Here is a 72,089-nt window from a genome sequence, read left to right as displayed (position 1 = left end):
TAAAGACTCACAGCTCTATCACCATGAGCCTGCATGCTTCAGGGACACCACCAAGCAGAATGAGGAAAGATGGTGAGAAGAAGAAAATACAGGCATGTTCATGTTCCTTAAGAAGTACTCACATCCAAGACATACAAAGGAATACAAACACCAGCAAAAGGTTTACCAGTTTAAAGCCAGACAAACAATTTATCTAGACTTCATCTATGAGGTACGCGAACGGCCAATATGTCCATGGAGACCCCTGTACTCCACATGTTAGTGGAATGCAGATATGATCCACACACCACATTGAGTAAACCTGGTTTAGTTCAAGAAGTTGAAAAACGGGTTGGAGAGACGGCTCCGTGGTTAAGAACATTGCCTGCTCTTCCAACCTCCTGAACTGAATTCCAGGCAACCACATAATGGCTCACAACCATTTGCAATGAGGTCTTGTGCCCTCTTTTGGATACAGAAAGAAGAGCTGGGGAGATAGCTCAGTGGTTAAGAGCTTTGCCTGCCCTTCCAATGGTCAGAAGTTCGATTCCTGGCAACCACATAATTGCTCTCAAAGGGAGGTTTGGTGCCCCCTACTGGCAACAGAAGGAAGATGCAAGAGAGATGGCTCAATGGTTAAGAGAATTGCCTGCTCTTCCAACCTCCTGAATTCAATTCCAGGCAACCACATAATGGCTCACAACCATCTGCAATGGGTCTTGTGCCCTCTTATGCCTACAGTAAGAAGAACTGGAGAGATAGCTCAGTGTTTAAGAGCGTTGGTTGCCCTTCCAAAGGTCAGAAGTTCGATTCCTGGGAACCACATAATTGCTGTCAAAAGGAGGTTTGGTGCCCTCTATTGGCAACAGAAGGAAGAGGCGGGAGAGATGGCTCTGTGGTAAAGAGCTTTGCCTGCTGAGTTCGATGAGGCCAAAACAGACATAGAGTCAGGGCACAGGGCCAGGGCCCACGTTGTTGTGACTGAATGAGGCTAAAGCTCTTGTTAGGATCTTAAAGACTCACAGCTCCTTCACCATGAGCCAGCGTGCTTCAGAGACAACACCAAGGAGAATAAGGCAAGATGACTAGAAGAAGAAAATACAGGCATGTTCATGTGCCTGAAGAAGAACTCACATCCAAGACATCCAAAGGATTACAAACACCAGCAAAAGGTTTACCAATTTTAAGCCAGAGAAACAATTTATCTAGACCTCCTCTATGAGGTACACCAACAGCCAATAGGTCCATGGAGACCCCTGTACTCCACATGTTAGGGGAATGGAGATGTGATCAACACACCACATTGAGTAAACCTGGTTTAGTAAAATAAGTTGAAAAACCGGTTGGAGAGATGGCTCAGTGGATAAGAGCATTGCCTGCTCTTCAAAGTTCAAAAGTTCAATTCCTGGAAATCACATAGTTGCTCTCAAAATGAGGTTTGGTGCCCTCTACTGGCAAAAGAGGGGAGAGGCAGGAGAGATGGCTCAGTGGTTAAGTGCATTGCCTGCTCTTCCCAACCTCAGAAGTTCGATTCCTGGAAATCACATAGTTGCTCTCAAAATGAGGTTTGGTGCCCTCTACTGGCAACAGAAAGAAGAGGCAGGAGAGATGGCTCAGTGGTTAAGAGCATTGCCTGCTGAGGTTGATGAGGCCAAGTGGACACATACAGCCAGTACCCACGTTGTTGTCTCAGAATCAGGCAAAAAATTTTGTTAGGATAATAAAGACTCACAGCTCTATCACCATGAGCCTGCATGCTTCAGGGACACCACCAAGCAGAATGAGGAAAGATGGTTAGAAGAAGAAAATACAGGCATGTTCATGTTCCTTAAGAAGTACTCACATCCAAGACATACAAAGGAATACAAACACCAGCAAAAGGTTTACCAATTTAAAGCCAGACAAACAATTTATCTAGACTTCATCTATGAGGTACGCGAACGGCCAATATGTCCATGGAGACCCCTGTACTCCACATGTTAGTGGAATGCAGATATGATCCACACACCACATTGAGTAAACCTGGTTTAGTTCAAGAAGTTGAAAAACGGGTTGGAGAGATGGCTCCGTGGTTAAGAACATTGCCTGCTCTTCCAACCTCCTGAACTGAATTCCAGGCAACCACATAATGGCTCACAACCATTTGCAATGAGGTCTTGTGCCCTCTTTTGGATACAGAAAGAAGAGCTGGGGAGATAGCTCAGTGGTTAAGAGCTTTGCCTGCCCTTCCAATGGTCAGAAGTTCGATTCCTGGCAACCACATAATTGCTCTCAAAAGGAGGTTTGGTGCCCCCTACTGGCAACAGAAGGAAGATGCAAGAGAGATGGCTCAATGGTTAAGAGAATTGCCTGCTCTTCCAACCTCCTGAATCCAATTCCAGGCAACCACATAATGGCTCACAACCAACTGCAATGGGTCTTGTGCCCTCTTATGCCTACAGTAAGAAGAACTGGAGAGATAGCTCAGTGTTTAAGAGCGTTGGTTGCCCTTCCAAAGGTCAGAAGTTCGATTCCTGGGAACCACATAATTGCTGTCAAAAGGAGGTTTGGTGCCCTCTATTGGCAACAGAAGGAAGAGGCGGGAGAGATGGCTCTGTGGTAAAGAGCTTTGCCTGCTGAGTTCGATGAGGCCAAAACAGACATAGAGTCAGGGCACAGGGCCAGGGCCCACGTTGTTGTGACTGAATGAGGCAAAAGCTCTTGTTAGGATCCTAAAGACTCACAGCTCCTTCACCATGAGCCAGCGTGCTTCAGAGACAACACCAAGGAGAATAAGGCAAGATGACTAGAAGAAGAAAATACAGGCATGTTCATGTGCCTGAAGAAGAACTCACATCCAAGACATCCAAAGGATTACAAACACCAGCAAAAGGTTTACCAATTTTAAGCCAGAGAAACAATTTATCTAGACCTCCTCTATGAGGTACACCAACAGCCAATAGGTCCATGGAGACCCCTGTACTCCACATGTTAGGGGAATGGAGATGTGATCAACACACCACATTGAGTAAACCTGGTTTAGTAAAATAAGTTGAAAAACCGGTTGGAGAGATGGCTCAGTGGATAAGAGCATTGCCTGCTCTTCAAAGTTCAAAAGTTCAATTCCTGGAAATCACATAGTTGCTCTCAAAATGAGGTTTGGTGCCCTCTACTGGCAAAAGAGGGGAGAGGCAGGAGAGATGGCTCAGTGGTTAAGTGCATTGCCTGCTCTTCCCAACCTCAGAAGTTCGATTCCTGGAAATCACATAGTTGCTCTCAAAATGAGGTTTGGTGCCCTCTACTGGCAACAGAAAGAAGAGGCAGGAGAGATGGCTCAGTGGTTAAGAGCATTGCCTGCTGAGGTTGATGAGGCCAAGTGGACACATACAGCCAGTACCCACGTTGTTGTCTCAGAATCAGGCAAAAAATTTTGTTAGGATAATAAAGACTCACAGCTCTATCACCATGAGCCTGCATGCTTCAGGGACACCACCAAGCAGAATGAGGAAAGATGGTTAGAAGAAGAAAATACAGGCATGTTCATGTTCCTTAAGAAGTACTCACATCCAAGACATACAAAGGAATACAAACACCAGCAAAAGGTTTACCAATTTAAAGCCAGACAAACAATTTATCTAGACTTCATCTATGAGGTACGCGAACGGCCAATATGTCCATGGAGACCCCTGTACTCCACATGTTAGTGGAATGCAGATATGATCCACACACCACATTGAGTAAACCTGGTTTAGTTCAAGAAGTTGAAAAACGGGTTGGAGAGATGGCTCCGTGGTTAAGAACATTGCCTGCTCTTCCAACCTCCTGAACTGAATTCCAGGCAACCACATAATGGCTCACAACCATTTGCAATGAGGTCTTGTGCCCTCTTTTGGATACAGAAAGAAGAGCTGGGGAGATAGCTCAGTGGTTAAGAGCTTTGCCTGCCCTTCCAATGGTCAGAAGTTCGATTCCTGGCAACCACATAATTGCTCTCAAAAGGAGGTTTGGTGCCCCCTACTGGCAACAGAAGGAAGATGCAAGAGAGATGGCTCAATGGTTAAGAGAATTGCCTGCTCTTCCAACCTCCTGAATTCAATTCCAGGCAACCACATAATGGCTCACAACCATCTGCAATGGGTCTTGTGCCCTCTTATGCCTACAGTAAGAAGAACTGGAGAGATAGCTCAGTGTTTAAGAGCGTTGGTTGCCCTTCCAAAGGTCAGAAGTTCGATTCCTGGGAACCACATAATTGCTGTCAAAAGGAGGTTTGGTGCCCTCTATTGGCAACAGAAGGAAGAGGCGGGAGAGATGGCTCTGTGGTAAAGAGCTTTGCCTGCTGAGTTCGATGAGGCCAAAACAGACATAGAGTCAGGGCACAGGGCCAGGGCCCACGTTGTTGTGACTGAATGAGGCAAAAGCTCTTGTTAGGATCCTAAAGACTCACAGCTCCTTCACCATGAGCCAGCGTGCTTCAGAGACAACACCAAGGAGAATAAGGCAAGATGACTAGAAGAAGAAAATACAGGCATGTTCATGTGCCTGAAGAAGAACTCACATCCAAGACATCCAAAGGATTACAAACACCAGCAAAAGGTTTACCAATTTTAAGCCAGAGAAACAATTTATCTAGACCTCCTCTATGAGGTACACCAACAGCCAATAGGTCCATGGAGACCCCTGTACTCCACATGTTAGGGGAATGGAGATGTGATCAACACACCACATTGAGTAAACCTGGTTTAGTAAAATAAGTTGAAAAACCGGTTGGAGAGATGGCTCAGTGGATAAGAGCATTGCCTGCTCTTCAAAGTTCAAAAGTTCAATTCCTGGAAATCACATAGTTGCTCTCAAAATGAGGTTTGGTGCCCTCTACTGGCAAAAGAGGGGAGAGGCAGGAGAGATGGCTCAGTGGTTAAGTGCATTGCCTGCTCTTCCCAACCTCAGAAGTTCGATTCCTGGAAATCACATAGTTGCTCTCAAAATGAGGTTTGGTGCCCTCTACTGGCAACAGAAAGAAGAGGCAGGAGAGATGGCTCAGTGGTTAAGAGCATTGCCTGCTGAGGTTGATGAGGCCAAGTGGACACATACAGCCAGTACTCACGTTGTTGTCTCAGAATCAGGCAAAAAATTTTGTTAGGATAATAAAGACTCACAGCTCTATCACCATGAGCCTGCATGCTTCAGGGACACCACCAAGCAGAATGAGGAAAGATGGTTAGAAGAAGAAAATACAGGCATGTTCATGTTCCTTAAGAAGTACTCACATCCAAGACATACAAAGGAATACAAACACCAGCAAAAGGTTTACCAATTTAAAGCCAGACAAACAATTTATCTAGACTTCATCTATGAGGTACGCGAACGGCCAATATGTCCATGGAGACCCCTGTACTCCACATGTTAGTGGAATGCAGATATGATCCACACACCACATTGAGTAAACCTGGTTTAGTTCAAGAAGTTGAAAAACGGGTTGGAGAGATGGCTCCGTGGTTAAGAACATTGCCTGCTCTTCCAACCTCCTGAACTGAATTCCAGGCAACCACATAATGGCTCACAACCATTTGCAATGAGGTCTTGTGCCCTCTTTTGGATACAGAAAGAAGAGCTGGGGAGATAGCTCAGTGGTTAAGAGCTTTGCCTGCCCTTCCAATGGTCAGAAGTTCGATTCCTGGCAACCACATAATTGCTCTCAAAAGGAGGTTTGGTGCCCCCTACTGGCAACAGAAGGAAGATGCAAGAGAGATGGCTCAATGGTTAAGAGAATTGCCTGCTCTTCCAACCTCCTGAATTCAATTCCAGGCAACCACATAATGGCTCACAACCATCTGCAATGGGTCTTGTGCCCTCTTATGCCTACAGTAAGAAGAACTGGAGAGATAGCTCAGTGTTTAAGAGCGTTGGTTGCCCTTCCAAAGGTCAGAAGTTCGATTCCTGGGAACCACATAATTGCTGTCAAAAGGAGGTTTGGTGCCCTCTATTGGCAACAGAAGGAAGAGGCGGGAGAGATGGCTCTGTGGTAAAGAGCTTTGCCTGCTGAGTTCGATGAGGCCAAAACAGACATAGAGTCAGGGCACAGGGCCAGGGCCCACGTTGTTGTGACTGAATGAGGCAAAAGCTCTTGTTAGGATCCTAAAGACTCACAGCTCCTTCACCATGAGCCAGCGTGCTTCAGAGACAACACCAAGGAGAATAAGGCAAGATGACTAGAAGAAGAAAATACAGGCATGTTCATGTGCCTGAAGAAGAACTCACATCCAAGACATCCAAAGGATTACAAACACCAGCAAAAGGTTTACCAATTTTAAGCCAGAGAAACAATTTATCTAGACCTCCTCTATGAGGTACACCAACAGCCAATAGGTCCATGGAGACCCCTGTACTCCACATGTTAGGGGAATGGAGATGTGATCAACACACCACATTGAGTAAACCTGGTTTAGTAAAATAAGTTGAAAAACCGGTTGGAGAGATGGCTCAGTGGATAAGAGCATTGCCTGCTCTTCAAAGTTCAAAAGTTCAATTCCTGGAAATCACATAGTTGCTCTCAAAATGAGGTTTGGTGCCCTCTACTGGCAAAAGAGGGGAGAGGCAGGAGAGATGGCTCAGTGGTTAAGTGCATTGCCTGCTCTTCCCAACCTCAGAAGTTCGATTCCTGGAAATCACATAGTTGCTCTCAAAATGAGGTTTGGTGCCCTCTACTGGCAACAGAAAGAAGAGGCAGGAGAGATGGCTCAGTGGTTAAGAGCATTGCCTGCTGAGGTTGATGAGGCCAAGTGGACACATACAGCCAGTACTCACGTTGTTGTCTCAGAATCAGGCAAAAAATTTTGTTAGGATAATAAAGACTCACAGCTCTATCACCATGAGCCTGCATGCTTCAGGGACACCACCAAGCAGAATGAGGAAAGATGGTTAGAAGAAGAAAATACAGGCATGTTCATGTTCCTTAAGAAGTACTCACATCCAAGACATACAAAGGAATACAAACACCAGCAAAAGGTTTACCAATTTAAAGCCAGACAAACAATTTATCTAGACTTCATCTATGAGGTACGCGAACGGCCAATATGTCCATGGAGACCCCTGTACTCCACATGTTAGTGGAATGCAGATATGATCCACACACCACATTGAGTAAACCTGGTTTAGTTCAAGAAGTTGAAAAACGGGTTGGAGAGATGGCTCCGTGGTTAAGAACATTGCCTGCTCTTCCAACCTCCTGAACTGAATTCCAGGCAACCACATAATGGCTCACAACCATTTGCAATGAGGTCTTGTGCCCTCTTTTGGATACAGAAAGAAGAGCTGGGGAGATAGCTCAGTGGTTAAGAGCTTTGCCTGCCCTTCCAATGGTCAGAAGTTCGATTCCTGGCAACCACATAATTGCTCTCAAAAGGAGGTTTGGTGCCCCCTACTGGCAACAGAAGGAAGATGCAAGAGAGATGGCTCAATGGTTAAGAGAATTGCCTGCTCTTCCAACCTCCTGAATTCAATTCCAGGCAACCACATAATGGCTCACAACCATCTGCAATGGGTCTTGTGCCCTCTTATGCCTACAGTAAGAAGAACTGGAGAGATAGCTCAGTGTTTAAGAGCGTTGGTTGCCCTTCCAAAGGTCAGAAGTTCGATTCCTGGGAACCACATAATTGCTGTCAAAAGGAGGTTTGGTGCCCTCTATTGGCAACAGAAGGAAGAGGCGGGAGAGATGGCTCTGTGGTAAAGAGCTTTGCCTGCTGAGTTCGATGAGGCCAAAACAGACATAGAGTCAGGGCACAGGGCCAGGGCCCACGTTGTTGTGACTGAATGAGGCAAAAGCTCTTGTTAGGATCCTAAAGACTCACAGCTCCTTCACCATGAGCCAGCGTGCTTCAGAGACAACACCAAGGAGAATAAGGCAAGATGACTAGAAGAAGAAAATACAGGCATGTTCATGTGCCTGAAGAAGAACTCACATCCAAGACATCCAAAGGATTACAAACACCAGCAAAAGGTTTACCAATTTTAAGCCAGAGAAACAATTTATCTAGACCTCCTCTATGAGGTACACCAACAGCCAATAGGTCCATGGAGACCCCTGTACTCCACATGTTAGGGGAATGGAGATGTGATCAACACACCACATTGAGTAAACCTGGTTTAGTAAAATAAGTTGAAAAACCGGTTGGAGAGATGGCTCAGTGGATAAGAGCATTGCCTGCTCTTCAAAGTTCAAAAGTTCAATTCCTGGAAATCACATAGTTGCTCTCAAAATGAGGTTTGGTGCCCTCTACTGGCAACAGAAAGAAGAGGCAGGAGAGATGGCTCAGTGGTTAAGAGCATTGCCTGCTGAGGTTGATGAGGCCAAGTGGACACATACAGCCAGTACTCACGTTGTTGTCTCAGAATCAGGCAAAAAATTTTGTTAGGATAATAAAGACTCATAGCTCTATCACCATGAGCCTGCATGCTTCAGGGACACCACCAAGCAGAATGAGGAAAGATGGTTAGAAGAAGAAAATACAGGCATGTTCATGTTCCTTAAGAAGTACTCACATCCAAGACATACAAAGGAATACAAACACCAGCAAAAGGTTTACCAATTTAAAGCCAGACAAACAATTTATCTAGACTTCATCTATGAGGTACGCGAACGGCCAATATGTCCATGGAGACCCCTGTACTCCACATGTTAGTGGAATGCAGATATGATCCACACACCACATTGAGTAAACCTGGTTTAGTTCAAGAAGTTGAAAAACGGGTTGGAGAGATGGCTCCGTGGTTAAGAACATTGCCTGCTCTTCCAACCTCCTGAACTGAATTCCAGGCAACCACATAATGGCTCACAACCATTTGCAATGAGGTCTTGTGCCCTCTTTTGGATACAGAAAGAAGAGCTGGGGAGATAGCTCAGTGGTTAAGAGCTTTGCCTGCCCTTCCAATGGTCAGAAGTTCGATTCCTGGCAACCACATAATTGCTCTCAAAAGGAGGTTTGGTGCCCCCTACTGGCAACAGAAGGAAGATGCAAGAGAGATGGCTCAATGGTTAAGAGAATTGCCTGCTCTTCCAACCTCCTGAATCCAATTCCAGGCAACCACATAATGGCTCACAACCATCTGCAATGGGTCTTGTGCCCTCTTATGCCTACAGTAAGAAGAACTGGAGAGATAGCTCAGTGTTTAAGAGCGTTGGTTGCCCTTCCAAAGGTCAGAAGTTCGATTCCTGGGAACCACATAATTGCTGTCAAAAGGAGGTTTGGTGCCCTCTATTGGCAACAGAAGGAAGAGGCGGGAGAGATGGCTCTGTGGTAAAGAGCTTTGCCTGCTGAGTTCGATGAGGCCAAAACAGACATAGAGTCAGGGCACAGGGCCAGGGCCCACGTTGTTGTGACTGAATGAGGCAAAAGCTCTTGTTAGGATCCTAAAGACTCACAGCTCCTTCACCATGAGCCAGCGTGCTTCAGAGACAACACCAAGGAGAATAAGGCAAGATGACTAGAAGAAGAAAATACAGGCATGTTCATGTGCCTGAAGAAGAACTCACATCCAAGACATCCAAAGGATTACAAACACCAGCAAAAGGTTTACCAATTTTAAGCCAGAGAAACAATTTATCTAGACCTCCTCTATGAGGTACACCAACAGCCAATAGGTCCATGGAGACCCCTGTACTCCACATGTTAGGGGAATGGAGATGTGATCAACACACCACATTGAGTAAACCTGGTTTAGTAAAATAAGTTGAAAAACCGGTTGGAGAGATGGCTCAGTGGATAAGAGCATTGCCTGCTCTTCAAAGTTCAAAAGTTCAATTCCTGGAAATCACATAGTTGCTCTCAAAATGAGGTTTGGTGCCCTCTACTGGCAAAAGAGGGGAGAGGCAGGAGAGATGGCTCAGTGGTTAAGTGCATTGCCTGCTCTTCCCAACCTCAGAAGTTCGATTCCTGGAAATCACATAGTTGCTCTCAAAATGAGGTTTGGTGCCCTCTACTGGCAACAGAAAGAAGAGGCAGGAGAGATGGCTCAGTGGTTAAGAGCATTGCCTGCTGAGGTTGATGAGGCCAAGTGGACACATACAGCCAGTACTCACGTTGTTGTCTCAGAATCAGGCAAAAAATTTTGTTAGGATAATAAAGACTCACAGCTCTATCACCATGAGCCTGCATGCTTCAGGGACACCACCAAGCAGAATGAGGAAAGATGGTTAGAAGAAGAAAATACAGGCATGTTCATGTTCCTTAAGAAGTACTCACATCCAAGACATACAAAGGAATACAAACACCAGCAAAAGGTTTACCAATTTAAAGCCAGACAAACAATTTATCTAGACTTCATCTATGAGGTACGCGAACGGCCAATATGTCCATGGAGACCCCTGTACTCCACATGTTAGTGGAATGCAGATATGATCCACACACCACATTGAGTAAACCTGGTTTAGTTCAAGAAGTTGAAAAACGGGTTGGAGAGATGGCTCCGTGGTTAAGAACATTGCCTGCTCTTCCAACCTCCTGAACTGAATTCCAGGCAACCACATAATGGCTCACAACCATTTGCAATGAGGTCTTGTGCCCTCTTTTGGATACAGAAAGAAGAGCTGGGGAGATAGCTCAGTGGTTAAGAGCTTTGCCTGCCCTTCCAATGGTCAGAAGTTCGATTCCTGGCAACCACATAATTGCTCTCAAAAGGAGGTTTGGTGCCCCCTACTGGCAACAGAAGGAAGATGCAAGAGAGATGGCTCAATGGTTAAGAGAATTGCCTGCTCTTCCAACCTCCTGAATTCAATTCCAGGCAACCACATAATGGCTCACAACCATCTGCAATGGGTCTTGTGCCCTCTTATGCCTACAGTAAGAAGAACTGGAGAGATAGCTCAGTGTTTAAGAGCGTTGGTTGCCCTTCCAAAGGTCAGAAGTTCGATTCCTGGGAACCACATAATTGCTGTCAAAAGGAGGTTTGGTGCCCTCTATTGGCAACAGAAGGAAGAGGCGGGAGAGATGGCTCTGTGGTAAAGAGCTTTGCCTGCTGAGTTCGATGAGGCCAAAACAGACATAGAGTCAGGGCACAGGGCCAGGGCCCACGTTGTTGTGACTGAATGAGGCAAAAGCTCTTGTTAGGATCCTAAAGACTCACAGCTCCTTCACCATGAGCCAGCGTGCTTCAGAGACAACACCAAGGAGAATAAGGCAAGATGACTAGAAGAAGAAAATACAGGCATGTTCATGTGCCTGAAGAAGAACTCACATCCAAGACATCCAAAGGATTACAAACACCAGCAAAAGGTTTACCAATTTTAAGCCAGAGAAACAATTTATCTAGACCTCCTCTATGAGGTACACCAACAGCCAATAGGTCCATGGAGACCCCTGTACTCCACATGTTAGGGGAATGGAGATGTGATCAACACACCACATTGAGTAAACCTGGTTTAGTAAAATAAGTTGAAAAACCGGTTGGAGAGATGGCTCAGTGGATAAGAGCATTGCCTGCTCTTCAAAGTTCAAAAGTTCAATTCCTGGAAATCACATAGTTGCTCTCAAAATGAGGTTTGGTGCCCTCTACTGGCAAAAGAGGGGAGAGGCAGGAGAGATGGCTCAGTGGTTAAGTGCATTGCCTGCTCTTCCCAACCTCAGAAGTTCGATTCCTGGAAATCACATAGTTGCTCTCAAAATGAGGTTTGGTGCCCTCTACTGGCAACAGAAAGAAGAGGCAGGAGAGATGGCTCAGTGGTTAAGAGCATTGCCTGCTGAGGTTGATGAGGCCAAGTGGACACATACAGCCAGTACTCACGTTGTTGTCTCAGAATCAGGCAAAAAATTTTGTTAGGATAATAAAGACTCACAGCTCTATCACCATGAGCCTGCATGCTTCAGGGACACCACCAAGCAGAATGAGGAAAGATGGTTAGAAGAAGAAAATACAGGCATGTTCATGTTCCTTAAGAAGTACTCACATCCAAGACATACAAAGGAATACAAACACCAGCAAAAGGTTTACCAATTTAAAGCCAGACAAACAATTTATCTAGACTTCATCTATGAGGTACGCGAACGGCCAATATGTCCATGGAGACCCCTGTACTCCACATGTTAGTGGAATGCAGATATGATCCACACACCACATTGAGTAAACCTGGTTTAGTTCAAGAAGTTGAAAAACGGGTTGGAGAGATGGCTCCGTGGTTAAGAACATTGCCTGCTCTTCCAACCTCCTGAACTGAATTCCAGGCAACCACATAATGGCTCACAACCATTTGCAATGAGGTCTTGTGCCCTCTTTTGGATACAGAAAGAAGAGCTGGGGAGATAGCTCAGTGGTTAAGAGCTTTGCCTGCCCTTCCAATGGTCAGAAGTTCGATTCCTGGCAACCACATAATTGCTCTCAAAAGGAGGTTTGGTGCCCCCTACTGGCAACAGAAGGAAGATGCAAGAGAGATGGCTCAATGGTTAAGAGAATTGCCTGCTCTTCCAACCTCCTGAATCCAATTCCAGGCAACCACATAATGGCTCACAACCATCTGCAATGGGTCTTGTGCCCTCTTATGCCTACAGTAAGAAGAACTGGAGAGATAGCTCAGTGTTTAAGAGCGTTGGTTGCCCTTCCAAAGGTCAGAAGTTCGATTCCTGGGAACCACATAATTGCTGTCAAAAGGAGGTTTGGTGCCCTCTATTGGCAACAGAAGGAAGAGGCGGGAGAGATGGCTCTGTGGTAAAGAGCTTTGCCTGCTGAGTTCGATGAGGCCAAAACAGACATAGAGTCAGGGCACAGGGCCAGGGCCCACGTTGTTGTGACTGAATGAGGCAAAAGCTCTTGTTAGGATCCTAAAGACTCACAGCTCCTTCACCATGAGCCAGCGTGCTTCAGAGACAACACCAAGGAGAATAAGGCAAGATGACTAGAAGAAGAAAATACAGGCATGTTCATGTGCCTGAAGAAGAACTCACATCCAAGACATCCAAAGGATTACAAACACCAGCAAAAGGTTTACCAATTTTAAGCCAGAGAAACAATTTATCTAGACCTCCTCTATGAGGTACACCAACAGCCAATAGGTCCATGGAGACCCCTGTACTCCACATGTTAGGGGAATGGAGATGTGATCAACACACCACATTGAGTAAACCTGGTTTAGTAAAATAAGTTGAAAAACCGGTTGGAGAGATGGCTCAGTGGATAAGAGCATTGCCTGCTCTTCAAAGTTCAAAAGTTCAATTCCTGGAAATCACATAGTTGCTCTCAAAATGAGGTTTGGTGCCCTCTACTGGCAAAAGAGGGGAGAGGCAGGAGAGATGGCTCAGTGGTTAAGTGCATTGCCTGCTCTTCCCAACCTCAGAAGTTCGATTCCTGGAAATCACATAGTTGCTCTCAAAATGAGGTTTGGTGCCCTCTACTGGCAACAGAAAGAAGAGGCAGGAGAGATGGCTCAGTGGTTAAGAGCATTGCCTGCTGAGGTTGATGAGGCCAAGTGGACACATACAGCCAGTACTCACGTTGTTGTCTCAGAATCAGGCAAAAAATTTTGTTAGGATAATAAAGACTCACAGCTCTATCACCATGAGCCTGCATGCTTCAGGGACACCACCAAGCAGAATGAGGAAAGATGGTTAGAAGAAGAAAATACAGGCATGTTCATGTTCCTTAAGAAGTACTCACATCCAAGACATACAAAGGAATACAAACACCAGCAAAAGGTTTACCAATTTAAAGCCAGACAAACAATTTATCTAGACTTCATCTATGAGGTACGCGAACGGCCAATATGTCCATGGAGACCCCTGTACTCCACATGTTAGTGGAATGCAGATATGATCCACACACCACATTGAGTAAACCTGGTTTAGTTCAAGAAGTTGAAAAACGGGTTGGAGAGATGGCTCCGTGGTTAAGAACATTGCCTGCTCTTCCAACCTCCTGAACTGAATTCCAGGCAACCACATAATGGCTCACAACCATTTGCAATGAGGTCTTGTGCCCTCTTTTGGATACAGAAAGAAGAGCTGGGGAGATAGCTCAGTGGTTAAGAGCTTTGCCTGCCCTTCCAATGGTCAGAAGTTCGATTCCTGGCAACCACATAATTGCTCTCAAAAGGAGGTTTGGTGCCCCCTACTGGCAACAGAAGGAAGATGCAAGAGAGATGGCTCAATGGTTAAGAGAATTGCCTGCTCTTCCAACCTCCTGAATTCAATTCCAGGCAACCACATAATGGCTCACAACCATCTGCAATGGGTCTTGTGCCCTCTTATGCCTACAGTAAGAAGAACTGGAGAGATAGCTCAGTGTTTAAGAGCGTTGGTTGCCCTTCCAAAGGTCAGAAGTTCGATTCCTGGGAACCACATAATTGCTGTCAAAAGGAGGTTTGGTGCCCTCTATTGGCAACAGAAGGAAGAGGCGGGAGAGATGGCTCTGTGGTAAAGAGCTTTGCCTGCTGAGTTCGATGAGGCCAAAACAGACATAGAGTCAGGGCACAGGGCCAGGGCCCACGTTGTTGTGACTGAATGAGGCAAAAGCTCTTGTTAGGATCCTAAAGACTCACAGCTCCTTCACCATGAGCCAGCGTGCTTCAGAGACAACACCAAGGAGAATAAGGCAAGATGACTAGAAGAAGAAAATACAGGCATGTTCATGTGCCTGAAGAAGAACTCACATCCAAGACATCCAAAGGATTACAAACACCAGCAAAAGGTTTACCAATTTTAAGCCAGAGAAACAATTTATCTAGACCTCCTCTATGAGGTACACCAACAGCCAATAGGTCCATGGAGACCCCTGTACTCCACACGTTAGGGGAATGGAGATGTGATCAACACACCACATTGAGTAAACCTGGTTTAGTAAAATAAGTTGAAAAACCGGTTGGAGAGATGGCTCAGTGGATAAGAGCATTGCCTGCTCTTCAAAGTTCAAAAGTTCAATTCCTGGAAATCACATAGTTGCTCTCAAAATGAGGTTTGGTGCCCTCTACTGGCAAAAGAGGGGAGAGGCAGGAGAGATGGCTCAGTGGTTAAGTGCATTGCCTGCTCTTCCCAACCTCAGAAGTTCGATTCCTGGAAATCACATAGTTGCTCTCAAAATGAGGTTTGGTGCCCTCTACTGGCAACAGAAAGAAGAGGCAGGAGAGATGGCTCAGTGGTTAAGAGCATTGCCTGCTGAGGTTGATGAGGCCAAGTGGACACATACAGCCAGTACTCACGTTGTTGTCTCAGAATCAGGCAAAAAATTTTGTTAGGATAATAAAGACTCACAGCTCTATCACCATGAGCCTGCATGCTTCAGGGACACCACCAAGCAGAATGAGGAAAGATGGTTAGAAGAAGAAAATACAGGCATGTTCATGTTCCTTAAGAAGTACTCACATCCAAGACATACAAAGGAATACAAACACCAGCAAAAGGTTTACCAATTTAAAGCCAGACAAACAATTTATCTAGACTTCATCTATGAGGTACGCGAACGGCCAATATGTCCATGGAGACCCCTGTACTCCACATGTTAGTGGAATGCAGATATGATCCACACACCACATTGAGTAAACCTGGTTTAGTTCAAGAAGTTGAAAAACGGGTTGGAGAGATGGCTCCGTGGTTAAGAACATTGCCTGCTCTTCCAACCTCCTGAACTGAATTCCAGGCAACCACATAATGGCTCACAACCATTTGCAATGAGGTCTTGTGCCCTCTTTTGGATACAGAAAGAAGAGCTGGGGAGATAGCTCAGTGGTTAAGAGCTTTGCCTGCCCTTCCAATGGTCAGAAGTTCGATTCCTGGCAACCACATAATTGCTCTCAAAAGGAGGTTTGGTGCCCCCTACTGGCAACAGAAGGAAGATGCAAGAGAGATGGCTCAATGGTTAAGAGAATTGCCTGCTCTTCCAACCTCCTGAATTCAATTCCAGGCAACCACATAATGGCTCACAACCATCTGCAATGGGTCTTGTGCCCTCTTATGCCTACAGTAAGAAGAACTGGAGAGATAGCTCAGTGTTTAAGAGCGTTGGTTGCCCTTCCAAAGGTCAGAAGTTCGATTCCTGGGAACCACATAATTGCTGTCAAAAGGAGGTTTGGTGCCCTCTATTGGCAACAGAAGGAAGAGGCGGGAGAGATGGCTCTGTGGTAAAGAGCTTTGCCTGCTGAGTTCGATGAGGCCAAAACAGACATAGAGTCAGGGCACAGGGCCAGGGCCCACGTTGTTGTGACTGAATGAGGCAAAAGCTCTTGTTAGGATCCTAAAGACTCACAGCTCCTTCACCATGAGCCAGCGTGCTTCAGAGACAACACCAAGGAGAATAAGGCAAGATGACTAGAAGAAGAAAATACAGGCATGTTCATGTGCCTGAAGAAGAACTCACATCCAAGACATCCAAAGGATTACAAACACCAGCAAAAGGTTTACCAATTTTAAGCCAGAGAAACAATTTATCTAGACCTCCTCTATGAGGTACACCAACAGCCAATAGGTCCATGGAGACCCCTGTACTCCACATGTTAGGGGAATGGAGATGTGATCAACACACCACATTGAGTAAACCTGGTTTAGTAAAATAAGTTGAAAAACCGGTTGGAGAGATGGCTCAGTGGATAAGAGCATTGCCTGCTCTTCAAAGTTCAAAAGTTCAATTCCTGGAAATCACATAGTTGCTCTCAAAATGAGGTTTGGTGCCCTCTACTGGCAAAAGAGGGGAGAGGCAGGAGAGATGGCTCAGTGGTTAAGTGCATTGCCTGCTCTTCCCAACCTCAGAAGTTCGATTCCTGGAAATCACATAGTTGCTCTCAAAATGAGGTTTGGTGCCCTCTACTGGCAACAGAAAGAAGAGGCAGGAGAGATGGCTCAGTGGTTAAGAGCATTGCCTGCTGAGGTTGATGAGGCCAAGTGGACACATACAGCCAGTACTCACGTTGTTGTCTCAGAATCAGGCAAAAAATTTTGTTAGGATAATAAAGACTCACAGCTCTATCACCATGAGCCTGCATGCTTCAGGGACACCACCAAGCAGAATGAGGAAAGATGGTTAGAAGAAGAAAATACAGGCATGTTCATGTTCCTTAAGAAGTACTCACATCCAAGACATACAAAGGAATACAAACACCAGCAAAAGGTTTACCAATTTAAAGCCAGACAAACAATTTATCTAGACTTCATCTATGAGGTACGCGAACGGCCAATATGTCCATGGAGACCCCTGTACTCCACATGTTAGTGGAATGCAGATATGATCCACACACCACATTGAGTAAACCTGGTTTAGTTCAAGAAGTTGAAAAACGGGTTGGAGAGATGGCTCCGTGGTTAAGAACATTGCCTGCTCTTCCAACCTCCTGAACTGAATTCCAGGCAACCACATAATGGCTCACAACCATTTGCAATGAGGTCTTGTGCCCTCTTTTGGATACAGAAAGAAGAGCTGGGGAGATAGCTCAGTGGTTAAGAGCTTTGCCTGCCCTTCCAATGGTCAGAAGTTCGATTCCTGGCAACCACATAATTGCTCTCAAAAGGAGGTTTGGTGCCCCCTACTGGCAACAGAAGGAAGATGCAAGAGAGATGGCTCAATGGTTAAGAGAATTGCCTGCTCTTCCAACCTCCTGAATTCAATTCCAGGCAACCACATAATGGCTCACAACCATCTGCAATGGGTCTTGTGCCCTCTTATGCCTACAGTAAGAAGAACTGGAGAGATAGCTCAGTGTTTAAGAGCGTTGGTTGCCCTTCCAAAGGTCAGAAGTTCGATTCCTGGGAACCACATAATTGCTGTCAAAAGGAGGTTTGGTGCCCTCTATTGGCAACAGAAGGAAGAGGCGGGAGAGATGGCTCTGTGGTAAAGAGCTTTGCCTGCTGAGTTCGATGAGGCCAAAACAGACATAGAGTCAGGGCACAGGGCCAGGGCCCACGTTGTTGTGACTGAATGAGGCAAAAGCTCTTGTTAGGATCCTAAAGACTCACAGCTCCTTCACCATGAGCCAGCGTGCTTCAGAGACAACACCAAGGAGAATAAGGCAAGATGACTAGAAGAAGAAAATACAGGCATGTTCATGTGCCTGAAGAAGAACTCACATCCAAGACATCCAAAGGATTACAAACACCAGCAAAAGGTTTACCAATTTTAAGCCAGAGAAACAATTTATCTAGACCTCCTCTATGAGGTACACCAACAGCCAATAGGTCCATGGAGACCCCTGTACTCCACACGTTAGGGGAATGGAGATGTGATCAACACACCACATTGAGTAAACCTGGTTTAGTAAAATAAGTTGAAAAACCGGTTGGAGAGATGGCTCAGTGGATAAGAGCATTGCCTGCTCTTCAAAGTTCAAAAGTTCAATTCCTGGAAATCACATAGTTGCTCTCAAAATGAGGTTTGGTGCCCTCTACTGGCAACAGAAAGAAGAGGCAGGAGAGATGGCTCAGTGGTTAAGAGCATTGCCTGCTGAGGTTGATGAGGCCAAGTGGACACATACAGCCAGTACTCACGTTGTTGTCTCAGAATCAGGCAAAAAATTTTGTTAGGATAATAAAGACTCATAGCTCTATCACCATGAGCCTGCATGCTTCAGGGACACCACCAAGCAGAATGAGGAAAGATGGTTAGAAGAAGAAAATACAGGCATGTTCATGTTCCTTAAGAAGTACTCACATCCAAGACATACAAAGGAATACAAACACCAGCAAAAGGTTTACCAATTTAAAGCCAGACAAACAATTTATCTAGACTTCATCTATGAGGTACGCGAACGGCCAATATGTCCATGGAGACCCCTGTACTCCACATGTTAGTGGAATGCAGATATGATCCACACACCACATTGAGTAAACCTGGTTTAGTTCAAGAAGTTGAAAAACGGGTTGGAGAGATGGCTCCGTGGTTAAGAACATTGCCTGCTCTTCCAACCTCCTGAACTGAATTCCAGGCAACCACATAATGGCTCACAACCATTTGCAATGAGGTCTTGTGCCCTCTTTTGGATACAGAAAGAAGAGCTGGGGAGATAGCTCAGTGGTTAAGAGCTTTGCCTGCCCTTCCAATGGTCAGAAGTTCGATTCCTGGCAACCACATAATTGCTCTCAAAAGGAGGTTTGGTGCCCCCTACTGGCAACAGAAGGAAGATGCAAGAGAGATGGCTCAATGGTTAAGAGAATTGCCTGCTCTTCCAACCTCCTGAATTCAATTCCAGGCAACCACATAATGGCTCACAACCATCTGCAATGGGTCTTGTGCCCTCTTATGCCTACAGTAAGAAGAACTGGAGAGATAGCTCAGTGTTTAAGAGCGTTGGTTGCCCTTCCAAAGGTCAGAAGTTCGATTCCTGGGAACCACATAATTGCTGTCAAAAGGAGGTTTGGTGCCCTCTATTGGCAACAGAAGGAAGAGGCGGGAGAGATGGCTCTGTGGTAAAGAGCTTTGCCTGCTGAGTTCGATGAGGCCAAAACAGACATAGAGTCAGGGCACAGGGCCAGGGCCCACGTTGTTGTGACTGAATGAGGCAAAAGCTCTTGTTAGGATCCTAAAGACTCACAGCTCCTTCACCATGAGCCAGCGTGCTTCAGAGACAACACCAAGGAGAATAAGGCAAGATGACTAGAAGAAGAAAATACAGGCATGTTCATGTGCCTGAAGAAGAACTCACATCCAAGACATCCAAAGGATTACAAACACCAGCAAAAGGTTTACCAATTTTAAGCCAGAGAAACAATTTATCTAGACCTCCTCTATGAGGTACACCAACAGCCAATAGGTCCATGGAGACCCCTGTACTCCACATGTTAGGGGAATGGAGATGTGATCAACACACCACATTGAGTAAACCTGGTTTAGTAAAATAAGTTGAAAAACCGGTTGGAGAGATGGCTCAGTGGATAAGAGCATTGCCTGCTCTTCAAAGTTCAAAAGTTCAATTCCTGGAAATCACATAGTTGCTCTCAAAATGAGGTTTGGTGCCCTCTACTGGCAAAAGAGGGGAGAGGCAGGAGAGATGGCTCAGTGGTTAAGTGCATTGCCTGCTCTTCCCAACCTCAGAAGTTCGATTCCTGGAAATCACATAGTTGCTCTCAAAATGAGGTTTGGTGCCCTCTACTGGCAACAGAAAGAAGAGGCAGGAGAGATGGCTCAGTGGTTAAGAGCATTGCCTGCTGAGGTTGATGAGGCCAAGTGGACACATACAGCCAGTACTCACGTTGTTGTCTCAGAATCAGGCAAAAAATTTTGTTAGGATAATAAAGACTCACAGCTCTATCACCATGAGCCTGCATGCTTCAGGGACACCACCAAGCAGAATGAGGAAAGATGGTTAGAAGAAGAAAATACAGGCATGTTCATGTTCCTTAAGAAGTACTCACATCCAAGACATACAAAGGAATACAAACACCAGCAAAAGGTTTACCAATTTAAAGCCAGACAAACAATTTATCTAGACTTCATCTATGAGGTACGCGAACGGCCAATATGTCCATGGAGACCCCTGTACTCCACATGTTAGTGGAATGCAGATATGATCCACACACCACATTGAGTAAACCTGGTTTAGTTCAAGAAGTTGAAAAACGGGTTGGAGAGATGGCTCCGTGGTTAAGAACATTGCCTGCTCTTCCAACCTCCTGAACTGAATTCCAGGCAACCACATAATGGCTCACAACCATTTGCAATGAGGTCTTGTGCCCTCTTTTGGATACAGAAAGAAGAGCTGGGGAGATAGCTCAGTGGTTAAGAGCTTTGCCTGCCCTTCCAATGGTCAGAAGTTCGATTCCTGGCAACCACATAATTGCTCTCAAAAGGAGGTTTGGTGCCCCCTACTGGCAACAGAAGGAAGATGCAAGAGAGATGGCTCAATGGTTAAGAGAATTGCCTGCTCTTCCAACCTCCTGAATTCAATTCCAGGCAACCACATAATGGCTCACAACCATCTGCAATGGGTCTTGTGCCCTCTTATGCCTACAGTAAGAAGAACTGGAGAGATAGCTCAGTGTTTAAGAGCGTTGGTTGCCCTTCCAAAGGTCAGAAGTTCGATTCCTGGGAACCACATAATTGCTGTCAAAAGGAGGTTTGGTGCCCTCTATTGGCAACAGAAGGAAGAGGCGGGAGAGATGGCTCTGTGGTAAAGAGCTTTGCCTGCTGAGTTCGATGAGGCCAAAACAGACATAGAGTCAGGGCACAGGGCCAGGGCCCACGTTGTTGTGACTGAATGAGGCAAAAGCTCTTGTTAGGATCCTAAAGACTCACAGCTCCTTCACCATGAGCCAGCGTGCTTCAGAGACAACACCAAGGAGAATAAGGCAAGATGACTAGAAGAAGAAAATACAGGCATGTTCATGTGCCTGAAGAAGAACTCACATCCAAGACATCCAAAGGATTACAAACACCAGCAAAAGGTTTACCAATTTTAAGCCAGAGAAACAATTTATCTAGACCTCCTCTATGAGGTACACCAACAGCCAATAGGTCCATGGAGACCCCTGTACTCCACATGTTAGGGGAATGGAGATGTGATCAACACACCACATTGAGTAAACCTGGTTTAGTAAAATAAGTTGAAAAACCGGTTGGAGAGATGGCTCAGTGGATAAGAGCATTGCCTGCTCTTCAAAGTTCAAAAGTTCAATTCCTGGAAATCACATAGTTGCTCTCAAAATGAGGTTTGGTGCCCTCTACTGGCAAAAGAGGGGAGAGGCAGGAGAGATGGCTCAGTGGTTAAGTGCATTGCCTGCTCTTCCCAACCTCAGAAGTTCGATTCCTGGAAATCACATAGTTGCTCTCAAAATGAGGTTTGGTGCCCTCTACTGGCAACAGAAAGAAGAGGCAGGAGAGATGGCTCAGTGGTTAAGAGCATTGCCTGCTGAGGTTGATGAGGCCAAGTGGACACATACAGCCAGTACTCACGTTGTTGTCTCAGAATCAGGCAAAAAATTTTGTTAGGATAATAAAGACTCACAGCTCTATCACCATGAGCCTGCATGCTTCAGGGACACCACCAAGCAGAATGAGGAAAGATGGTTAGAAGAAGAAAATACAGGCATGTTCATGTTCCTTAAGAAGTACTCACATCCAAGACATACAAAGGAATACAAACACCAGCAAAAGGTTTACCAATTTAAAGCCAGACAAACAATTTATCTAGACTTCATCTATGAGGTACGCGAACGGCCAATATGTCCATGGAGACCCCTGTACTCCACATGTTAGTGGAATGCAGATATGATCCACACACCACATTGAGTAAACCTGGTTTAGTTCAAGAAGTTGAAAAACGGGTTGGAGAGATGGCTCCGTGGTTAAGAACATTGCCTGCTCTTCCAACCTCCTGAACTGAATTCCAGGCAACCACATAATGGCTCACAACCATTTGCAATGAGGTCTTGTGCCCTCTTTTGGATACAGAAAGAAGAGCTGGGGAGATAGCTCAGTGGTTAAGAGCTTTGCCTGCCCTTCCAATGGTCAGAAGTTCGATTCCTGGCAACCACATAATTGCTCTCAAAAGGAGGTTTGGTGCCCCCTACTGGCAACAGAAGGAAGATGCAAGAGAGATGGCTCAATGGTTAAGAGAATTGCCTGCTCTTCCAACCTCCTGAATTCAATTCCAGGCAACCACATAATGGCTCACAACCATCTGCAATGGGTCTTGTGCCCTCTTATGCCTACAGTAAGAAGAACTGGAGAGATAGCTCAGTGTTTAAGAGCGTTGGTTGCCCTTCCAAAGGTCAGAAGTTCGATTCCTGGGAACCACATAATTGCTGTCAAAAGGAGGTTTGGTGCCCTCTATTGGCAACAGAAGGAAGAGGCGGGAGAGATGGCTCTGTGGTAAAGAGCTTTGCCTGCTGAGTTCGATGAGGCCAAAACAGACATAGAGTCAGGGCACAGGGCCAGGGCCCACGTTGTTGTGACTGAATGAGGCAAAAGCTCTTGTTAGGATCCTAAAGACTCACAGCTCCTTCACCATGAGCCAGCGTGCTTCAGAGACAACACCAAGGAGAATAAGGCAAGATGACTAGAAGAAGAAAATACAGGCATGTTCATGTGCCTGAAGAAGAACTCACATCCAAGACATCCAAAGGATTACAAACACCAGCAAAAGGTTTACCAATTTTAAGCCAGAGAAACAATTTATCTAGACCTCCTCTATGAGGTACACCAACAGCCAATAGGTCCATGGAGACCCCTGTACTCCACACGTTAGGGGAATGGAGATGTGATCAACACACCACATTGAGTAAACCTGGTTTAGTAAAATAATTTGAAAAACCGGTTGGAGAGATGGCTCAGTGGATAAGAGCATTGCCTGCTCTTCAAAGTTCAAAAGTTCAATTCCTGGAAATCACATAGTTGCTCTCAAAATGAGGTTTGGTGCCCTCTACTGGCAACAGAAAGAAGAGGCAGGAGAGATGGCTCAGTGGTTAAGAGCATTGCCTGCTGAGGTTGATGAGGCCAAGTGGACACATACAGCCAGTACTCACGTTGTTGTCTCAGAATCAGGCAAAAAATTTTGTTAGGATAATAAAGACTCATAGCTCTATCACCATGAGCCTGCATGCTTCAGGGACACCACCAAGCAGAATGAGGAAAGATGGTTAGAAGAAGAAAATACAGGCATGTTCATGTTCCTTAAGAAGTACTCACATCCAAGACATACAAAGGAATACAAACACCAGCAAAAGGTTTACCAATTTAAAGCCAGACAAACAATTTATCTAGACTTCATCTATGAGGTACGCGAACGGCCAATATGTCCATGGAGACCCCTGTACTCCACATGTTAGTGGAATGCAGATATGATCCACACACCACATTGAGTAAACCTGGTTTAGTTCAAGAAGTTGAAAAACGGGTTGGAGAGATGGCTCCGTGGTTAAGAACATTGCCTGCTCTTCCAACCTCCTGAACTGAATTCCAGGCAACCACATAATGGCTCACAACCATTTGCAATGAGGTCTTGTGCCCTCTTTTGGATACAGAAAGAAGAGCTGGGGAGATAGCTCAGTGGTTAAGAGCTTTGCCTGCCCTTCCAATGGTCAGAAGTTCGATTCCTGGCAACCACATAATTGCTCTCAAAAGGAGGTTTGGTGCCCCCTACTGGCAACAGAAGGAAGATGCAAGAGAGATGGCTCAATGGTTAAGAGAATTGCCTGCTCTTCCAACCTCCTGAATTCAATTCCAGGCAACCACATAATGGCTCACAACCATCTGCAATGGGTCTTGTGCCCTCTTATGCCTACAGTAAGAAGAACTGGAGAGATAGCTCAGTGTTTAAGAGCGTTGGTTGCCCTTCCAAAGGTCAGAAGTTCGATTCCTGGGAACCACATAATTGCTGTCAAAAGGAGGTTTGGTGCCCTCTATTGGCAACAGAAGGAAGAGGCGGGAGAGATGGCTCTGTGGTAAAGAGCTTTGCCTGCTGAGTTCGATGAGGCCAAAACAGACATAGAGTCAGGGCACAGGGCCAGGGCCCACGTTGTTGTGACTGAATGAGGCAAAAGCTCTTGTTAGGATCCTAAAGACTCACAGCTCCTTCACCATGAGCCAGCGTGCTTCAGAGACAACACCAAGGAGAATAAGGCAAGATGACTAGAAGAAGAAAATACAGGCATGTTCATGTGCCTGAAGAAGAACTCACATCCAAGACATCCAAAGGATTACAAACACCAGCAAAAGGTTTACCAATTTTAAGCCAGAGAAACAATTTATCTAGACCTCCTCTATGAGGTACACCAACAGCCAATAGGTCCATGGAGACCCCTGTACTCCACATGTTAGGGGAATGGAGATGTGATCAACACACCACATTGAGTAAACCTGGTTTAGTAAAATAAGTTGAAAAACCGGTTGGAGAGATGGCTCAGTGGATAAGAGCATTGCCTGCTCTTCAAAGTTCAAAAGTTCAATTCCTGGAAATCACATAGTTGCTCTCAAAATGAGGTTTGGTGCCCTCTACTGGCAAAAGAGGGGAGAGGCAGGAGAGATGGCTCAGTGGTTAAGTGCATTGCCTGCTCTTCCCAACCTCAGAAGTTCGATTCCTGGAAATCACATAGTTGCTCTCAAAATGAGGTTTGGTGCCCTCTACTGGCAACAGAAAGAAGAGGCAGGAGAGATGGCTCAGTGGTTAAGAGCATTGCCTGCTGAGGTTGATGAGGCCAAGTGGACACATACAGCCAGTACTCACGTTGTTGTCTCAGAATCAGGCAAAAAATTTTGTTAGGATAATAAAGACTCACAGCTCTATCACCATGAGCCTGCATGCTTCAGGGACACCACCAAGCAGAATGAGGAAAGATGGTTAGAAGAAGAACATACAGGCATGTTCATGTTCCTTAAGAAGTACTCACATCCAAGACATACAAAGGAATACAAACACCAGCAAAAGGTTTACCAATTTAAAGCCAGACAAACAATTTATCTAGACTTCATCTATGAGGTACGCGAACGGCCAATATGTCCATGGAGACCCCTGTACTCCACATGTTAGTGGAATGCAGATATGATCCACACACCACATTGAGTAAACCTGGTTTAGTTCAAGAAGTTGAAAAACGGGTTGGAGAGATGGCTCCGTGGTTAAGAACATTGCCTGCTCTTCCAACCTCCTGAACTGAATTCCAGGCAACCACATAATGGCTCACAACCATTTGCAATGAGGTCTTGTGCCCTCTTTTGGATACAGAAAGAAGAGCTGGGGAGATAGCTCAGTGGTTAAGAGCTTTGCCTGCCCTTCCAATGGTCAGAAGTTCGATTCCTGGCAACCACATAATTGCTCTCAAAAGGAGGTTTGGTGCCCCCTACTGGCAACAGAAGGAAGATGCAAGAGAGATGGCTCAATGGTTAAGAGAATTGCCTGCTCTTCCAACCTCCTGAATTCAATTCCAGGCAACCACATAATGGCTCACAACCATCTGCAATGGGTCTTGTGCCCTCTTATGCCTACAGTAAGAAGAACTGGAGAGATAGCTCAGTGTTTAAGAGCGTTGGTTGCCCTTCCAAAGGTCAGAAGTTCGATTCCTGGGAACCACATAATTGCTGTCAAAAGGAGGTTTGGTGCCCTCTATTGGCAACAGAAGGAAGAGGCGGGAGAGATGGCTCTGTGGTAAAGAGCTTTGCCTGCTGAGTTCGATGAGGCCAAAACAGACATAGAGTCAGGGCACAGGGCCAGGGCCCACGTTGTTGTGACTGAATGAGGCAAAAGCTCTTGTTAGGATCCTAAAGACTCACAGCTCCTTCACCATGAGCCAGCGTGCTTCAGAGACAACACCAAGGAGAATAAGGCAAGATGACTAGAAGAAGAAAATACAGGCATGTTCATGTGCCTGAAGAAGAACTCACATCCAAGACATCCAAAGGATTACAAACACCAGCAAAAGGTTTACCAATTTTAAGCCAGAGAAACAATTTATCTAGACCTCCTCTATGAGGTACACCAACAGCCAATAGGTCCATGGAGACCCCTGTACTCCACATGTTAGGGGAATGGAGATGTGATCAACACACCACATTGAGTAAACCTGGTTTAGTAAAATAAGTTGAAAAACCGGTTGGAGAGATGGCTCAGTGGATAAGAGCATTGCCTGCTCTTCAAAGTTCAAAAGTTCAATTCCTGGAAATCACATAGTTGCTCTCAAAATGAGGTTTGGTGCCCTCTACTGGCAAAAGAGGGGAGAGGCAGGAGAGATGGCTCAGTGGTTAAGTGCATTGCCTGCTCTTCCCAACCTCAGAAGTTCGATTCCTGGAAATCACATAGTTGCTCTCAAAATGAGGTTTGGTGCCCTCTACTGGCAACAGAAAGAAGAGGCAGGAGAGATGGCTCAGTGGTTAAGAGCATTGCCTGCTGAGGTTGATGAGGCCAAGTGGACACATACAGCCAGTACTCACGTTGTTGTCTCAGAATCAGGCAAAAAATTTTGTTAGGATAATAAAGACTCACAGCTCTATCACCATGAGCCTGCATGCTTCAGGGACACCACCAAGCAGAATGAGGAAAGATGGTTAGAAGAAGAAAATACAGGCATGTTCATGTTCCTTAAGAAGTACTCACATCCAAGACATACAAAGGAATACAAACACCAGCAAAAGGTTTACCAATTTAAAGCCAGACAAACAATTTATCTAGACTTCATCTATGAGGTACGCGAACGGCCAATATGTCCATGGAGACCCCTGTACTCCACATGTTAGTGGAATGCAGATATGATCCACACACCACATTGAGTAAACCTGGTTTAGTTCAAGAAGTTGAAAAACGGGTTGGAGAGATGGCTCCGTGGTTAAGAACATTGCCTGCTCTTCCAACCTCCTGAACTGAATTCCAGGCAACCACATAATGGCTCACAACCATTTGCAATGAGGTCTTGTGCCCTCTTTTGGATACAGAAAGAAGAGCTGGGGAGATAGCTCAGTGGTTAAGAGCTTTGCCTGCCCTTCCAATGGTCAGAAGTTCGATTCCTGGCAACCACATAATTGCTCTCAAAAGGAGGTTTGGTGCCCCCTACTGGCAACAGAAGGAAGATGCAAGAGAGATGGCTCAATGGTTAAGAGAATTGCCTGCTCTTCCAACCTCCTGAATTCAATTCCAGGCAACCACATAATGGCTCACAACCATCTGCAATGGGTCTTGTGCCCTCTTATGCCTACAGTAAGAAGAACTGGAGAGATAGCTCAGTGTTTAAGAGCGTTGGTTGCCCTTCCAAAGGTCAGAAGTTCGATTCCTGGGAACCACATAATTGCTGTCAAAAGGAGGTTTGGTGCCCTCTATTGGCAACAGAAGGAAGAGGCGGGAGAGATGGCTCTGTGGTAAAGAGCTTTGCCTGCTGAGTTCGATGAGGCCAAAACAGACATAGAGTCAGGGCACAGGGCCAGGGCCCACGTTGTTGTGACTGAATGAGGCAAAAGCTCTTGTTAGGATCCTAAAGACTCACAGCTCCTTCACCATGAGCCAGCGTGCTTCAGAGACAACACCAAGGAGAATAAGGCAAGATGACTAGAAGAAGAAAATACAGGCATGTTCATGTGCCTGAAGAAGAACTCACATCCAAGACATCCAAAGGATTACAAACACCAGCAAAAGGTTTACCAATTTTAAGCCAGAGAAACAATTTATCTAGACCTCCTCTATGAGGTACACCAACAGCCAATAGATCCATGGAGACCCCTGTACTCCACACGTTAGGGGAATGGAGATGTGATCAACACACCACATTGAGTAAACCTGGTTTAGTAAAATAAGTTGAAAAACCGGTTGGAGAGATGGCTCAGTGGATAAGAGCATTGCCTGCTCTTCAAAGTTCAAAAGTTCAATTCCTGGAAATCACATAGTTGCTCTCAAAATGAGGTTTGGTGCCCTCTACTGGCAAAAGAGGGGAGAGGCAGGAGAGATGGCTCAGTGGTTAAGTGCATTGCCTGCTCTTCCCAACCTCAGAAGTTCGATTCCTGGAAATCACATAGTTGCTCTCAAAATGAGGTTTGGTGCCCTCTACTGGCAACAGAAAGAAGAGGCAGGAGAGATGGCTCAGTGGTTAAGAGCATTGCCTGCTGAGGTTGATGAGGCCAAGTGGACACATACAGCCAGTACTCACGTTGTTGTCTCAGAATCAGGCAAAAAATTTTGTTAGGATAATAAAGACTCACAGCTCTATCACCATGAGCCTGCATGCTTCAGGGACACCACCAAGCAGAATGAGGAAAGATGGTTAGAAGAAGAAAATACAGGCATGTTCATGTTCCTTAAGAAGTACTCACATCCAAGACATACAAAGGAATACAAACACCAGCAAAAGGTTTACCAATTTAAAGCCAGACAAACAATTTATCTAGACTTCATCTATGAGGTACGCGAACGGCCAATATGTCCATGGAGACCCCTGTACTCCACATGTTAGTGGAATGCAGATATGATCCACACACCACATTGAGTAAACCTGGTTTAGTTCAAGAAGTTGAAAAACGGGTTGGAGAGATGGCTCCGTGGTTAAGAACATTGCCTGCTCTTCCAACCTCCTGAACTGAATTCCAGGCAACCACATAATGGCTCACAACCATTTGCAATGAGGTCTTGTGCCCTCTTTTGGATACAGAAAGAAGAGCTGGGGAGATAGCTCAGTGGTTAAGAGCTTTGCCTGCCCTTCCAATGGTCAGAAGTTCGATTCCTGGCAACCACATAATTGCTCTCAAAAGGAGGTTTGGTGCCCCCTACTGGCAACAGAAGGAAGATGCAAGAGAGATGGCTCAATGGTTAAGAGAATTGCCTGCTCTTCCAACCTCCTGAATCCAATTCCAGGCAACCACATAATGGCTCACAACCAACTGCAATGGGTCTTGTGCCCTCTCAAAAGGAGGTTGGAAGAGCAGGCAATTCTCTTAACCATTGAGCCATCTCTCTTGCATCTTCCTTCTGTTGCCAGTAGGGGGCACCAAACCTCCTTTTGAGAGCAATTATGTGGTTGCCAGGAATCGAACTTCTGACCATTGGAAGGGCAGGCAAAGCTCTTAACCACTGAGCTATCTCCCCAGCTCTTCTTTCTGTATCCAAAAGAGGGCACAAGACCTCATTGCAAATGGTTGTGAGCCATTATGTGGTTGCCTGGAATTCAGTTCAGGAGGTTGGAAGAGCAGGCAATGTTCTTAACCACGGAGCCATCTCTCCAACCCGTTTTTCAACTTCTTGAACTAAACCAGGTTTACTCAATGTGGTGTGTGGATCATATCTGCATTCCACTAACATGTGGAGTACAGGGGTCTCCATGGACATATTGGCCGTTCGCGTACCTCATAGATGAAGTCTAGATAAATTGTTTGTCTGGCTTTAAATTGGTAAACCTTTTGCTGGTGTTTGTATTCCTTTGTATGTCTTGGATGTGAGTACTTCTTAAGGAACATGAACATGCCTGTATTTTCTTCTTCTAACCATCTTTCCTCATTCTGCTTGGTGGTGTCCCTGAAGCATGCAGGCTCATGGTGATAGAGCTGTGAGTCTTTATTATCCTAACAAAATTTTTTGCCTGATTCTGAGACAACAACGTGGGTACTGGCTGTATGTGTCCACTTGGCCTCATCAACCTCAGCAGGCAATGCTCTTAACCACTGAGCCATCTCTCCTGCCTCTTCTTTCTGTTGCCAGTAGAGGGCACCAAACCTCATTTTGAGAGCAACTATGTGATTTCCAGGAATCGAACTTCTGAGGTTGGGAAGAGCAGGCAATGCACTTAACCACTGAGCCATCTCTCCTGCCTCTCCCCTCTTTTGCCAGTAGAGGGCACCAAACCTCATTTTGAGAGCAACTATGTGATTTCCAGGAATTGAACTTTTGAACTTTGAAGAGCAGGCAATGCTCTTATCCACTGAGCCATCTCTCCAACCGGTTTTTCAACTTATTTTACTAAACCAGGTTTACTCAATGTGGTGTGTTGATCACATCTCCATTCCCCTAACATGTGGAGTACAGGGGTCTCCATGGACCTATTGGCTGTTGGTGTACCTCATAGAGGAGGTCTAGATAAATTGTTTCTCTGGCTTAAAATTGGTAAACCTTTTGCTGGTGTTTGTAATCCTTTGGATGTCTTGGATGTGAGTTCTTCTTCAGGCACATGAACATGCCTGTATTTTCTTCTTCTAGTCATCTTGCCTTATTCTCCTTGGTGTTGTCTCTGAAGCACGCTGGCTCATGGTGAAGGAGCTGTGAGTCTTTAGGATCCTAACAAGAGCTTTTGCCTCATTCAGTCACAACAACGTGGGCCCTGGCCCTGTGCCCTGACTCTATGTCTGTTTTGGCCTCATCGAACTCAGCAGGCAAAGCTCTTTACCACAGAGCCATCTCTCCCGCCTCTTCCTTCTGTTGCCAATAGAGGGCACCAAACCTCCTTTTGACAGCAATTATGTGGTTCCCAGGAATCGAACTTCTGACCTTTGGAAGGGCAACCAACGCTCTTAAACACTGAGCTATCTCTCCAGTTCTTCTTACTGTAGGCATAAGAGGGCACAAGACCCATTGCAGATGGTTGTGAGCCATTATGTGGTTGCCTGGAATTGAATTCAGGAGGTTGGAAGAGCAGGCAATTCTCTTAACCATTGAGCCATCTCTCTTGCATCTTCCTTCTGTTGCCAGTAGGGGGCACCAAACCTCCTTTTGAGAGCAATTATGTGGTTGCCAGGAATCGAACTTCTGACCATTGGAAGGGCAGGCAAAGCTCTTAACCACTGAGCTATCTCCCCAGCTCTTCTTTCTGTATCCAAAAGAGGGCACAAGACCTCATTGCAAATGGTTGTGAGCCATTATGTGGTTGCCTGGAATTCAGTTCAGGAGGTTGGAAGAGCAGGCAATGTTCTTAACCACGGAGCCATCTCTCCAACCCGTTTTTCAACTTCTTGAACTAAACCAGGTTTACTCAATGTGGTGTGTGGATCATATCTGCATTCCACTAACATGTGGAGTACAGGGGTCTCCATGGACATATTGGCCGTTCGCGTACCTCATAGATGAAGTCTAGATAAATTGTTTGTCTGACTTTAAATTGGTAAACCTTTTGCTGGTGTTTGTATTCCTTTGTATGTCTTGGATGTGAGTACTTCTTAAGGAACATGAACATGCCTGTATTTTCTTCTTCTAACCATCTTTCCTCATTCTGCTTGGTGGTGTCCCTGAAGCATGCAGGCTCATGGTGATAGAGCTGTGAGTCTTTATTATCCTAACAAAATTTTTTGCCTGATTCTGAGACAACAACGTGGGTACTGGCTGTATGTGTCCACTTGGCCTCATCAACCTCAGCAGGCAATGCTCTTAACCACTGAGCCATCTCTCCTGCCTCTTCTTTCTGTTGCCAGTAGAGGGCACCAAACCTCATTTTGAGAGCAACTATGTGATTTCCAGGAATCGAACTTCTGAGGTTGGGAAGAGCAGGCAATGCACTTAACCACTGAGCCATCTCTCCTGCCTCTCCCCTCTTTTGCCAGTAGAGGGCACCAAACCTCATTTTGAGAGCAACTATGTGATTTCCAGGAATTGAACTTTTGAACTTTGAAGAGCAGGCAATGCTCTTATCCACTGAGCCATCTCTCCAACCGGTTTTTCAACTTATTTTACTAAACCAGGTTTACTCAATGTGGTGTGTTGATCACATCTCCATTCCCCTAACATGTGGAGTACAGGGGTCTCCATGGACCTATTGGCTGTTGGTGTACCTCATAGAGGAGGTCTAGATAAATTGTTTCTCTGGCTTAAAATTGGTAAACCTTTTGCTGGTGTTTGTAATCCTTTGGATGTCTTGGATGTGAGTTCTTCTTCAGGCACATGAACATGCCTGTATTTTCTTCTTCTAGTCATCTTGCCTTATTCTCCTTGGTGTTGTCTCTGAAGCACGCTGGCTCATGGTGAAGGAGCTGTGAGTCTTTAAGATCCTAACAAGAGCTTTTGCCTCATTCAGTCACAACAACGTGGGCCCTGGCCCTGTGCCCTGACTCTATGTCTGTTTTGGCCTCATCGAACTCAGCAGGCAAAGCTCTTTACCACAGAGCCATCTCTCCCGCCTCTTCCTTCTGTTGCCAATAGAGGGCACCAAACCTCCTTTTGACAGCAATTATGTGGTTCCCAGGAATCGAACTTCTGACCTTTGGAAGGGCAACCAACGCTCTTAAACACTGAGCTATCTCTCCAGTTCTTCTTACTGTAGGCATAAGAGGGCACAAGACCCATTGCAGATGGTTGTGAGCCATTATGTGGTTGCCTGGAATTGAATTCAGGAGGTTGGAAGAGCAGGCAATTCTCTTAACCATTGAGCCTTCTCTCTTGCATCTTCCTTCTGTTGCCATTAGGGGGCACCAAACCTCCTTTTGAGAGCAATTATGTGGTTGCCAGGAATCGAACTTCTGACCATTGGAAGGGCAGGCAAAGCTCTTAACCACTGAGCTATCTCCCCAGCTCTTCTTTCTGTATCCAAAAGAGGGCACAAGACCTCATTGCAAATGGTTGTGAGCCATTATGTGGTTGCCTGGAATTCAGTTCAGGAGGTTGGAAGAGCAGGCAATGTTCTTAACCACGGAGCCATCTCTCCAACCCGTTTTTCAACTTCTTGAACTAAACCAGGTTTACTCAATGTGGTGTGTGGATCATATCTGCATTCCACTAACATGTGGAGTACAGGGGTCTCCATGGACATATTGGCCGTTCGCGTACCTCATAGATGAAGTCTAGATAAATTGTTTGTCTGGCTTTAAATTGGTAAACCTTTTGCTGGTGTTTGTATTCCTTTGTATGTCTTGGATGTGAGTACTTCTTAAGGAACATGAACATGCCTGTATTTTCTTCTTCTAACCATCTTTCCTCATTCTGCTTGGTGGTGTCCCTGAAGCATGCAGGCTCATGGTGATAGAGCTGTGAGTCTTTATTATCTTAACAAAATTTTTTGCCTGATTCTGAGACAACAACGTGGGTACTGGCTGTATGTGTCCACTTGGCCTCATCAACCTCAGCAGGCAATGCTCTTAACCACTGAGCCATCTCTCCTGCCTCTTCTTTCTGTTGCCAGTAGAGGGCACCAAACCTCATTTTGAGAGCAACTATGTGATTTCCAGGAATCGAACTTCTGAGGTTGGGAAGAGCAGGCAATGCACTTAACCACTGAGCCATCTCTCCTGCCTCTCCCCTCTTTTGCCAGTAGAGGGCACCAAACCTCATTTTGAGAGCAACTATGTGATTTCCAGGAATTGAACTTTTGAACTTTGAAGAGCAGGCAATGCTCTTATCCACTGAGCCATCTCTCCAACCGGTTTTTCAACTTATTTTACTAAACCAGGTTTACTCAATGTGGTGTGTTGATCACATCTCCATTCCCCTAACATGTGGAGTACAGGGGTCTCCATGGACCTATTGGCTGTTGGTGTACCTCATAGAGGAGGTCTAGATAAATTGTTTCTCTGGCTTAAAATTGGTAAACCTTTTGCTGGTGTTTGTAATCCTTTGGATGTCTTGGATGTGAGTTCTTCTTCAGGCACATGAACATGCCTGTATTTTCTTCTTCTAGTCATCTTGCCTTATTCTCCTTGGTGTTGTCTCTGAAGCACGCTGGCTCATGGTGAAGGAGCTGTGAGTCTTTAGGATCCTAACAAGAGCTTTTGCCTCATTCAGTCACAACAACGTGGGCCCTGGCCCTGTGCCCTGACTCTATGTCTGTTTTGGCCTCATCGAACTCAGCAGGCAAAGCTCTTTACCACAGAGCCATCTCTCCCGCCTCTTCCTTCTGTTGCCAATAGAGGGCACCAAACCTCCTTTTGACAGCAATTATGTGGTTCCCAGGAATCGAACTTCTGACCTTTGGAAGGGCAACCAACGCTCTTAAACACTGAGCTATCTCTCCAGTTCTTCTTACTGTAGGCATAAGAGGGCACAAGACCCATTGCAGATGGTTGTGAGCCATTATGTGGTTGCCTGGAATTGGATTCAGGAGGTTGGAAGAGCAGGCAATTCTCTTAACCATTGAGCCATCTCTCTTGCATCTTCCTTCTGTTGCCAGTAGGGGGCACCAAACCTCCTTTTGAGAGCAATTATGTGGTTGCCAGGAATCGAACTTCTGACCATTGGAAGGGCAGGCAAAGCTCTTAACCACTGAGCTATCTCCCCAGCTCTTCTTTCTGTATCCAAAAGAGGGCACAAGACCTCATTGCAAATGGTTGTGAGCCATTATGTGGTTGCCTGGAATTCAGTTCAGGAGGTTGGAAGAGCAGGCAATGTTCTTAACCACGGAGCCATCTCTCCAACCCGTTTTTCAACTTCTTGAACTAAACCAGGTTTACTCAATGTGGTGTGTGGATCATATCTGCATTCCACTAACATGTGGAGTACAGGGGTCTCCATGGACATATTGGCCGTTCGCGTACCTCATAGATGAAGTCTAGATAAATTGTTTGTCTGGCTTTAAATTGGTAAACCTTTTGCTGGTGTTTGTATTCCTTTGTATGTCTTGGATGTGAGTACTTCTTAAGGAACATGAACATGCCTGTATTTTCTTCTTCTAACCATCTTTCCTCATTCTGCTTGGTGGTGTCCCTGAAGCATGCAGGCTCATGGTGATAGAGCTGTGAGTCTTTATTATCCTAACAAAATTTTTTGCCTGATTCTGAGACAACAACGTGGGTACTGGCTGTATGTGTCCACTTGGCCTCATCAACCTCAGCAGGCAATGCTCTTAACCACTGAGCCATCTCTCCTGCCTCTTCTTTCTGTTGCCAGTAGAGGGCACCAAACCTCATTTTGAGAGCAACTATGTGATTTCCAGGAATCGAACTTCTGAGGTTGGGAAGAGCAGGCAATGCACTTAACCACTGAGCCATCTCTCCTGCCTCTCCCCTCTTTTGCCAGTAGAGGGCACCAAACCTCATTTTGAGAGCAACTATGTGATTTCCAGGAATTGAACTTTTGAACTTTGAAGAGCAGGCAATGCTCTTATCCACTGAGCCATCTCTCCAACCGGTTTTTCAACTTATTTTACTAAACCAGGTTTACTCAATGTGGTGTGTTGATCACATCTCCATTCCCCTAACATGTGGAGTACAGGGGTCTCCATGGACCTATTGGCTGTTGGTGTACCTCATAGAGGAGGTCTAGATAAATTGTTTCTCTGGCTTAAAATTGGTAAACCTTTTGCTGGTGTTTGTAATCCTTTGGATGTCTTGGATGTGAGTTCTTCTTCAGGCACATGAACATGCCTGTATTTTCTTCTTCTAGTCATCTTGCCTTATTCTCCTTGGTGTTGTCTCTGAAGCACGCTGGCTCATGGTGAAGGAGCTGTGAGTCTTTAGGATCCTAACAAGAGCTTTTGCCTCATTCAGTCACAACAACGTGGGCCCTGGCCCTGTGCCCTGACTCTATGTCTGTTTTGGCCTCATCGAACTCAGCAGGCAAAGCTCTTTACCACAGAGCCATCTCTCCCGCCTCTTCCTTCTGTTGCCAATAGAGGGCACCAAACCTCCTTTTGACAGCAATTATGTGGTTCCCAGGAATCGAACTTCTGACCTTTGGAAGGGCAACCAACGCTCTTAAACACTGAGCTATCTCTCCAGTTCTTCTTACTGTAGGCATAAGAGGGCACAAGACCCATTGCAGATGGTTGTGAGCCATTATGTGGTTGCCTGGAATTGAATTCAGGAGGTTGGAAGAGCAGGCAATTCTCTTAACCATTGAGCCATCTCTCTTGCATCTTCCTTCTGTTGCCAGTAGGGGGCACCAAACCTCCTTTTGAGAGCAATTATGTGGTTGCCAGGAATCGAACTTCTGACCATTGGAAGGGCAGGCAAAGCTCTTAACCACTGAGCTATCTCCCCAGCTCTTCTTTCTGTATCCAAAAGAGGGCACAAGACCTCATTGCAAATGGTTGTGAGCCATTATGTGGTTGCCTGGAATTCAGTTCAGGAGGTTGGAAGAGCAGGCAATGTTCTTAACCACGGAGCCATCTCTCCAACCCGTTTTTCAACTTCTTGAACTAAACCAGGTTTACTCAATGTGGTGTGTGGATCATATCTGCATTCCACTAACATGTGGAGTACAGGGGTCTCCATGGACATATTGGCCGTTCGCGTACCTCATAGATGAAGTCTAGATAAATTGTTTGTCTGGCTTTAAATTGGTAAACCTTTTGCTGGTGTTTGTATTCCTTTGTATGTCTTGGATGTGAGTACTTCTTAAGGAACATGAACATGCCTGTATTTTCTTCTTCTAACCATCTTTCCTCATTCTGCTTGGTGGTGTCCCTGAAGCATGCAGGCTCATGGTGATAGAGCTGTGAGTCTTTATTATCCTAACAAAATTTTTTGCCTGATTCTGAGACAACAACGTGAGTACTGGCTGTATGTGTCCACTTGGCCTCATCAACCTCAGCAGGCAATGCTCTTAACCACTGAGCCATCTCTCCTGCCTCTTCTTTCTGTTGCCAGTAGAGGGCACCAAACCTCATTTTGAGAGCAACTATGTGATTTCCAGGAATCGAACTTCTGAGGTTGGGAAGAGCAGGCAATGCACTTAACCACTGAGCCATCTCTCCTGCCTCTCCCCTCTTTTGCCAGTAGAGGGCACCAAACCTCATTTTGAGAGCAACTATGTGATTTCCAGGAATTGAACTTTTGAACTTTGAAGAGCAGGCAATGCTCTTATCCACTGAGCCATCTCTCCAACCGGTTTTTCAACTTATTTTACTAAACCAGGTTTACTCAATGTGGTGTGTTGATCACATCTCCATTCCCCTAACATGTGGAGTACAGGGGTCTCCATGGACCTATTGGCTGTTGGTGTACCTCATAGAGGAGGTCTAGATAAATTGTTTCTCTGGCTTAAAATTGGTAAACCTTTTGCTGGTGTTTGTAATCCTTTGGATGTCTTGGATGTGAGTTCTTCTTCAGGCACATGAACATGCCTGTATTTTCTTCTTCTAGTCATCTTGCCTTATTCTCCTTGGTGTTGTCTCTGAAGCACGCTGGCTCATGGTGAAGGAGCTGTGAGTCTTTAGGATCCTAACAAGAGCTTTTGCCTCATTCAGTCACAACAACGTGGGCCCTGGCCCTGTGCCCTGACTCTATGTCTGTTTTGGCCTCATCGAACTCAGCAGGCAAAGCTCTTTACCACAGAGCCATCTCTCCCGCCTCTTCCTTCTGTTGCCAATAGAGGGCACCAAACCTCCTTTTGACAGCAATTATGTGGTTCCCAGGAATCGAACTTCTGACCTTTGGAAGGGCAACCAACGCTCTTAAACACTGAGCTATCTCTCCAGTTCTTCTTACTGTAGGCATAAGAGGGCACAAGACCCATTGCAGATGGTTGTGAGCCATTATGTGGTTGCCTGGAATTGGATTCAGGAGGTTGGAAGAGCAGGCAATTCTCTTAACCATTGAGCCATCTCTCTTGCATCTTCCTTCTGTTGCCAGTAGGGGGCACCAAACCTCCTTTTGAGAGCAATTATGTGGTTGCCAGGAATCGAACTTCTGACCATTGGAAGGGCAGGCAAAGCTCTTAACCACTGAGCTATCTCCCCAGCTCTTCTTTCTGTATCCAAAAGAGGGCACAAGACCTCATTGCAAATGGTTGTGAGCCATTATGTGGTTGCCTGGAATTCAGTTCAGGAGGTTGGAAGAGCAGGCAATGTTCTTAACCACGGAGCCATCTCTCCAACCCGTTTTTCAACTTCTTGAACTAAACCAGGTTTACTCAATGTGGTGTGTGGATCATATCTGCATTCCACTAACATGTGGAGTACAGGGGTCTCCATGGACATATTGGCCGTTCGCGTACCTCATAGATGAAGTCTAGATAAATTGTTTGTCTGGCTTTAAATTGGTAAACCTTTTGCTGGTGTTTGTATTCCTTTGTATGTCTTGGATGTGAGTACTTCTTAAGGAACATGAACATGCCTGTATTTTCTTCTTCTAACCATCTTTCCTCATTCTGCTTGGTGGTGTCCCTGAAGCATGCAGGCTCATGGTGATAGAGCTGTGAGTCTTTATTATCCTAACAAAATTTTTTGCCTGATTCTGAGACAACAACGTGGGTACTGGCTGTATGTGTCCACTTGGCCTCATCAACCTCAGCAGGCAATGCTCTTAACCACTGAGCCATCTCTCCTGCCTCTTCTTTCTGTTGCCAGTAGAGGGCACCAAACCTCATTTTGAGAGCAACTATGTGATTTCCAGGAATCGAACTTCTGAGGTTGGGAAGAGCAGGCAATGCACTTAACCACTGAGCCATCTCTCCTGCCTCTCCCCTCTTTTGCCAGTAGAGGGCACCAAACCTCATTTTGAGAGCAACTATGTGATTTCCAGGAATTGAACTTTTGAACTTTGAAGAGCAGGCAATGCTCTTATCCACTGAGCCATCTCTCCAACCGGTTTTTCAACTTATTTTACTAAACCAGGTTTACTCAATGTGGTGTGTTGATCACATCTCCATTCCCCTAACATGTGGAGTACAGGGGTCTCCATGGACCTATTGGCTGTTGGTGTACCTCATAGAGGAGGTCTAGATAAATTGTTTCTCTGGCTTAAAATTGGTAAACCTTTTGCTGGTGTTTGTAATCCTTTGGATGTCTTGGATGTGAGTTCTTCTTCAGGCACATGAACATGCCTGTATTTTCTTCTTCTAGTCATCTTGCCTTATTCTCCTTGGTGTTGTCTCTGAAGCACGCTGGCTCATGGTGAAGGAGCTGTGAGTCTTTAGGATCCTAACAAGAGCTTTTGCCTCATTCAGTCACAACAACGTGGGCCCTGGCCCTGTGCCCTGACTCTATGTCTGTTTTGGCCTCATCGAACTCAGCAGGCAAAGCTCTTTACCACAGAGCCATCTCTCCCGCCTCTTCCTTCTGTTGCCAATAGAGGGCACCAAACCTCCTTTTGACAGCAATTATGTGGTTCCCAGGAATCGAACTTCTGACCTTTGGAAGGGCAACCAACGCTCTTAAACACTGAGCTATCTCTCCAGTTCTTCTTACTGTAGGCATAAGAGGGCACAAGACCCATTGCAGTTGGTTGTGAGCCATTATGTGGTTGCCTGGAATTGGATTCAGGAGGTTGGAAGAGCAGGCAATTCTCTTAACCATTGAGCCATCTCTCTTGCATCTTCCTTCTGTTGCCAGTAGGGGGCACCAAACCTCCTTTTGAGAGCAATTATGTGGTTGCCAGGAATCGAACTTCTGACCATTGGAAGGGCAGGCAAAGCTCTTAACCACTGAGCTATCTCCCCAGCTCTTCTTTCTGTATCCAAAAGAGGGCACAAGACCTCATTGCAAATGGTTGTGAGCCATTATGTGGTTGCCTGGAATTCAGTTCAGGAGGTTGGAAGAGCAGGCAATGTTCTTAACCACGGAGCCATCTCTCCAACCCGTTTTTCAACTTCTTGAACTAAACCAGGTTTACTCAATGTGGTGTGTGGATCATATCTGCATTCCACTAACATGTGGAGTACAGGGGTCTCCATGGACATATTGGCCGTTCGCGTACCTCATAGATGAAGTCTAGATAAATTGTTTGTCTGGCTTTAAATTGGTAAACCTTTTGCTGGTGTTTGTATTCCTTTGTATGTCTTGGATGTGAGTACTTCTTAAGGAACATGAACATGCCTGTATTTTCTTCTTCTAACCATCTTTCCTCATTCTGCTTGGTGGTGTCCCTGAAGCATGCAGGCTCATGGTGATAGAGCTGTGAGTCTTTATTATCCTAACAAAATTTTTTGCCTGATTCTGAGACAACAACGTGGGTACTGGCTGTATGTGTCCACTTGGCCTCATCAACCTCAGCAGGCAATGCTCTTAACCACTGAGCCATCTCTCCTGCCTCTTCTTTCTGTTGCCAGTAGAGGGCACCAAACCTCATTTTGAGAGCAACTATGTGATTTCCAGGAATCGAACTTCTGAGGTTGGGAAGAGCAGGCAATGCACTTAACCACTGAGCCATCTCTCCTGCCTCTCCCCTCTTTTGCCAGTAGAGGGCACCAAACCTCATTTTGAGAGCAACTATGTGATTTCCAGGAATTGAACTTTTGAACTTTGAAGAGCAGGCAATGCTCTTATCCACTGAGCCATCTCTCCAACCGGTTTTTCAACTTATTTTACTAAACCAGGTTTACTCAATGTGGTGTGTTGATCACATCTCCATTCCCCTAACATGTGGAGTACAGGGGTCTCCATGGACCTATTGGCTGTTGGTGTACCTCATAGAGGAGGTCTAGATAAATTGTTTCTCTGGCTTAAAATTGGTAAACCTTTTGCTGGTGTTTGTAATCCTTTGGATGTCTTGGATGTGAGTTCTTCTTCAGGCACATGAACATGCCTGTATTTTCTTCTTCTAGTCATCTTGCCTTATTCTCCTTGGTGTTGTCTCTGAAGCACGCTGGCTCATGGTGAAGGAGCTGTGAGTCTTTAAGATCCTAACAAGAGCTTTAGCCTCATTCAGTCACAACAACGTGGGCCCTGGCCCTGTGCCCTGACTCTATGTCTGTTTTGGCCTCATCGAACTCAGCAGGCAAAGCTCTTTACCACAGAGCCATCTCTCCCGCCTCTTCCTTCTGTTGCCAATAGAGGGCACCAAACCTCCTTTTGACAGCAATTATGTGGTTCCCAGGAATCGAACTTCTGACCTTTGGAAGGGCAACCAACGCTCTTAAACACTGAGCTATCTCTCCAGTTCTTCTTACTGTAGGCATAAGAGGGCACAAGACCCATTGCAGTTGGTTGTGAGCCATTATGTGGTTGCCTGGAATTGGATTCAGGAGGTTGGAAGAGCAGGCAATTCTCTTAACCATTGAGCCATCTCTCTTGCATCTTCCTTCTGTTGCCAGTAGGGGGCACCAAACCTCCTTTTGAGAGCAATTATGTGGTTGCCAGGAATCGAACTTCTGACCATTGGAAGGGCAGGCAAAGCTCTTAACCACTGAGCTATCTCCCCAGCTCTTCTTTCTGTATCCAAAAGAGGGCACAAGACCTCATTGCAAATGGTTGTGAGCCATTATGTGGTTGCCTGGAATTCAGTTCAGGAGGTTGGAAGAGCAGGCAATGTTCTTAACCACGGAGCCATCTCTCCAACCCGTTTTTCAACTTCTTGAACTAAACCAGGTTTACTCAATGTGGTGTGTGGATCATATCTGCATTCCACTAACATGTGGAGTACAGGGGTCTCCATGGACATATTGGCCGTTCGCGTACCTCATAGATGAAGTCTAGATAAATTGTTTGTCTGGCTTTAAATTGGTAAACCTTTTGCTGGTGTTTGTATTCCTTTGTATGTCTTGGATGTGAGTACTTCTTAAGGAACATGAACATGCCTGTATTTTCTTCTTCTAACCATCTTTCCTCATTCTGCTTGGTGGTGTCCCTGAAGCATGCAGGCTCATGGTGATAGAGCTGTGAGTCTTTATTATCCTAACAAAATTTTTTGCCTGATTCTGAGACAACAACGTGGGTACTGGCTGTATGTGTCCACTTGGCCTCATCAACCTCAGCAGGCAATGCTCTTAACCACTGAGCCATCTCTCCTGCCTCTTCTTTCTGTTGCCAGTAGAGGGCACCAAACCTCATTTTGAGAGCAACTATGTGATTTCCAGGAATCGAACTTCTGAGGTTGGGAAGAGCAGGCAATGCACTTAACCACTGAGCCATCTCTCCTGCCTCTCCCCTCTTTTGCCAGTAGAGGGCACCAAACCTCATTTTGAGAGCAACTATGTGATTTCCAGGAATTGAACTTTTGAACTTTGAAGAGCAGGCAATGCTCTTATCCACTGAGCCATCTCTCCAACCGGTTTTTCAACTTATTTTACTAAACCAGGTTTACTCAATGTGGTGTGTTGATCACATCTCCATTCCCCTAACATGTGGAGTACAGGGGTCTCCATGGACCTATTGGCTGTTGGTGTACCTCATAGAGGAGGTCTAGATAAATTGTTTCTCTGGCTTAAAATTGGTAAACCTTTTGCTGGTGTTTGTAATCCTTTGGATGTCTTGGATGTGAGTTCTTCTTCAGGCACATGAACATGCCTGTATTTTCTTCTTCTAGTCATCTTGCCTTATTCTCCTTGGTGTTGTCTCTGAAGCACGCTGGCTCATGGTGAAGGAGCTGTGAGTCTTTAAGATCCTAACAAGAGCTTTAGCCTCATTCAGTCACAACAACGTGGGCCCTGGCCCTGTGCCCTGACTCTATGTCTGTTTTGGCCTCATCGAACTCAGCAGGCAAAGCTCTTTACCACAGAGCCATCTCTCCCGCCTCTTCCTTCTGTTGCCAATAGAGGGCACCAAACCTCCTTTTGACAGCAATTATGTGGTTCCCAGGAATCGAACTTCTGACCTTTGGAAGGGCAACCAACGCTCTTAAACACTGAGCTATCTCTCCAGTTCTTCTTACTGTAGGCATAAGAGGGCACAAGACCCATTGCAGATGGTTGTGAGCCATTATGTGGTTGCCTGGAATTGAATTCAGGAGGTTGGAAGAGCAGGCAATTCTCTTAACCATTGAGCCATCTCTCTTGCATCTTCCTTCTGTTGCCAGTAGGGGGCACCAAACCTCCTTTTGAGAGCAATTATGTGGTTGCCAGGAATCGAACTTCTGACCATTGGAAGGGCAGGCAAAGCTCTTAACCACTGAGCTATCTCCCCAGCTCTTCTTTCTGTATCCAAAAGAGGGCACAAGACCTCATTGCAAATGGTTGTGAGCCATTATGTGGTTGCCTGGAATTCAGTTCAGGAGGTTGGAAGAGCAGGCAATGTTCTTAACCACGGAGCCATCTCTCCAACCCGTTTTTCAACTTCTTGAACTAAACCAGGTTTACTCAATGTGGTGTGTGGATCATATCTGCATTCCACTAACATGTGGAGTACAGGGGTCTCCATGGACATATTGGCCGTTCGCGTACCTCATAGATGAAGTCTAGATAAATTGTTTGTCTGGCTTTAAACTGGTAAACCTTTTGCTGGTGTTTGTATTCCTTTGTATGTCTTGGATGTGAGTACTTCTTAAGGAACATGAACATGCCTGTATTTTCTTCTTCTCACCATCTTTCCTCATTCTGCTTGGTGGTGTCCCTGAAGCATGCAGGCTCATGGTGATAGAGCTGTGAGTCTTTATTATCCTAACAAAATTTTTTGCCTGATTCTGAGACAACAACGTGGGTACTGGCTGTATGTGTCCACTTGGCCTCATCAACCTCAGCAGGCAATGCTCTTAACCACTGAGCCATCTCTCCTGCCTCTTCTTTCTGTTGCCAGTAGAGGGCACCAAACCTCATTTTGAGAGCAACTATGTGATTTCCAGGAATCGAACTTCTGAGGTTGGGAAGAGCAGGCAATGCACTTAACCACTGAGCCATCTCTCCTGCCTCTCCCCTCTTTTGCCAGTAGAGGGCACCAAACCTCATTTTGAGAGCAACTATGTGATTTCCAGGAATTGAACTTTTGAACTTTGAAGAGCAGGCAATGCTCTTATCCACTGAGCCATCTCTCCAACCGGTTTTTCAACTTATTTTACTAAACCAGGTTTACTCAATGTGGTGTGTTGATCACATCTCCATTCCCCTAACATGTGGAGTACAGGGGTCTCCATGGACCTATTGGCTGTTGGTGTACCTCATAGAGGAGGTCTAGATAAATTGTTTCTCTGGCTTAAAATTGGTAAACCTTTTGCTGGTGTTTGTAATCCTTTGGATGTCTTGGATGTGAGTTCTTCTTCAGGCACATGAACATGCCTGTATTTTCTTCTTCTAGTCATCTTGCCTTATTCTCCTTGGTGTTGTCTCTGAAGCACGCTGGCTCATGGTGAAGGAGCTGTGAGTCTTTAGGATCCTAACAAGAGCTTTTGCCTCATTCAGTCACAACGACGTGGGCCCTGGCCCTGTGCCCTGACTCTATGTCTGTTTTGGCCTCATTGAACTCAGCAGGCAAAGCTCTTTACCACAGAGCCATCTCTCCCGCCTCTTCCTTCTGTTGCCAATAGAGGGCACCAAACCTCCTTTTGACAGCAATTATGTGGTTCCCAGGAATCGAACTTCTGACCTTTGGAAGGGCAACCAACGCTCTTAAACACTGAGCTATCTCTCCAGTTCTTCTTACTGTAGGCAAAAGAGGGCACAAGACCCATTGCAGATGGTTGTGAGCCATTATGTGGTTGCCTGGAATTGGATTCAGGAGGTTGGAAGAGCAGGCAATTCTCTTAACCATTGAGCCATCTCTCTTGCATCTTCCTTCTGTTGCCAGTAGGGGGCACCAAACCTCCTTTTGAGAGCAATTATGTGGTTGCCAGGAATCGAACTTCTGACCATTGGAAGGGCAGGCAAAGCTCTTAACCACTGAGCTATCTCCCCAGCTCTTCTTTCTGTATCCAAAAGAGGGCACAAGACCTCATTGCAAATGGTTGTGAGCCATTATGTGGTTGCCTGGAATTCAGTTCAGGAGGTTGGAAGAGCAGGCAATGTTCTTAACCACGGAGCCATCTCTCCAACCCGTTTTTCAACTTCTTGAACTAAACCAGGTTTACTCAATGTGGTGTGTGGATCATATCTGCATTCCACTAACATGTGGAGTACAGGGGTCTCCATGGACATATTGGCCGTTCGCGTACCTCATAGATGAAGTCTAGATAAATTGTTTGTCTGGCTTTAAATTGGTAAACCTTTTGCTGGTGTTTGTATTCCTTTGTATGTCTTGGATGTGAGTACTTCTTAAGGAACATGAACATGCCTGTATTTTCTTCTTCTAACCATCTTTCCTCATTCTGCTTGGTGGTGTCCCTGAAGCATGCAGGCTCGTGGTGATAGAGCTGTGAGTCTTTATTATCCTAACAAAATTTTTTGCCTGATTCTGAGACAACAACGTGAGTACTGGCTGTATGTGTCCACTTGGCCTCATCAACCTCAGCAGGCAATGCTCTTAACCACTGAGCCATCTCTCCTGCCTCTTCTTTCTGTTGCCAGTAGAGGGCACCAAACCTCATTTTGAGAGCAACTATGTGATTTCCAGGAATCGAACTTCTGAGGTTGGGAAGAGCAGGCAATGCACTTAACCACTGAGCCATCTCTCCTGCCTCTCCCCTCTTTTGCCAGTAGAGGGCACCAAACCTCATTTTGAGAGCAACTATGTGATTTCCAGGAATTGAACTTTTGAACTTTGAAGAGCAGGCAATGCTCTTATCCACTGAGCCATCTCTCCAACCGGTTTTTCAACTTATTTTACTAAACCAGGTTTACTCAATGTGGTGTGTTGATCACATCTCCATTCCCCTAACATGTGGAGTACAGGGGTCTCCATGGACCTATTGGCTGTTGGTGTACCTCATAGAGGAGGTCTAGATAAATTGTTTCTCTGGCTTAAAATTGGTAAACCTTTTGCTGGTGTTTGTAATCCTTTGGATGTCTTGGATGTGAGTTCTTCTTCAGGCACATGAACATGCCTGTATTTTCTTCTTCTAGTCATCTTGCCTTATTCTCCTTGGTGTTGTCTCTGAAGCACGCTGGCTCATGGTGAAGGAGCTGTGAGTCTTTAGGATCCTAACAAGAGCTTTTGCCTCATTCAGTCACAACAACGTGGGCCCTGGCCCTGTGCCCTGACTCTATGTCTGTTTTGGCCTCATCGAACTCAGCAGGCAAAGCTCTTTACCACAGAGCCATCTCTCCCGCCTCTTCCTTCTGTTGCCAATAGAGGGCACCAAACCTCCTTTTGACAGCAATTATGTGGTTCCCAGGAATCGAACTTCTGACCTTTGGAAGGGCAACCAACGCTCTTAAACACTGAGCTATCTCTCCAGTTCTTCTTACTGTAGGCATAAGAGGGCACAAGACCCATTGCAGTTGGTTGTGAGCCATTATGTGGTTGCCTGGAATTGGATTCAGGAGGTTGGAAGAGCAGGCAATTCTCTTAACCATTGAGCCATCTCTCTTGCATCTTCCTTCTGTTGCCAGTAGGGGGCACCAAACCTCCTTTTGAGAGCAATTATGTGGTTGCCAGGAATCGAACTTCTGACCATTGGAAGGGCAGGCAAAGCTCTTAACCACTGAGCTATCTCCCCAGCTCTTCTTTCTGTATCCAAAAGAGGGCACAAGACCTCATTGCAAATGGTTGTGAGCCATTATGTGGTTGCCTGGAATTCAGTTCAGGAGGTTGGAAGAGCAGGCAATGTTCTTAACCACGGAGCCATCTCTCCAACCCGTTTTTCAACTTCTTGAACTAAACCAGGTTTACTCAATGTGGTGTGTGGATCATATCTGCATTCCACTAACATGTGGAGTACAGGGGTCTCCATGGACATATTGGCCGTTCGCGTACCTCATAGATGAAGTCTAGATAAATTGTTTGTCTGGCTTTAAATTGGTAAACCTTTTGCTGGTGTTTGTATTCCTTTGTATGTCTTGGATGTGAGTACTTCTTAAGGAACATGAACATGCCTGTATTTTCTTCTTCTAACCATCTTTCCTCATTCTGCTTGGTGGTGTCCCTGAAGCATGCAGGCTCATGGTGATAGAGCTGTGAGTCTTTATTATCCTAACAAAATTTTTTGCCTGATTCTGAGACAACAACGTGGGTACTGGCTGTATGTGTCCACTTGGCCTCATCAACCTCAGCAGGCAATGCTCTTAACCACTGAGCCATCTCTCCTGCCTCTTCTTTCTGTTGCCAGTAGAGGGCACCAAACCTCATTTTGAGAGCAACTATGTGATTTCCAGGAATCGAACTTCTGAGGTTGGGAAGAGCAGGCAATGCACTTAACCACTGAGCCATCTCTCCTGCCTCTCCCCTCTTTTGCCAGTAGAGGGCACCAAACCTCATTTTGAGAGCAACTATGTGATTTCCAGGAATTGAACTTTTGAACTTTGAAGAGCAGGCAATGCTCTTATCCACTGAGCCATCTCTCCAACCGGTTTTTCAACTTATTTTACTAAACCAGGTTTACTCAATGTGGTGTGTTGATCACATCTCCATTCCCCTAACATGTGGAGTACAGGGGTCTCCATGGACCTATTGGCTGTTGGTGTACCTCATAGAGGAGGTCTAGATAAATTGTTTCTCTGGCTTAAAATTGGTAAACCTTTTGCTGGTGTTTGTAATCCTTTGGATGTCTTGGATGTGAGTTCTTCTTCAGGCACATGAACATGCCTGTATTTTCTTCTTCTAGTCATCTTGCCTTATTCTCCTTGGTGTTGTCTCTGAAGCACGCTGGCTCATGGTGAAGGAGCTGTGAGTCTTTAAGATCCTAACAAGAGCTTTTGCCTCATTCAGTCACAACAACGTGGGCCCTGGCCCTGTGCCCTGACTCTATGTCTGTTTTGGCCTCATCGAACTCAGCAGGCAAAGCTCTTTACCACAGAGCCATCTCTCCCGCCTCTTCCTTCTGTTGCCAATAGAGGGCACCAAACCTCCTTTTGACAGCAATTATGTGGTTCCCAGGAATCGAACTTCTGACCTTTGGAAGGGCAACCAACGCTCTTAAACACTGAGCTATCTCTCCAGTTCTTCTTACTGTAGGCATAAGAGGGCACAAGACCCATTGCAGATGGTTGTGAGCCATTATGTGGTTGCCTGGAATTGAATTCAGGAGGTTGGAAGAGCAGGCAATTCTCTTAACCATTGAGCCATCTCTCTTGCATCTTCCTTCTGTTGCCAGTAGGGGGCACCAAACCTCCTTTTGAGAGCAATTATGTGGTTGCCAGGAATCGAACTTCTGACCATTGGAAGGGCAGGCAAAGCTCTTAACCACTGAGCTATCTCCCCAGCTCTTCTTTCTGTATCCAAAAGAGGGCACAAGACCTCATTGCAAATGGTTGTGAGCCATTATGTGGTTGCCTGGAATTCAGTTCAGGAGGTTGGAAGAGCAGGCAATGTTCTTAACCACGGAGCCATCTCTCCAACCCGTTTTTCAACTTCTTGAACTAAACCAGGTTTACTCAATGTGGTGTGTGGATCATATCTGCATTCCACTAACATGTGGAGTACAGGGGTCTCCATGGACATATTGGCCGTTCGCGTACCTCATAGATGAAGTCTAGATAAATTGTTTGTCTGGCTTTAAACTGGTAAACCTTTTGCTGGTGTTTGTATTCCTTTGTATGTCTTGGATGTGAGTACTTCTTAAGGAACATGAACATGCCTGTATTTTCTTCTTCTCACCATCTTTCCTCATTCTGCTTGGTGGTGTCCCTGAAGCATGCAGGCTCATGGTGATAGAGCTGTGAGTCTTTATTATCCTAACAAAATTTTTTGCCTGATTCTGAGACAACAACGTGAGTACTGGCTGTATGTGTCCACTTGGCCTCATCAACCTCAGCAGGCAATGCTCTTAACCACTGAGCCATCTCTCCTGCCTCTTCTTTCTGTTGCCAGTAGAGGGCACCAAACCTCATTTTGAGAGCAACTATGTGATTTCCAGGAATCGAACTTCTGAGGTTGGGAAGAGCAGGCAATGCACTTAACCACTGAGCCATCTCTCCTGCCTCTCCCCTCTTTTGCCAGTAGAGGGCACCAAACCTCATTTTGAGAGCAACTATGTGATTTCCAGGAATTGAACTTTTGAACTTTGAAGAGCAGGCAATGCTCTTATCCACTGAGCCATCTCTCCAACCGGTTTTTCAACTTATTTTACTAAACCAGGTTTACTCAATGTGGTGTGTTGATCACATCTCCATTCCCCTAACATGTGGAGTACAGGGGTCTCCATGGACCTATTGGCTGTTGGTGTACCTCATAGAGGAGGTCTAGATAAATTGTTTCTCTGGCTTAAAATTGGTAAACCTTTTGCTGGTGTTTGTAATCCTTTGGATGTCTTGGATGTGAGTTCTTCTTCAGGCACATGAACATGCCTGTATTTTCTTCTTCTAGTCATCTTGCCTTATTCTCCTTGGTGTTGTCTCTGAAGCACGCTGGCTCATGGTGAAGGAGCTGTGAGTCTTTAGGATCCTAACAAGAGCTTTTGCCTCATTCAGTCACAACGACGTGGGCCCTGGCCCTGTGCCCTGACTCTATGTCTGTTTTGGCCTCATTGAACTCAGCAGGCAAAGCTCTTTACCACAGAGCCATCTCTCCCGCCTCTTCCTTCTGTTGCCAATAGAGGGCACCAAACCTCCTTTTGACAGCAATTATGTGGTTCCCAGGAATCGAACTTCTGACCTTTGGAAGGGCAACCAACGCTCTTAAACACTGAGCTATCTCTCCAGTTCTTCTTACTGTAGGCAAAAGAGGGCACAAGACCCATTGCAGATGGTTGTGAGCCATTATGTGGTTGCCTGGAATTGGATTCAGGAGGTTGGAAGAGCAGGCAATTCTCTTAACCATTGAGCCATCTCTCTTGCATCTTCCTTCTGTTGCCAGTAGGGGGCACCAAACCTCCTTTTGAGAGCAATTATGTGGTTGCCAGGAATCGAACTTCTGACCATTGGAAGGGCAGGCAAAGCTCTTAACCACTGAGCTATCTCCCCAGCTCTTCTTTCTGTATCCAAAAGAGGGCACAAGACCTCATTGCAAATGGTTGTGAGCCATTATGTGGTTGCCTGGAATTCAGTTCAGGAGGTTGGAAGAGCAGGCAATGTTCTTAACCACGGAGCCATCTCTCCAACCCGTTTTTCAACTTCTTGAACTAAACCAGGTTTACTCAATGTGGTGTGTGGATCATATCTGCATTCCACTAACATGTGGAGTACAGGGGTCTCCATGGACATATTGGCCGTTCGCGTACCTCATAGATGAAGTCTAGATAAATTGTTTGTCTGGCTTTAAATTGGTAAACCTTTTGCTGGTGTTTGTATTCCTTTGTATGTCTTGGATGTGAGTACTTCTTAAGGAACATGAACATGCCTGTATTTTCTTCTTCTAACCATCTTTCCTCATTCTGCTTGGTGGTGTCCCTGAAGCATGCAGGCTCGTGGTGATAGAGCTGTGAGTCTTTATTATCCTAACAAAATTTTTTGCCTGATTCTGAGACAACAACGTGAGTACTGGCTGTATGTGTCCACTTGGCCTCATCAACCTCAGCAGGCAATGCTCTTAACCACTGAGCCATCTCTCCTGCCTCTTCTTTCTGTTGCCAGTAGAGGGCACCAAACCTCATTTTGAGAGCAACTATGTGATTTCCAGGAATCGAACTTCTGAGGTTGGGAAGAGCAGGCAATGCACTTAACCACTGAGCCATCTCTCCTGCCTCTCCCCTCTTTTGCCAGTAGAGGGCACCAAACCTCATTTTGAGAGCAACTATGTGATTTCCAGGAATTGAACTTTTGAACTTTGAAGAGCAGGCAATGCTCTTTTCCACTGAGCCATCTCTCCAACCGGTTTTTCAACTTATTTTACTAAACCAGGTTTACTCAATGTGGTGTGTTGATCACATCTCCATTCCCCTAACATGTGGAGTACAGGGGTCTCCATGGACCTATTGGCTGTTGGTGTACCTCATAGAGGAGGTCTAGATAAATTGTTTCTCTGGCTTAAAATTGGTAAACCTTTTGCTGGTGTTTGTAATCCTTTGGATGTCTTGGATGTGAGTTCTTCTTCAGGCACATGAACATGCCTGTATTTTCTTCTTCTAGTCATCTTGCCTTATTCTCCTTGGTGTTGTCTCTGAAGCACGCTGGCTCATGGTGAAGGAGCTGTGAGTCTTTAGGATCCTAACAAGAGCTTTTGCCTCATTCAGTCACAACAACGTGGGCCCTGGCCCTGTGCCCTGACTCTATGTCTGTTTTGGCCTCATCGAACTCAGCAGGCAAAGCTCTTTACCACAGAGCCATCTCTCCCGCCTCTTCCTTCTGTTGCCAATAGAGGGCACCAAACCTCCTTTTGACAGCAATTATGTGGTTCCCAGGAATCGAACTTCTGACCTTTGGAAGGGCAACCAACGCTCTTAAACACTGAGCTATCTCTCCAGTTCTTCTTACTGTAGGCATAAGAGGGCACAAGACCCATTGCAGATGGTTGTGAGCCATTATGTGGTTGCCTGGAATTGGATTCAGGAGGTTGGAAGAGCAGGCAATTCTCTTAACCATTGAGCCATCTCTCTTGCATCTTCCTTCTGTTGCCAGTAGGGGGCACCAAACCTCCTTTTGAGAGCAATTATGTGGTTGCCAGGAATCGAACTTCTGACCATTGGAAGGGCAGGCAAAGCTCTTAACCACTGAGCTATCTCCCCAGCTCTTCTTTCTGTATCCAAAAGAGGGCACAAGACCTCATTGCAAATGGTTGTGAGCCATTATGTGGTTGCCTGGAATTCAGTTCAGGAGGTTGGAAGAGCAGGCAATGTTCTTAACCACGGAGCCATCTCTCCAACCCGTTTTTCAACTTCTTGAACTAAACCAGGTTTACTCAATGTGGTGTGTGGATCATATCTGCATTCCACTAACATGTGGAGTACAGGGGTCTCCATGGACATATTGGCCGTTCGCGTACCTCATAGATGAAGTCTAGATAAATTGTTTGTCTGGCTTTAAACTGGTAAACCTTTTGCTGGTGTTTGTATTCCTTTGTATGTCTTGGATGTGAGTACTTCTTAAGGAACATGAACATGCCTGTATTTTCTTCTTCTCACCATCTTTCCTCATTCTGCTTGGTGGTGTCCCTGAAGCATGCAGGCTCATGGTGATAGAGCTGTGAGTCTTTATTATCCTAACAAAATTTTTTGCCTGATTCTGAGACAACAACGTGGGTACTGGCTGTATGTGTCCACTTGGCCTCATCAACCTCAGCAGGTAATGCTCTTAACCACTGAGCCATCTCTCCTGCCTCTTCTTTCTGTTGCCAGTAGAGGGCACCAAACCTCATTTTGAGAGCAACTATGTGATTTCCAGGAATCGAACTTCTGAGGTTGGGAAGAGCAGGCAATGCACTTAACCACTGAGCCATCTCTCCTGCCTCTCCCCTCTTTTGCCAGTAGAGGGCACCAAACCTCATTTTGAGAGCAACTATGTGATTTCCAGGAATTGAACTTTTGAACTTTGAAGAGCAGGCAATGCTCTTATCCACTGAGCCATCTCTCCAACCGGTTTTTCAACTTATTTTACTAAACCAGGTTTACTCAATGTGGTGTGTTGATCACATCTCCATTCCCCTAACATGTGGAGTACAGGGGTCTCCATGGACCTATTGGCTGTTGGTGTACCTCATAGAGGAGGTCTAGATAAATTGTTTCTCTGGCTTAAAATTGGTAAACCTTTTGCTGGTGTTTGTAATCCTTTGGATGTCTTGGATGTGAGTTCTTCTTCAGGCACATGAACATGCCTGTATTTTCTTCTTCTAGTCATCTTGCCTTATTCTCCTTGGTGTTGTCTCTGAAGCACGCTGGCTCATGGTGAAGGAGCTGTGAGTCTTTAAGATCCTAACAAGAGCTTTTGCCTCATTCAGTCACAACAACGTGGGCCCTGGCCCTGTGCCCTGACTCTATGTCTGTTTTGGCATCATCGAACTCAGCAGGCAAAGCTCTTTACCACAGAGCCATCTCTCCCGCCTCTTCCTTCTGTTGCCAATAGAGGGCACCAAACCTCCTTTTGACAGCAATTATGTGGTTCCCAGGAATCGAACTTCTGACCTTTGGAAGGGCAACCAACGCTCTTAAACACTGAGCTATCTCTCCAGTTCTTCTTACTGTAGGCAAAAGAGGGCCCAAGACCCATTGCAGATGGTTGTGAGCCATTATGTGGTTGCCTGGAATTGGATTCAGGAGGTTGGAAGAGCAGGCAATTCTCTTAACCATTGAGCCATCTCTCTTGCATCTTCCTTCTGTTGCCAGTAGGGGGCACCAAACCTCCTTTTGAGAGCAATTATGTGGTTGCCAGGAATCGAACTTCTGACCATTGGAAGGGCAGGCAAAGCTCTTAACCACTGAGCTATCTCCCCAGCTCTTCTTTCTGTATCCAAAAGAGGGCACAAGACCTCATTGCAAATGGTTGTGAGCCATTATGTGGTTGCCTGGAATTCAGTTCAGGAGGTTGGAAGAGCAGGCAATGTTCTTAACCACGGAGCCATCTCTCCAACCCGTTTTTCAACTTCTTGAACTAAACCAGGTTTACTCAATGTGGTGTGTGGATCATATCTGCATTCCACTAACATGTGGAGTACAGGGGTCTCCATGGACATATTGGCCGTTCGCGTACCTCATAGATGAAGTCTAGATAAATTGTTTGTCTGGCTTTAAATTGGTAAACCTTTTGCTGGTGTTTGTATTCCTTTGTATGTCTTTGATGTGAGTACTTCTTAAGGAACATGAACATGCCTGTATTTTCTTCTTCTCACCATCTTTCCTCATTCTGCTTGGTGGTGTCCCTGAAACATGCAGGCTCATGGTGATAGAGCTGTGAGTCTTTATTATCCTAACAAAATTTTTTGCCTGATTCTGAGACAACAACGTGGGTACTGGCTGTATGTGTCCACTTGGCCTCATCAACCTCAGCAGGCAATGCTCTTAACCACTGAGCCATCTCTCCTGCCTCTTCTTTCTGTTGCCAGTAGAGGGCACCAAACCTCATTTTGAGAGCAACTATGTGATTTCCAGGAATCGAACTTCTGAGGTTGGGAAGAGCAGGCAATGCACTTAACCACTGAGCCATCTCTCCTGCCTCTCCCCTCTTTTGCCAGTAGAGAGCACCAAACCTCATTTTGAGAGCAACTATGTGATTTCCAGGAATTGAACTTTTGAACTTTGAAGAGCAGGCAATGCTCTTATCCACTGAGCCATCTCTCCAACCGGTTTTTCAACTTATTTTACTAAACCAGGTTTACTCAATGTGGTGTGTTGATCACATCTCCATTCCCCTAACATGTGGAGTACAGGGGTCTCCATGGACCTATTGGCTGTTGGTGTACCTCATAGAGGAGGTCTAGATAAATTGTTTCTCTGGCTTAAAATTGGTAAACCTTTTGCTGGTGTTTGTAATCCTTTGGATGTCTTGGATGTGAGTTCTTCTTCAGGCACATGAACATGCCTGTATTTTCTTCTTCTAGTCATCTTGCCTTATTCTCCTTGGTGTTGTCTCTGAAGCACGCTGGCTCATGGTGAAGGAGCTGTGAGTCTTTAGGATCCTAACAAGAGCTTTTGCCTCATTCAGTCACAACGACGTGGGCCCTGGCCCTGTGCCCTGACTCTATGTCTGTTTTGGCCTCATCGAACTCAGCAGGCAAAGCTCTTTACCACAGAGCCATCTCTCCCGCCTCTTCCTTCTGTTGCCAGTAGGGGGCACCAAACCTCCTTTTGAGAGCAATTATGTGGTTGCCAGGAATCGAACTTCTGACCATTGGAAGGGCAGGCAAAGCTCTTAACCACTGAGCTATCTCCCCAGCTCTTCTTTCTGTATCCAAAAGAGGGCACAAGACCTCATTGCAAATGGTTGTGAGCCATTATGTGGTTGCCTGGAATTCAGTTCAGGAGGTTGGAAGAGCAGGCAATGTTCTTAACCACGGAGCCATCTCTCCAACCCGTTTTTCAACTTCTTGAACTAAACCAGGTTTACTCAATGTGGTGTGTGGATCATATCTGCATTCCACTAACATGTGGAGTACAGGGGTCTCCATGGACATATTGGCCGTTCGCGTACCTCATAGATGAAGTCTAGATAAATTGTTTGTCTGGCTTTAAATTGGTAAACCTTTTGCTGGTGTTTGTATTCCTTTGTATGTCTTGGATGTGAGTACTTCTTAAGGAACATGAACATGCCTGTATTTTCTTCTTCTAACCATCTTTCCTCATTCTGCTTGGTGGTGTCCCTGAAGCATGCAGGCTCATGGTGATAGAGCTGTGAGTCTTTATTATCCTAACAAAATTTTTTGCCTGATTCTGAGACAACAACGTGGGTACTGGCTGTATGTGTCCACTTGGCCTCATCAACCTCAGCAGGCAATGCTCTTAACCACTGAGCCATCTCTCCTGCCTCTTCTTTCTGTTGCCAGTAGAGGGCACCAAACCTCATTTTGAGAGCAACTATGTGATTTCCAGGAATCGAACTTCTGAGGTTGGGAAGAGCAGGCAATGCACTTAACCACTGAGCCATCTCTCCTGCCTCTCCCCTCTTTTGCCAGTAGAGGGCACCAAACCTCATTTTGAGAGCAACTATGTGATTTCCAGGAATTGAACTTTTGAACTTTGAAGAGCAGGCAATGCTCTTATCCACTGAGCCATCTCTCCAACCGGTTTTTCAACTTATTTTACTAAACCAGGTTTACTCAATGTGGTGTGTTGATCACATCTCCATTCCCCCAACATGTGGAGTACAGGGGTCTCCATGGACCTATTGGCTGTTGGTGTACCTCATAGAGGAGGTCTAGATAAATTGTTTCTCTGGCTTAAAATTGGTAAACCTTTTGCTGGTGTTTGTAATCCTTTGGATGTCTTGGATGTGAGTTCTTCTTCAGGCACATGAACATGCCTGTATTTTCTTCTTCTAGTCATCTTGCCTTATTCTCCTTGGTGTTGTCTCTGAAGCACGCTGGCTCATGGTGAAGGAGCTGTGAGTCTTTAAGATCCTAACAAGAGCTTTTGCCTCATTCAGTCACAACAACGTGGGCCCTGGCCCTGTGCCCTGACTCTATGTCTGTTTTGGCCTCATCGAACTCAGCAGGCAAAGCTCTTTACCACAGAGCCATCTCTCCCGCCTCTTCCTTCTGTTGCCAATAGAGGGCACCAAACCTCCTTTTGACAGCAATTATGTGGTTCCCAGGAATCGAACTTCTGACCATTGGAAGGGCAGGCAAAGCTCTTAACCACTGAGCTATCTCCCCAGCTCTTCTTTCTGTATCCAAAAGAGGGCACAAGACCTCATTGCAAATGGTTGTGAGCCATTATGTGGTTGCCTGGAATTCAGTTCAGGAGGTTGGAAGAGCAGGCAATGTTCTTAACCACGGAGCCATCTCTCCAACCCGTTTTTCAACTTCTTGAACTAAACCAGGTTTACTCAATGTGGTGTGTGGATCATATCTGCATTCCACTAACATGTGGAGTACAGGGGTCTCCATGGACATTGGCCGTTCGCGTACCTCATAAATGAAGTCTAGATAAATTGTTTGTCTGGCTTTAAATTGGTAAACCTTTTGCTGGTGTTTGTATTCCTTTGTATGTCTTGGATGTGAGTACTTCTTAAGGAACATGAACATGCCTGTATTTTCTTCTTCTAACCATCTTTCCTCATTCTGCTTGGTGGTGTCCCTGAAGCATGAAGGCTCATGGTGATAGAGCTGTGAGTCTTTATTATCCTAACAAAATTTTTTGCCTGATTCTGAGACAACAACGTGGGTACTGGCTGTATGTGTCCACTTGGCCTCATCAACCTCAGCAGGCAATGCTCTTAACCACTGAGCCATCTCTCCTGCCTCTTCTTTCTGTTGCCAGTAGAGGGCACCAAACCTCATTTTGAGAGCAACTATGTGATTTCCAGGAATCGAACTTCTGAGGTTGGGAAGAGCAGGCAATGCACTTAACCACTGAGCCATCTCTCCTGCCTCTCCCCTCTTTTGCCAGTAGAGGGCACCAAACCTCATTTTGAGAGCAACTATGTGATTTCCAGGAATTGAACTTTTGAACTTTGAAGAGCAGGCAATGCTCTTATCCACTGAGCCATCTCTCCAACCGGTTTTTCAACTTATTTTACTAAACCAGGTTTACTCAATGTGGTGTGTTGATCACATCTCCATTCCCCTAACATGTGGAGTACAGGGGTCTCCATGGACCTATTGGCTGTTGGTGTACCTCATAGAGGAGGTCTAGATAAATTGTTTCTCTGGCTTAAAATTGGTAAACCTTTTGCTGGTGTTTGTAATCCTTTGGATGTCTTGGGTGTGAGTTCTTCTTCAGGCACATGAACATGCCTGTATTTTCTTCTTCTAGTCATCTTGCCTTATTCTCCTTGGTGTTGTCTCTGAAGCACGCTGGCTCATGGTGAAGGAGCTGTGAGTCTTTAGGATCCTAACAAGAGCTTTTGCCTCATTCAGTCACAACAACGTGGGCCCTGGCCCTGTGCCCTGACTCTATGTCTGTTTGGGCCTCATCGAACTCAGCAGGCAAAGCTCTTTACCACAGAGCCATCTCTCCCGCCTCTTCCTTCTGTTGCCAATAGAGGGCACCAAACCTCCTTTTGACAGCAATTATGTGGTTCCCAGGAATCGAACTTCTGACCTTTGGAAGGGCAACCAACGCTCTTAAACACTGAGCTATCTCTCCAGTTCTTCTTACTGTAGGCATAAGAGGGCACAAGACCCATTGCAGATGGTTGTGAGCCATTATGTGGTTGCCTGGAATTGAATTCAGGAGGTTGGAAGAGCAGGCAATTCTCTTAACCATTGAGCCATCTCTCTTGCATCTTCCTTCTGTTGCCAGTAGGGGGCACCAAACCTCCTTTTGAGAGCAATTATGTGGTTGCCAGGAATCGAACTTCTGACCATTGGAAGGGCAGGCAAAGCTCTTAACCACTGAGCTATCTCCCCAGCTCTTCTTTCTGTATCCAAAAGAGGGCACAAGACCTCATTGCAAATGGTTGTGAGCCATTATGTGGTTGCCTGGAATTCAGTTCAGGAGGTTGGAAGAGCAGGCAATGTTCTTAACCACGGAGCCATCTCTCCAACCCGTTTTTCAACTTCTTGAACTAAACCAGGTTTACTCAATGTGGTGTGTGGATCATATCTGCATTCCACTAACATGTGGAGTACAGGGGTCTCCATGGACATATTGGCCGTTCGCGTACCTCATAGATGAAGTCTAGATAAATTGTTTGTCTGGCTTTAAATTGGTAAACCTTTTGCTGGTGTTTGTATTCCTTTGTATGTCTTGGATGTGAGTACTTCTTAAGGAACATGAACATGCCTGTATTTTCTTCTTCTAACCATCTTTCCTCATTCTGCTTGGTGGTGTCCCTGAAGCATGCAGGCTCATGGTGATAGAGCTGTGAGTCTTTATTATCCTAACAAAATTTTTTGCCTGATTCTGAGACAACAACGTGAGTACTGGCTGTATGTGTCCACTTGGCCTCATCAACCTCAGCAGGCAATGCTCTTAACCACTGAGCCATCTCTCCTGCCTCTTCTTTCTGTTGCCAGTAGAGGGCACCAAACCTCATTTTGAGAGCAACTATGTGATTTCCAGGAATCGAACTTCTGAGGTTGGGAAGAGCAGGCAATGCACTTAACCACTGAGCCATCTCTCCTGCCTCTCCCCTCTTTTGCCAGTAGAGGGCACCAAACCTCATTTTGAGAGCAACTATGTGATTTCCAGGAATTGAACTTTTGAACTTTGAAGAGCAGGCAATGCTCTTATCCACTGAGCCATCTCTCCAACCGGTTTTTCAACTTATTTTACTAAACCAGGTTTACTCAATGTGGTGTGTTGATCACATCTCCATTCCCCTAACGTGTGGAGTACAGGGGTCTCCATGGACCTATTGGCTGTTGGTGTACCTCATAGAGGAGGTCTAGATAAATTGTTTCTCTGGCTTAAAATTGGTAAACCTTTTGCCGGTGTTTGTAATCCTTTGGATGTCTTGGATGTGAGTTCTTCTTCAGGCACATGAACATGCCTGTATTTTCTTCTTCTAGTCATCTTGCCTTATTCTCCTTGGTGTTGTCTCTGAAGCACGCTGGCTCATGGTGAAGGAGCTGTGAGTCTTTAGGATCCTAACAAGAGCTTTTGCCTCATTCAGTCACAACAACGTGGGCCCTGGCCCTGTGCCCTGACTCTATGTCTGTTTTGGCCTCATCGAACTCAGCAGGCAAAGCTCTTTACCACAGAGCCATCTCTCCCGCCTCTTCCTTCTGTTGCCAATAGAGGGCACCAAACCTCCTTTTGACAGCAATTATGTGGTTCCCAGGAATCGAACTTCTGACCTTTGGAAGGGCAACCAACGCTCTTAAACACTGAGCTATCTCTCCAGTTCTTCTTACTGTAGGCATAAGAGGGCACAAGACCCATTGCAGATGGTTGTGAGCCATTATGTGGTTGCCTGGAATTGAATTCAGGAGGTTGGAAGAGCAGGCAATTCTCTTAACCATTGAGCCATCTCTCTTGCATCTTCCTTCTGTTGCCAGTAGGGGGCACCAAACCTCCTTTTGAGAGCAATTATGTGGTTGCCAGGAATCGAACTTCTGACCATTGGAAGGGCAGGCAAAGCTCTTAACCACTGAGCTATCTCCCCAGCTCTTCTTTCTGTATCCAAAAGAGGGCACAAGACCTCATTGCAAATGGTTGTGAGCCATTATGTGGTTGCCTGGAATTCAGTTCAGGAGGTTGGAAGAGCAGGCAATGTTCTTAACCACGGAGCCATCTCTCCAACCCGTTTTTCAACTTCTTGAACTAAACCAGGTTTACTCAATGTGGTGTGTGGATCATATCTGCATTCCACTAACATGTGGAGTACAGGGGTCTCCATGGACATATTGGCCGTTCGCGTACCTCATAGATGAAGTCTAGATAAATTGTTTGTCTGGCTTTAAATTGGTAAACCTTTTGCTGGTGTTTGTATTCCTTTGTATGTCTTGGATGTGAGTACTTCTTAAGGAACATGAACATGCCTGTATTTTCTTCTTCTAACCATCTTTCCTCATTCTGCTTGGTGGTGTCCCTGAAGCATGCAGGCTCATGGTGATAGAGCTGTGAGTCTTTATTATCCTAACAAAATTTTTTGCCTGATTCTGAGACAACAACGTGAGTACTGGCTGTATGTGTCCACTTGGCCTCATCAACCTCAGCAGGCAATGCTCTTAACCACTGAGCCATCTCTCCTGCCTCTTCTTTCTGTTGCCAGTAGAGGGCACCAAACCTCATTTTGAGAGCAACTATGTGATTTCCAGGAATCGAACTTCTGAGGTTGGGAAGAGCAGGCAATGCACTTAACCACTGAGCCATCTCTCCTGCCTCTCCCCTCTTTTGCCAGTAGAGGGCACCAAACCTCATTTTGAGAGCAACTATGTGATTTCCAGGAATTGAACTTTTGAACTTTGAAGAGCAGGCAATGCTCTTATCCACTGAGCCATCTCTCCAACCGGTTTTTCAACTTATTTTACTAAACCAGGTTTACTCAATGTGGTGTGTTGATCACATCTCCATTCCCCTAACGTGTGGAGTACAGGGGTCTCCATGGACCTATTGGCTGTTGGTGTACCTCATAGAGGAGGTCTAGATAAATTGTTTCTCTGGCTTAAAATTGGTAAACCTTTTGCCGGTGTTTGTAATCCTTTGGATGTCTTGGATGTGAGTTCTTCTTCAGGCACATGAACATGCCTGTATTTTCTTCTTCTAGTCATCTTGCCTTATTCTCCTTGGTGTTGTCTCTGAAGCACGCTGGCTCATGGTGAAGGAGCTGTGAGTCTTTAGGATCCTAACAAGAGCTTTTGCCTCATTCAGTCACAACAACGTGGGCCCTGGCCCTGTGCCCTGACTCTATGTCTGTTTTGGCCTCATCGAACTCAGCAGGCAAAGCTCTTTACCACAGAGCCATCTCTCCCGCCTCTTCCTTCTGTTGCCAATAGAGGGCACCAAACCTCCTTTTGACAGCAATTATGTGGTTCCCAGGAATCGAACTTCTGACCTTTGGAAGGGCAACCAACGCTCTTAAACACTGAGCTATCTCTCCAGTTCTTCTTACTGTAGGCATAAGAGGGCACAAGACCCATTGCAGATGGTTGTGAGCCATTATGTGGTTGCCTGGAATTGAATTCAGGAGGTTGGAAGAGCAGGCAATTCTCTTAACCATTGAGCCATCTCTCTTGCATCTTCCTTCTGTTGCCAGTAGGGGGCACCAAACCTCCTTTTGAGAGCAATTATGTGGTTGCCAGGAATCGAACTTCTGACCATTGGAAGGGCAGGCAAAGCTCTTAACCACTGAGCTATCTCCCCAGCTCTTCTTTCTGTATCCAAAAGAGGGCACAAGACCTCATTGCAAATGGTTGTGAGCCATTATGTGGTTGCCTGGAATTCAGTTCAGGAGGTTGGAAGAGCAGGCAATGTTCTTAACCACGGAGCCATCTCTCCAACCCGTTTTTCAACTTCTTGAACTAAACCAGGTTTACTCAATGTGGTGTGTGGATCATATCTGCATTCCACTAACATGTGGAGTACAGGGGTCTCCATGGACATATTGGCCGTTCGCGTACCTCATAGATGAAGTCTAGATAAATTGTTTGTCTGGCTTTAAATTGGTAAACCTTTTGCTGGTGTTTGTATTCCTTTGTATGTCTTGGATGTGAGTACTTCTTAAGGAACATGAACATGCCTGTATTTTCTTCTTCTAACCATCTTTCCTCATTCTGCTTGGTGGTGTCCCTGAAGCATGCAGGCTCATGGTGATAGAGCTGTGAGTCTTTATTATCCTAACAAAATTTTTTGCCTGATTCTGAGACAACAACGTGAGTACTGGCTGTATGTGTCCACTTGGCCTCATCAACCTCAGCAGGCAATGCTCTTAACCACTGAGCCATCTCTCCTGCCTCTTCTTTCTGTTGCCAGTAGAGGGCACCAAACCTCATTTTGAGAGCAACTATGTGATTTCCAGGAATCGAACTTCTGAGGTTGGGAAGAGCAGGCAATGCACTTAACCACTGAGCCATCTCTCCTGCCTCTCCCCTCTTTTGCCAGTAGAGGGCACCAAACCTCATTTTGAGAGCAACTATGTGATTTCCAGGAATTGAACTTTTGAACTTTGAAGAGCAGGCAATGCTCTTATCCACTGAGCCATCTCTCCAACCGGTTTTTCAACTTATTTTACTAAACCAGGTTTACTCAATGTGGTGTGTTGATCACATCTCCATTCCCCTAACATGTGGAGTACAGGGGTCTCCATGGACCTATTGGCTGTTGGTGTACCTCATAGAGGAGGTCTAGATAAATTGTTTCTCTGGCTTAAAATTGGTAAACCTTTTGCCGGTGTTTGTAATCCTTTGGATGTCTTGGATGTGAGTTCTTCTTCAGGCACATGAACATGCCTGTATTTTCTTCTTCTAGTCATCTTGCCTTATTCTCCTTGGTGTTGTCTCTGAAGCACGCTGGCTCATGGTGAAGGAGCTGTGAGTCTTTAGGATCCTAACAAGAGCTTTTGCCTCATTCAGTCACAACAACGTGGGCCCTGGCCCTGTGCCCTGACTCTATGTCTGTTTGGGCCTCATCGAACTCAGCAGGCAAAGCTCTTTACCACAGAGCCATCTCTCCCGCCTCTTCCTTCTGTTGCCAATAGAGGGCACCAAACCTCCTTTTGACAGCAATTATGTGGTTCCCAGGAATCGAACTTCTGACCTTTGGAAGGGCAACCAACGCTCTTAAACACTGAGCTATCTCTCCAGTTCTTCTTACTGTAGGCATAAGAGGGCACAAGACCCATTGCAGATGGTTGTGAGCCATTATGTGGTTGCCTGGAATTGAATTCAGGAGGTTGGAAGAGCAGGCAATTCTCTTAACCATTGAGCCATCTCTCTTGCATCTTCCTTCTGTTGCCAGTAGGGGGCACCAAACCTCCTTTTGAGAGCAATTATGTGGTTGCCAGGAATCGAACTTCTGACCATTGGAAGGGCAGGCAAAGCTCTTAACCACTGAGCTATCTCCCCAGCTCTTCTTTCTGTATCCAAAAGAGGGCACAAGACCTCATTGCAAATGGTTGTGAGCCATTATGTGGTTGCCTGGAATTCAGTTCAGGAGGTTGGAAGAGCAGGCAATGTTCTTAACCACGGAGCCATCTCTCCAACCCGTTTTTCAACTTCTTGAACTAAACCAGGTTTACTCAATGTGGTGTGTGGATCATATCTGCATTCCACTAACATGTGGAGTACAGGGGTCTCCATGGACATATTGGCCGTTCGCGTACCTCATAGATGAAGTCTAGATAAATTGTTTGTCTGGCTTTAAATTGGTAAACCTTTTGCTGGTGTTTGTATTCCTTTGTATGTCTTGGATGTGAGTACTTCTTAAGGAACATGAACATGCCTGTATTTTCTTCTTCTAACCATCTTTCCTCATTCTGCTTGGTGGTGTCCCTGAAGCATGCAGGCTCATGGTGATAGAGCTGTGAGTCTTTATTATCCTAACAAAATTTTTTGCCTGATTCTGAGACAACAACGTGAGTACTGGCTGTATGTGTCCACTTGGCCTCATCAACCTCAGCAGGCAATGCTCTTAACCACTGAGCCATCTCTCCTGCCTCTTCTTTCTGTTGCCAGTAGAGGGCACCAAACCTCATTTTGAGAGCAACTATGTGATTTCCAGGAATCGAACTTCTGAGGTTGGGAAGAGCAGGCAATGCACTTAACCACTGAGCCATCTCTCCTGCCTCTCCCCTCTTTTGCCAGTAGAGGGCACCAAACCTCATTTTGAGAGCAACTATGTGATTTCCAGGAATTGAACTTTTGAACTTTGAAGAGCAGGCAATGCTCTTATCCACTGAGCCATCTCTCCAACCGGTTTTTCAACTTATTTTACTAAACCAGGTTTACTCAATGTGGTGTGTTGATCACATCTCCATTCCCCTAACGTGTGGAGTACAGGGGTCTCCATGGACCTATTGGCTGTTGGTGTACCTCATAGAGGAGGTCTAGATAAATTGTTTCTCTGGCTTAAAATTGGTAAACCTTTTGCTGGTGTTTGTAATCCTTTGGATGTCTTGGATGTGAGTTCTTCTTCAGGCACATGAACATGCCTGTATTTTCTTCTTCTAGTCATCTTGCCTTATTCTCCTTGGTGTTGTCTCTGAAGCACGCTGGCTCATGGTGAAGGAGCTGTGAGTCTTTAGGATCCTAACAAGAGCTTTTGCCTCATTCAGTCACAACAACGTGGGCCCTGGCCCTGTGCCCTGACTCTATGTCTGTTTTGGCCTCATCGAACTCAGCAGGCAAAGCTCTTTACCACAGAGCCATCTCTCCCGCCTCTTCCTTCTGTTGCCAATAGAGGGCACCAAACCTCCTTTTGACAGCAATTATGTGGTTCCCAGGAATCGAACTTCTGACCTTTGGAAGGGCAACCAACGCTCTTAAACACTGAGCTATCTCTCCAGTTCTTCTTACTGTAGGCATAAGAGGGCACAAGACCCATTGCAGATGGTTGTGAGCCATTATGTGGTTGCCTGGAATTGAATTCAGGAGGTTGGAAGAGCAGGCAATTCTCTTAACCATTGAGCCATCTCTCTTGCATCTTCCTTCTGTTGCCAGTAGGGGGCACCAAACCTCCTTTTGAGAGCAATTATGTGGTTGCCAGGAATCGAACTTCTGACCATTGGAAGGGCAGGCAAAGCTCTTAACCACTGAGCTATCTCCCCAGCTCTTCTTTCTGTATCCAAAAGAGGGCACAAGACCTCATTGCAAATGGTTGTGAGCCATTATGTGGTTGCCTGGAATTCAGTTCAGGAGGTTGGAAGAGCAGGCAATGTTCTTAACCACGGAGCCATCTCTCCAACCCGTTTTTCAACTTCTTGAACTAAACCAGGTTTACTCAATGTGGTGTGTGGATCATATCTGCATTCCACTAACATGTGGAGTACAGGGGTCTCCATGGACATATTGGCCGTTCGCGTACCTCATAGATGAAGTCTAGATAAATTGTTTGTCTGGCTTTAAATTGGTAAACCTTTTGCTGGTGTTTGTATTCCTTTGTATGTCTTGGATGTGAGTACTTCTTAAGGAACATGAACATGCCTGTATTTTCTTCTTCTAACCATCTTTCCTCATTCTGCTTGGTGGTGTCCCTGAAGCATGCAGGCTCATGGTGATAGAGCTGTGAGTCTTTATTATCCTAACAAAATTTTTTGCCTGATTCTGAGACAACAACGTGAGTACTGGCTGTATGTGTCCACTTGGCCTCATCAACCTCAGCAGGCAATGCTCTTAACCACTGAGCCATCTCTCCTGCCTCTTCTTTCTGTTGCCAGTAGAGGGCACCAAACCTCATTTTGAGAGCAACTATGTGATTTCCAGGAATCGAACTTCTGAGGTTGGGAAGAGCAGGCAATGCACTTAACCACTGAGCCATCTCTCCTGCCTCTCCCCTCTTTTGCCAGTAGAGGGCACCAAACCTCATTTTGAGAGCAACTATGTGATTTCCAGGAATTGAACTTTTGAACTTTGAAGAGCAGGCAATGCTCTTATCCACTGAGCCATCTCTCCAACCGGTTTTTCAACTTATTTTACTAAACCAGGTTTACTCAATGTGGTGTGTTGATCACATCTCCATTCCCCTAACGTGTGGAGTACAGGGGTCTCCATGGACCTATTGGCTGTTGGTGTACCTCATAGAGGAGGTCTAGATAAATTGTTTCTCTGGCTTAAAATTGGTAAACCTTTTGCTGGTGTTTGTAATCCTTTGGATGTCTTGGATGTGAGTTCTTCTTCAGGCACATGAACATGCCTGTATTTTCTTCTTCTAGTCATCTTGCCTTATTCTCCTTGGTGTTGTCTCTGAAGCACGCTGGCTCATGGTGAAGGAGCTGTGAGTCTTTAGGATCCTAACAAGAGCTTTTGCCTCATTCAGTCACAACAACGTGGGCCCTGGCCCTGTGCCCTGACTCTATGTCTGTTTTGGCCTCATCGAACTCAGCAGGCAAAGCTCTTTACCACAGAGCCATCTCTCCCGCCTCTTCCTTCTGTTGCCAATAGAGGGCACCAAACCTCCTTTTGACAGCAATTATGTGGTTCCCAGGAATCGAACTTCTGACCTTTGGAAGGGCAACCAACGCTCTTAAACACTGAGCTATCTCTCCAGTTCTTCTTACTGTAGGCATAAGAGGGCACAAGACCCATTGCAGATGGTTGTGAGCCATTATGTGGTTGCCTGGAATTGAATTCAGGAGGTTGGAAGAGCAGGCAATTCTCTTAACCATTGAGCCATCTCTCTTGCATCTTCCTTCTGTTGCCAGTAGGGGGCACCAAACCTCCTTTTGAGAGCAATTATGTGGTTGCCAGGAATCGAACTTCTGACCATTGGAAGGGCAGGCAAAGCTCTTAACCACTGAGCTATCTCCCCAGCTCTTCTTTCTGTATCCAAAAGAGGGCACAAGACCTCATTGCAAATGGTTGTGAGCCATTATGTGGTTGCCTGGAATTCAGTTCAGGAGGTTGGAAGAGCAGGCAATGTTCTTAACCACGGAGCCATCTCTCCAACCCGTTTTTCAACTTCTTGAACTAAACCAGGTTTACTCAATGTGGTGTGTGGATCATATCTGCATTCCACTAACATGTGGAGTACAGGGGTCTCCATGGACATATTGGCCGTTCGCGTACCTCATAGATGAAGTCTAGATAAATTGTTTGTCTGGCTTTAAATTGGTAAACCTTTTGCTGGTGTTTGTATTCCTTTGTATGTCTTGGATGTGAGTACTTCTTAAGGAACATGAACATGCCTGTATTTTCTTCTTCTAACCATCTTTCCTCATTCTGCTTGGTGGTGTCCCTGAAGCATGCAGGCTCATGGTGATAGAGCTGTGAGTCTTTATTATCCTAACAAAATTTTTTGCCTGATTCTGAGACAACAACGTGAGTACTGGCTGTATGTGTCCACTTGGCCTCATCAACCTCAGCAGGCAATGCTCTTAACCACTGAGCCATCTCTCCTGCCTCTTCTTTCTGTTGCCAGTAGAGGGCACCAAACCTCATTTTGAGAGCAACTATGTGATTTCCAGGAATCGAACTTCTGAGGTTGGGAAGAGCAGGCAATGCACTTAACCACTGAGCCATCTCTCCTGCCTCTCCCCTCTTTTGCCAGTAGAGGGCACCAAACCTCATTTTGAGAGCAACTATGTGATTTCCAGGAATTGAACTTTTGAACTTTGAAGAGCAGGCAATGCTCTTATCCACTGAGCCATCTCTCCAACCGGTTTTTCAACTTATTTTACTAAACCAGGTTTACTCAATGTGGTGTGTTGATCACATCTCCATTCCCCTAACGTGTGGAGTACAGGGGTCTCCATGGACCTATTGGCTGTTGGTGTACCTCATAGAGGAGGTCTAGATAAATTGTTTCTCTGGCTTAAAATTGGTAAACCTTTTGCTGGTGTTTGTAATCCTTTGGATGTCTTGGATGTGAGTTCTTCTTCAGGCACATGAACATGCCTGTATTTTCTTCTTCTAGTCATCTTGCCTTATTCTCCTTGGTGTTGTCTCTGAAGCACGCTGGCTCATGGTGAAGGAGCTGTGAGTCTTTAGGATCCTAACAAGAGCTTTTGCCTCATTCAGTCACAACAACGTGGGCCCTGGCCCTGTGCCCTGACTCTATGTCTGTTTTGGCCTCATCGAACTCAGCAGGCAAAGCTCTTTACCACAGAGCCATCTCTCCCGCCTCTTCCTTCTGTTGCCAATAGAGGGCACCAAACCTCCTTTTGACAGCAATTATGTGGTTCCCAGGAATCGAACTTCTGACCTTTGGAAGGGCAACCAACGCTCTTAAACACTGAGCTATCTCTCCAGTTCTTCTTACTGTAGGCATAAGAGGGCACAAGACCCATTGCAGATGGTTGTGAGCCATTATGTGGTTGCCTGGAATTGAATTCAGGAGGTTGGAAGAGCAGGCAATTCTCTTAACCATTGAGCCATCTCTCTTGCATCTTCCTTCTGTTGCCAGTAGGGGGCACCAAACCTCCTTTTGAGAGCAATTATGTGGTTGCCAGGAATCGAACTTCTGACCATTGGAAGGGCAGGCAAAGCTCTTAACCACTGAGCTATCTCCCCAGCTCTTCTTTCTGTATCCAAAAGAGGGCACAAGACCTCATTGCAAATGGTTGTGAGCCATTATGTGGTTGCCTGGAATTCAGTTCAGGAGGTTGGAAGAGCAGGCAATGTTCTTAACCACGGAGCCATCTCTCCAACCCGTTTTTCAACTTCTTGAACTAAACCAGGTTTACTCAATGTGGTGTGTGGATCATATCTGCATTCCACTAACATGTGGAGTACAGGGGTCTCCATGGACATATTGGCCGTTCGCGTACCTCATAGATGAAGTCTAGATAAATTGTTTGTCTGGCTTTAAATTGGTAAACCTTTTGCTGGTGTTTGTATTCCTTTGTATGTCTTGGATGTGAGTACTTCTTAAGGAACATGAACATGCCTGTATTTTCTTCTTCTAACCATCTTTCCTCATTCTGCTTGGTGGTGTCCCTGAAGCATGCAGGCTCATGGTGATAGAGCTGTGAGTCTTTATTATCCTAACAAAATTTTTTGCCTGATTCTGAGACAACAACGTGAGTACTGGCTGTATGTGTCCACTTGGCCTCATCAACCTCAGCAGGCAATGCTCTTAACCACTGAGCCATCTCTCCTGCCTCTTCTTTCTGTTGCCAGTAGAGGGCACCAAACCTCATTTTGAGAGCAACTATGTGATTTCCAGGAATCGAACTTCTGAGGTTGGGAAGAGCAGGCAATGCACTTAACCACTGAGCCATCTCTCCTGCCTCTCCCCTCTTTTGCCAGTAGAGGGCACCAAACCTCATTTTGAGAGCAACTATGTGATTTCCAGGAATTGAACTTTTGAACTTTGAAGAGCAGGCAATGCTCTTATCCACTGAGCCATCTCTCCAACCGGTTTTTCAACTTATTTTACTAAACCAGGTTTACTCAATGTGGTGTGTTGATCACATCTCCATTCCCCTAACATGTGGAGTACAGGGGTCTCCATGGACCTATTGGCTGTTGGTGTACCTCATAGAGGAGGTCTAGATAAATTGTTTCTCTGGCTTAAAATTGGTAAACCTTTTGCTGGTGTTTGTAATCCTTTGGATGTCTTGGATGTGAGTTCTTCTTCAGGCACATGAACATGCCTGTATTTTCTTCTTCTAGTCATCTTGCCTTATTCTCCTTGGTGTTGTCTCTGAAGCACGCTGGCTCATGGTGAAGGAGCTGTGAGTCTTTAGGATCCTAACAAGAGCTTTTGCCTCATTCAGTCACAACAACGTGGGCCCTGGCCCTGTGCCCTGACTCTATGTCTGTTTTGGCCTCATCGAACTCAGCAGGCAAAGCTCTTTACCACAGAGCCATCTCTCCCGCCTCTTCCTTCTGTTGCCAATAGAGGGCACCAAACCTCCTTTTGACAGCAATTATGTGGTTCCCAGGAATCGAACTTCTGACCTTTGGAAGGGCAACCAACGCTCTTAAACACTGAGCTATCTCTCCAGTTCTTCTTACTGTAGGCATAAGAGGGCACAAGACCCATTGCAGATGGTTGTGAGCCATTATGTGGTTGCCTGGAATTGGATTCAGGAGGTTGGAAGAGCAGGCAATTCTCTTAACCATTGAGCCATCTCTCTTGCATCTTCCTTCTGTTGCCAGTAGGGGGCACCAAACCTCCTTTTGAGAGCAATTATGTGGTTGCCAGGAATCGAACTTCTGACCATTGGAAGGGCAGGCAAAGCTCTTAACCACTGAGCTATCTCCCCAGCTCTTCTTTCTGTATCCAAAAGAGGGCACAAGACCTCATTGCAAATGGTTGTGAGCCATTATGTGGTTGCCTGGAATTCAGTTCAGGAGGTTGGAAGAGCAGGCAATGTTCTTAACCACGGAGCCATCTCTCCAACCCGTTTTTCAACTTCTTGAACTAAACCAGGTTTACTCAATGTGGTGTGTGGATCATATCTGCATTCCACTAACATGTGGAGTACAGGGGTCTCCATGGACATATTGGCCGTTCGCGTACCTCATAGATGAAGTCTAGATAAATTGTTTGTCTGGCTTTAAATTGGTAAACCTTTTGCTGGTGTTTGTATTCCTTTGTATGTCTTGGATGTGAGTACTTCTTAAGGAACATGAACATGCCTGTATTTTCTTCTTCTCACCATCTTTCCTCATTCTGCTTGGTGGTGTCCCTGAAGCATGCAGGCTCATGGTGATAGAGCTATGAGTCTTTATTATCCTAACAAAATTTTTTGCCTGATTCTGAGACAACAACGTGAGTACTGGCTGTATGTGTCCACTTGGCCTCATCAACCTCAGCAGGCAATGCTCTTAACCACTGAGCCATCTCTCCTGCCTCTTCTTTCTGTTGCCAGTAGAGGGCACCAAACCTCATTTTGAGAGCAACTATGTGATTTCCAGGAATTGAACTTTTGAACTTTGAAGAGCAGGCAATGCTCTTATCCACTGAGCCATCTCTCCAACCGGTTTTTCAACTTATTTTACTAAACCAGGTTTACTCAATGTGGTGTGTTGATCACATCTCCATTCCCCTAACATGTGGAGTACAGGGGTCTCCATGGACCTATTGGCTGTTGGTGTACCTCATAGAGGAGGTCTAGATAAATTGTTTCTCTGGCTTAAAATTGGTAAACCTTTTGCTGGTGTTTGTAATCCTTTGGATGTCTTGGATGTGAGTTCTTCTTCAGGCACATGAACATGCCTGTATTTTCTTCTTCTAGTCATCTTGCCTTATTCTCCTTGGTGTTGTCTCTGAAGCACGCTGGCTCATGGTGAAGGAGCTGTGAGTCTTTAGGATCCTAACAAGAGCTTTTGCCTCATTCAGTCACAACAACGTGGGCCCTGGCCCTGTGCCCTGACTCTATGTCTGTTTTGGCCTCATCGAACTCAGCAGGCAAAGCTCTTTACCACAGAGCCATCTCTCCCGCCTCTTCCTTCTGTTGCCAATAGAGGGCACCAAACCTCCTTTTGACAGCAATTATGTGGTTCCCAGGAATCGAACTTCTGACCTTTGGAAGGGCAACCAACGCTCTTAAACACTGAGCTATCTCTCCAGTTCTTCTTACTGTAGGCATAAGAGGGCACAAGACCCATTGCAGATGGTTGTGAGCCATTATGTGGTTGCCTGGAATTGAATTCAGGAGGTTGGAAGAGCAGGCAATTCTCTTAACCATTGAGCCATCTCTCTTGCATCTTCCTTCTGTTGCCAGTAGGGGGCACCAAACCTCCTTTTGAGAGCAATTATGTGGTTGCCAGGAATCGAACTTCTGACCATTGGAAGGGCAGGCAAAGCTCTTAACCACTGAGCTATCTCCCCAGCTCTTCTTTCTGTATCCAAAAGAGGGCACAAGACCTCATTGCAAATGGTTGTGAGCCATTATGTGGTTGCCTGGAATTCAGTTCAGGAGGTTGGAAGAGCAGGCAATGTTCTTAACCACGGAGCCATCTCTCCAACCCGTTTTTCAACTTCTTGAACTAAACCAGGTTTACTCAATGTGGTGTGTGGATCATATCTGCATTCCACTAACATGTGGAGTACAGGGGTCTCCATGGACATATTGGCCGTTCGCGTACCTCATAGATGAAGTCTAGATAAATTGTTTGTCTGGCTTTAAATTGGTAAACCTTTTGCTGGTGTTTGTATTCCTTTGTATGTCTTGGATGTGAGTACTTCTTAAGGAACATGAACATGCCTGTATTTTCTTCTTCTAACCATCTTTCCTCATTCTGCTTGGTGGTGTCCCTGAAGCATGCAGGCTCATGGTGATAGAGCTGTGAGTCTTTATTATCCTAACAAAATTTTTTGCCTGATTCTGAGACAACAACGTGAGTACTGGCTGTATGTGTCCACTTGGCCTCATCAACCTCAGCAGGCAATGCTCTTAACCACTGAGCCATCTCTCCTGCCTCTTCTTTCTGTTGCCAGTAGAGGGCACCAAACCTCATTTTGAGAGCAACTATGTGATTTCCAGGAATCGAACTTCTGAGGTTGGGAAGAGCAGGCAATGCACTTAACCACTGAGCCATCTCTCCTGCCTCTCCCCTCTTTTGCCAGTAGAGGGCACCAAACCTCATTTTGAGAGCAACTATGTGATTTCCAGGAATTGAACTTTTGAACTTTGAAGAGCAGGCAATGCTCTTATCCACTGAGCCATCTCT

This window comes from Chionomys nivalis, chromosome 1, assembly GCF_950005125.1.
Source record: "Chionomys nivalis chromosome 1, mChiNiv1.1, whole genome shotgun sequence".
In the NCBI taxonomy this organism is placed as follows: Eukaryota; Metazoa; Chordata; class Mammalia; order Rodentia; family Cricetidae; genus Chionomys; species Chionomys nivalis.
This window is presented reverse-complemented; position numbering follows the sequence as displayed.